General features: G+C 48.9%; 1 long non-coding RNA gene and 1 pseudogene across 1 annotated transcript; one reads left to right on the plus strand and one right to left on the minus strand.

Annotated features, from left to right (window-relative positions):
- The first annotated feature begins 6839 nt into the window (after window positions 1-6839).
- Window positions 6840-9233, plus strand: LOC138276087 (uncharacterized). Its single transcript, XR_011200575.1, has 3 exons — window positions 6840-6918; window positions 7358-7577; window positions 9064-9233. It is a non-coding gene; the product is annotated as an uncharacterized lncRNA (long non-coding RNA).
- Window positions 9234-27026: 17793 nt separating this feature from the next.
- On the minus strand, window positions 27027-29407 carry LOC138276118 (zinc finger protein 135-like; annotated as a pseudogene).
- Window positions 29408-72089: the final 42682 nt, after the last annotated feature.

Raw genomic sequence — 72089 nt, forward strand, 5'->3', positions numbered from 1 at the left:
GCTCCAGCAGTGCAGGTCCTCCCATCTTTTACGGCAGTGGGTGCTCTGTCTGTGGTGGACCAACATGGTCCGGACGTCCCTGGCAATGACACGCCAAATAACCTTCTTCTGGTGGGCGCTGACCTAGAGGAAAAGTACGGGGGAAATGAAATTCTTTACCCGTCCGGTGCGTCATACTCATTGGCCCCCGTTCCCACCCTTGCCCTGACGCACATACACTCACCGTCCTCACATCCAGGCCTCAGCACCCCCCCATGTATCTTCCATCCACACCACTCCAAACAGACATTGCCCATGCAGCATGCTCACAGTGTACTCACCTGTTTGTCTGGAGGACCGTACAGTTGTGTGTAATGGGGAGGACCCCATCCACTAGTTTCTCCAACTCCTCCGAAGTGAAGGCAGGGGCCTTTTCCCCAGACACATGAGCCATCGTCGCTTTCAGACACAGGTCACAGCAGCACTTACAGTGTAGGTCCTCTCCTGTTAAAGGTCAGGTATCAAGTGAGTGAACAGACAGAAAATGGCGGTCATGTCCGCGGCGGCGCGTACCATCACCGCCGGCGTACACCATCATTGGCTCCTCGGACCCATAGGGTCCAATGTTAACCAATGCAGAATTGCGCCACGGTCTTCGACCGCCCACCGCAACGGTGTACAACGCCAGCGCAGTTACCTCATATCCCCTTGTCCCACCTTACAGGTCAGGCAGCCGCCATTTCAGGGGGCCACATAGCATTAATAATAACTGCATCACACCAATGTAGGCCTTGAATACACACAGTTACAGGCACATTGCGGATTAATAACTGTGTGCAAATTACATTTTGTGATACCTCAGTGTTGGCTGACTCTGCTCGCTGTTCTCCTCCATAGGGCACGTCTTCTGGGGCAGGTGATGAGATGGCGGCATCCTCCGGTGTGCAGATCGCTGGTGGACCTGTCGACAATGGAAGAGAGACACATCATAGTCACCTACAGACTTGATCGTGCAACAATCCAGGAACTGTGTGCCCAGTTGGAGCCAGACCTGATGTCAGCTATCCGCCATCCCACAGGGATACCCCCTCTAGTGCATGTCCTGTCAGTACTCTATTTCCTGGCAAGTGGTTCCTTTCAAACAACAGTGGCCATTGCATCAGGGATATCCCAGCCAATGTTCTCTAACATGTTGTCCAGAGTGTTGTCTGCCCTGCTGAAACACATGCATAGCTACATCGTGTTCCCTCAGGTGGAGGATTTGCCCACAGTGAAAGGTGACTTCTATGCCCTGGGACATACCCCCAACATCATTGGTGCCATTGATGGGACACGTGTGTCATTGGTACCCCCACGCAGGAGTGAACAGGTGTACAGAAACCAGAAGAGCTACCATTCTATGAATGTGCAGATGGTGTGTTTGGCAGACCAGTACATCTCCCATGTGAATGCCAAGTTTCCTGTCTCAGTGCATGACGCTTACATTTTGAGGAATAGCAGCATCCCTTATGTGATGGGGCAACTCCAGAGGCACCGAGTGTGGCTAATAGGTGAGGACAAGGACCCTATACAGTGTGAATAGGTGTCTGGGTATGGGGTTGTCCCTAAGGGTTAGTGTGTGTCTAACAGTTGTCCCTCCATATTTGCAGGTGACTCTGGTTACCCCAACCTGTCATGGCTACTGACCCCAGTGAGTAATCCCAGGACAAGGGCAGAGGTACGTTACAATGAGGCACATGGGTGAACTAGGAGGGTGATTGAACGAACCTTCGGCCTCCTGAAGGCAGATTCCGGTGCCTCCATATGACAGGTGGTTCTCTCTACTACTCACCAAAGAAGGTGTGCCAGATCATCGTGGCCTGCTGTATGCTGCACAACCTGACTTTGTGACACCAGGTGCCTTTTCTGCAGGAGGATGTGCCAGATGGTGGTCTTGTGGCAGCTATGGAGCCTGTGGACAGTGAAGAAGAGGAGGCAGAAGAAGAGGAAATTGACAACAGAAACAACATTATCATGCAATACTTCCAGTGAGACACAGGTAAGAAGATGTCACTGCCTCCCGTATCTCATACTATTATTGGAGTTAGCATAAGTACATACTCAGTGTATGGACCCTGACTTGTCACTTTGCCTTTCCATTTCACAGATGTGGGTCCCACTTTGTGCCCTCTGCTATATTTCCTCCAGGCCTACAGCTGTGTTAAATCGGTATGTGCACAAGTAAATTGACATTGCTATATTCAATGGTTATTGCAATTACACGTTTGTGAAAGCACAGACTGACTCCAGATTGTTTTGTGATTGAAGTGTGTTTATTTCTGTGCAAATAAGTGGAGCGGGTTGTAAAATGGGCAAGGGGGATGGTGGAGGAATGTCCATGGCAGAATCCAGTCTATTTTTTTCACAGGTGCATTGTCCAAAGGGGCATAGGAAGTGGAGCAATGGCAGTTGAAGGATGGACAGGGTGACAAAGTTGGACAGAAGGGTCTCATTTCCTGGCGGTGGTCTTGGCATTGTTCTTTGTCTTGTTCCTGGATCTCAGGGACCGTTTGTGGGGTGCTTCTCCATCTGCAGGGGGTGGGGTGCTGGTGTCGTGTTCCTGTGGCGGTGCCTCCTGTCCACTAGCGCCGGCGGAGGTGGAGGGCTGTTCATCGTCCAGGCTAGTGTCAGGGGCCCCTTGTTGTGCCACAGTGTCCCTCTTGGTGTTGACAAGGTCTTGCAGCACCCCTGCAATGGTGACTAGGGTGTTGCTAATGGACTTCAGGTCCTCCCTGATCCCCAGATAGTGTTCCTCCTGCAGCCGCTGGGTCTCCTGAAACTTGGCCAGTACCGTTGCCATCGTCTCCTGGGAATGATGGTAAGCTCCCATGATGTTGGAGAGGGCCTCGTGTAGAGTGGGTTCCCTGGGCCTGTCCTCCCCCTGTCGCACAGCAGTCCTCCTAGCTTCCCTGTTTTTCTGAGCCTCTGTCCCCTGAGCTGTGTGCCCACTGCCACTAGGTCTCTGATTTTCTTGGGTTGGTGGGTTTGCCTGGGTTCCCTGTAGTGGTGGACCCACTGCTGATTGACGTATCCTGGCGACAGAGGGATGGGCCCGCTGGGTGGGTGCTGTTGGTGTTGTTTCCTGAGGGGAGAGGCTCTTTGGTGGCTTGTGCCAGTGTCAGGGGAACCGACTGTCCCTAGGACCCTAATGGGCCGGGCTGGTCATCTTGATCCAGTTGTGCAGAGCTGCTGTAATCACTGTGGGTCTCTTCTGTGGGGGGACTGGATATGTCTGGTACCTCCTGTCCGGTGATGTTGGGTAGGGGCCCTGCAGGGGTGTAAAGGCATGATTATTGCATCTGTGTGTGCCATTGTGTGCAATGGGTGAGTGACCCTGTACTCCAGTGCATGCATTTTTGGCTTGGTCCTTGTGTGATATTTGGTTTGGGGTCTGTGTGGGTATCTGTACTGGACATGCTTTGGTGATGGGTGTCCATGCTTTGGTGTTGCATGCAGGGCTTGGTATTGGGAGGGGTGGGTTGTGATAGTGGGGCATATGTGAGGTGTTGGAGTGATGGGGTGAGGGTGAGGGTGGGAGTATGTGATGGCATGCAGGTAGGGTGGGGGGGACAAGGTAGTAAAGAGTTGACTTACCAGAGTCCAGGCCTCCTGCTACTCCTGCAAGTCCCTCAGGATGCAGTATAGCCAAGACTTGCTCCTTCCATGTTGTTAGTTGTGGGGGAGGAGGTGGGGGTCCACCGCCAGTCCTCTGTACAGCAATCTGGTGTCTGGAGACCTCGGAACGCACCTTCCCCCGTAGGTCGTTCCACCTCTTTCTGATGTCATCCCTAGTTCTTGGATGCTGTCCCACTGCGTTGACCCTGTTGACAATTCTGCGCCATAGCTCCATCTTCCTTGCAATGGAGGTGTGCTGCACCTGTGATCAGAATAGCTGTGGCTCTGCCCGGACGATTTCCTCCACCATGATCCTGAGCTCCTCAGAGAACCTGGGGTGTTTTTGATGTGCCATGATATGGTGTGGGTGATGTGTAAGGTGGTGTGTGTTGTGATGTGTGAGGGGATGTGTTGTGTGTTGTTTGAGGTGCATGAATGTTGTGTAAGTGATGGTGTTGTGTGTCTGTGGATGCTGCTGTTGTTTATGGTGGTGTCTCTCTGGCGTGGTTTCAGAATTCTGGTAGTAAGGGTTTGTGGGTGATGTGGTTGTGTGCTCTATATTGGATTGGGTGTGGTGTGTGTATGTGTGTCAGGTGTGTGTATTTCGATTTGTCCAATGTGGTTGTGTTTTGTAAATGTGTGTGTATTTTGAGCACGGCGGTGTGAACTGCCAATGGAATACCGCGGTTGAAAGCGCGCCGCGTTGATTCGTGGGTCGTGATAGTGTGGGCGTATTCCTGTTGGCGTGACGGTGTGGGTTTTGTTATCACCAGTTTATCACTGACCTTTGGTGTGGCAGACTTGTGTGGGTGTCTGTATTATGGCGGATTCCGAGCTGTGGGTCGTAATAGCTGTAGCGGAATTCCACGGCCGCAGTGGTATGTTGGCGGTCTTCTGCACGGCGATAAGCGGCATTTACCGCCAGGGTTGTAATGAGGGCCATAGTCTCTGTAGGAAAGTACCATCTTGCCTGGCATGTTACCCCCATATTTCACTGTTATATGTTGTTTTAGTCTATGTGTCACTGGGACCCTGCCAGGCAGGGCCCCAGTGCTCATAAGTATGTGCCCTGTATGTGTTCCCTGTGTGATGCCTTACTGTCTCACAGAACCTCAGTGGTTATGCTCTCTCTGCTTTCCAAATTTGTCACTAACAGGCTAGTGACTAAATTAACCAATTCACATTGGTATACTGGTACACCCATATAATTCCCTAGTATATGGTACTGAGGTACCCAGGGTATTGGGGTTCCAGGAGATCTCTATGGGCTGCAGCATTTCTTTTGCCACCCATAGGGAGCTCTGACAATTCTTACACAGGCCTGCCAGTGCAGCCTGAGTGAAATAACGTCCACGTTATTTCACAGCCATTTACCACTGCACTTAAGTAACTTATAAGTCACCTATATGTCTAACCTTCACCTGGTGAAGGTTGGGTGCAAAGTTACTTAGTGTGTGGGCACCCTGGCAATAGCCAAGGTGCCCCCACATCGTTCAGGGCAAATTCTCCAGACTTTGTGAGTGTGGGGACACTATTACACGTGTGCACTGTACGTAGGTCCCTACCTATGTACAGCGTCACAATGGTAACTCCGAACATGGCCATGTAACATGTCTAAGATCACAGAATTGTCAACCCAATGCCATTCTGGCATTGGGGGGACATTTCCATGATCCCCTGGGTCTCTAGCACAGAACCCGGGTACTGCCAAACTGCCTTTCCGGGGTCTCCACTGCAGCTGCTGCTGCTGCCAACCCCTCAGACAGGTTTCTGCCCTCCTGGGGTCCAGGCACCCCATGCCCAGGAAGACAGAACAAAGGATTTTCTCTGAGAGAGGGTGTAACACCCTCTCCCTTTGGTAATAGGTGTGAAGGCTGGGGAGGAGTACCCTCCCTCAGCCTCTGGAAATGCTTTGATGGGCACAGATGGTGCCCATCTCTGCATAAGCCAGTCTACACCGGTTTAGGGATCCCCCAGCCCTGCTCTGGTGCGAAACTGAACAAAGGAAAGGGGAGTGACCACTCCCCTGACCTGCACCTCCCAGGGAAGGTGCCCAGAGCTCCTCCAGTGTGTCCCAGACCTCTGTCATCTTGGAAACAGAGGTGTTTGTGGCACACTGGACTGCTCTGAGTGGCCAGTGCCAGCAGGTGACGTCAGAGGCTCCTTCTGATAGGCTCTTACCTCTCTTGGTAGCCAATCCTCCTTCCTAGGTAGACTATTTTTATGTTATTATTATATAATGAGTATGATATGTATAAAAAACATACTAATAGATATCAACATATTTGAGAAACTTTTGGTATGTTTATGTTCACTCTGTATCAAGTTCTCTCACTGACAAATTGACTGCAGACGTATTTCTTTTAATGTTCTGCTGTATATAGTTTGTATTCCAAGTAGGTGACTCACAAGAAAGCAATACTAGACAAGATTCGACAATAATGTCAACAATGGATATTGAGATATCTCTAATTATTAACTATGCTAGATTGCTATGCCGTCCCATATGAAGGGTGATATCTTAGTACATTTTAAGATAGTATCTTGGGACTTCTATGTGTTAGAAATACATCGATGCTCTCTCCTAAACTATATGACTATATGGATATTATTCAAGGAACATGGGGCTAATGCTGGTCAATGGGGAACTCTCAGTGCATGCAGGGTTGATTCTTTGATTTGGAACGTTTTGGTACCCATAAAGTATAGATATGATCTTTCCAAGATGGCGCCTGTAATTGGTGTGCTATCTTGTGTGCAGACTATTTTCTTCCAAATGGCTTGATGATGTGGCTGTTTTCTGGTGTATATATCGTCGGGGTCTGGCGGGGGGACCTTGTGGCACGGGCAGGGGTATCTTTATTCATCTAGAACATCTTGGCATCTGCAAGTACATCGTGGGTCCTTACAAGATGGCGCCCGCAATTGCTATGACGAGCTGTGCGCGCGTTTTGTGGCACAATACATTGTACTGTTAGCACTCTAATACTCGGTCTGTCACAGTAAAATAGACATATCCAACCTAGCCCTCACGAGGGCTACGTGTTTCCTTTTCCATTTTTCTTTTTCCTTCTCTTCGGCACGTTTATCGGATGCCCATTTACAGTTCTAAGATGGCGGTCGCATTAGAAACGCCGCTATAGACCTCCATCTGACATGAAAATGATGTGTCCCTCCTTCATTTTTATTTCCCATAAAAGGATGAGCTTTGGGAACACTCAGTTATTTGATGCCGATACTGAAGGGTCAACTACTCGTTGGGACTATGTTGTACGAGATATGAAGGTAATTGAACAACTAGGGACATAGTGATATGGCATTCTTTTAGTTCTCTCTTTTTGACACTTAAAATAATATGGAGAGATTTTATTAGGCTCACCTTTTGACTTGGACTATATATTGATTTTTTCCCTTATTTGATTTGTTCGAGATACCTTATATTTTGGATATATGACCAATTTTTGGCATACATAGGTTACTCTGTGAATGTAAATGCCTATCCAAGATTTAATTATTCCATTGGAGATTAATAAGTACAGGTTGGTTGCACTTTCGGATTGATTAATACGTAGGAATTCGAATTTACTTATTGGATATGGGACACTTATGGTTCTTGTCTTACAGACTTGTCATGATCTCGAAAGGAATTGCGGACTTCTAGCTTGAATAGAATAGAATAAACATAAAAATAAAAGGTAGATATTTTAATATATTTATTTTTCAGTGTGCGAACTTGAGTTTTTGGATACACATCGGACCTGAGGAACTCCAGATCCGCATTATAGCACAGAAAATAAGGAACTGATGTCAGTGACAGTATTATGTGGACTTTCAACATCACATCCGATGGACGACAGAGTTGCACAATGCCCTCTGCCGATGCGCAAAGGTACTTCTGGAAAGGATTTCCAGATCCAGTCTGGCGCCTGGGGAAGAATTCTAAGGTAAGGAATCTACAGCTAGATGTCTCTATCAAACTCCATAATCAGTGCTATTATTGCAGCTGGAGGCTTTTCTTTTCCCCATACCTAGGGAGCGTAATGGGCTGGTCCTACTTCTAACTGCACAATTTCTAGGGTAAGAAGGAAATATAGCGGACCCAGCTTAGCCTTCTCCGGGCTCTGACAGGTGCAGAAGGTCCCATTTTTGGCCCGGGCATGCATCTGGCTGCCTCCCAAGCTATCTCTGCTGATTGTAAGCTCCTAGGTGGCAGTATGCTGGGTGGCCCCATTTCCTCTCAGCTGGCAGGAATTCTGGCCCTTGAAATATTTGAAATCCGCCCTCACCAAGGGCAAATGAGCAGCATCCTACGCTGTGGGCTATCTGTGCTCTTTAAGAGCCCACGTGATGGTGTGTTGGGTGGCCCCACCTCCTCTCAGCCACCAGGTGCTCTGGCCCTTAAAGTCTTTGGTAACTCCTTCACCAAGGGCAAACGAGTAACATCCCCATATTCTAGCAGATTAAACTGTGAGACGTCCCGGATCCCTGTACCAATCACCTATACCCAGTGACAACAAAGATTGTCAAACAAATTCAGTCACCTTTCACCACAGAAACTTACCACGGTCCTTCAGATAATAAAGACATACATCAGTACAGGTTACTTACTTTCCCATATCTTAGCCCAGTATAGGAGGGCTTTTAAGTATAATGTAGTTGCTTACAAATTTAAAGGTAAGCTACCATAGAGCTATGGAATTAGTAGCCACCAGAGGAAGCCACAGAATTCTCTTTTATTTGTTACATATGACAACAACTCAAGCAGGTTCACTTCATTATGCTAGTGGAGTGGCTCCATAGATTGCCTTGGATAGAATATTAGCCCTGTATGTTCTTATAGAGGGTTTGATGAACAACCTCCCATATGATGAAAAAACCTAAGATGCTCAGTTAGTTTGAGACCGAAACAGAGCCACATTTTGGATGTAATCTTTGCAAGACATTTAGACAAAAACCCAACCCTTAATAACCAAAGCTTCATCCTTCACCCACCCATTGTACTTGCAGCGTTATGAGTAACTCTTTGTACTGGGCTCCTCCAACCCACATCCATCTCAGGTACTGTTGTTATAGGTGTAACACACCCTAACACCCAGTAGACAAAGTAGCACTATATAAGAACCTTAAAAAACATAACATAACATTTGAAATTAAGCCTCTTGTAGCAGAATGATTTAAAGAACTCAACTATGTGTTAGTAGTAAAGAGTGGGATCGGCACTTGAATGTCGCCCTTGTTGGTACTTGTGACTCGCTCTCGGACAGTGCGCAGCAGGTGGTATTTGTAAGGATCATGAACAAGATGCATGTCAGGACAGAAATAGGCATTTCCAAGCTTTACAACATAAGTCAGGTATTGAGTGGCTAAAAATGAGTGAATGAACATCCCAAAACAAGAGTAACACCAAATACCAGCATTAGTTTTTTGCAGGTTCTAGGGGATGTGAACCAGGTCCGGAACGTTACCTGTCATTGAACTCCCGTCATAGTAACAATGTAGACTCTGGATCGTCAATACCTGGTAAATATTGTGCACAGCCTTGGGTTGAGCACAGGATGAAAATATCATACAAAGAAATGAATAACAGATTCTGCATGGAAGGACAACGGATATAAAGAATAAACACATTTCCACTAAAATGAAGCTTTGCTAAAATAATAAAAGGAATCAAATGTAAATAGGTGAAAGGGCACAGACCTTCAGCCCAGGGCTAAATACCCTGCCCGTGTAAATGTTAAAATAACTTCACAACAACCTACTCACAGGCGTTCAGACTCAAGTCACTGTGGTTTGGTAACTTTCACCAGTCCCTCTGGAACACCCATCTTTGATCTTCATACATTAAATAAAAGTGACTGTGCTGCTTCATAGCACTTCTCCCTCCATCATCCCAGAAGGAGAGTGAGTACCATCTCAAGCAAAGAACCTGTTGTAAATCCTAGAAACATCCAAAGAGGGGGTCCTTCTTTGAGCCTTCACGCTATTGAAAGTGGACCCCTCTAATGTAACCTATAACAGAATGCTTGCTGACAGAAGTCACGCTACTGAGACTCGACCCCTTCTTAATACCATCCGTGTCAGGCCCCAGCCCGATCAAAATACAGACTTCAGGCGTACAGAAACAAACATCCAGGGCACTTCTAAACTCGCCTGTTCCAGAGCAGTCATGCTATTGAGACTGGAATCCTTCTGACAGCACATATTATCTTGAAAGTTTAGGGGGGCAATCTCATTTACCATCTCTTTCTATGCAATCACCAGCCAAATACCATGAATTCAAATACATTATTTATTGCATTACAAATCAACATACATTTCTTATCAACATGTAAATTCTAATAATTATTTTGTACATTTTATAATATCATGATTGGTTCTAGCTATATCATATTATCAGTCTCCTTTTCCTCATTTCCTATGTTTAACAAACATTTCAAACTTGGACTTCATTAGCCATCTGCCCACTACAATACACCAATCTATACCCTGAAACATGTAAATGGATTTTGTTTGCTTTGACCAAGGCCTGGTTATCACACAGTGTGTGGGTCAGTGACTTCCATTAATGATCCCTCACTCTTCTGAAGAGAAGCCTTGTCTAGGCCTGGTTATCACACAGTGTGTGGGTCAGTGACTTCCACTAATGATCCATCGCTCTTCTGGAAAGAAGGCTTGTTCTAGGCCTGGTTATCACACAGTGGGGGTCATTATGGCCCCAGCGGTCGGCGGTATGGTGGTGGTATTACCGCCAACAGGCTGGCGGTAATCACTGCCACATTATGGTGGTCATTATGACCCTGGCGGTATTACTACCGCAGGGCCAAAACAACGGTAGCACCGCCAACAAGCTGGCAGTGCCTCCCGGCGTATTATGACCGCGGCGGTTGCGCCGCGGTCGAACCGCCGGGGCCGCCGGTTTACCGCCACAATGGCCCCGGCGGATGTAATCCGCCAGCAGCGCTGCACAGGGGATTACGACTCCCCGACCGCCAGCCTTTTTCTGGCGGTCTGAACCGCCAGGAAAAGGCTGGCGGTACGGGGAGTTGTGGGGCCCCTGTGGTCCCCTGCACTGCCCATGCCACTGGCATGGGCAGTGCAGGGGCCCCCTAACAGGGCCCCGGCCAGCTTTTCACTGTCTGCATAGCAGACAGTGAAAAGCGCGACGGGTGCAACTGCACACGTCGCACGGCCGCAACACCGCCGGCTCCATTAGGAGCCGGCTCCTATGTTGCAGCTGCATTCCCGCTGGGCCGGCGGGCGCAAACTTGGTTTGCGCCCACCGGCCCAGCGGGAATGTCTTAATGGGGGCCGCGGGAGTGCGGCTGCATTGGCAGCCGCACGGCGGTTACCGCTTGGCGGGCGGCAGTAGCCGCCCGCCAAAGTCGTAATGACCCCCTATGTCATTAGTGGATTGGCTTCAGCCAATCCGACAATGTGCCGCTCCGACCTTCATCTCCAGCCTGGCGGCTGTGACTGTACCGCCGGCGGTATCATGACCCAGCTTACCGCCATGGTTTTCGTGGTTTTTTTACGGCCACGAAAACCATGGCGGTAGGCACTAACAGTGACAGGGAAGGATAGGGGTCTCCCCCTCTCCCCCTACAGATGTCCTCCCCCCACCCAACCCTACCTCTCCTACGCCCCCCACCCTCCCTTCCATTCACGACCCCTTCACACACACACACACACACATGCATACACACATCCATCCACGCATGCATACATCCATTCACACACACATCCGCACACACTTACATAAATACATGCAGTCACGCATTCACATACCACTACAGACACACACTCACACCACCATACATGCACACATGCATTCAACACGTAACACACACCTGCATACATAAACATACACACCCCCCCACACACACACAACACCCCCCTCCCCTGTCAGAGAGCCCACTTACCTGCTTTCAGGGGGTCCTCTGGCAGGAGATGGGGCGCCCACCACCAGAACACCGCCAGGCCATATTAAATTCCATAATATGGCTGGCGATGCTTTTCTGGCGTGGCGGTGCTGCTAGCAGCAGCGCCACTTTACCGCCATCCGCCGCCATGGCCACAGCTGGATTTCCGCCATCCTATTGGTGGTAATCCGGCTATGGACATATTGCGGCGGACGGATGGTAGCTGCAGCAACGGTGTTTTGACAGCATTTTTTACTGCCATTGTCATAATGATGGCCAGTGTGTGGTTCAATGGCTCCCATTAATGACCCCTCGCTCTTCTGGAGAGAAGTCTTGTTTAAGATCTGGTTATCTCACAACTGCAGCTCTCTAACTTTCACTAATGATCCATCACTCACATTTGTTTCGCCACCAGTGGTCATACAAACCACATATACCTAAATATAAAAGGGGGTCATTACAACATTGGCGGTAAAAGGCGCTTACCGCCGCACCACACTCATCAACACATACACCACCCCACACATCACCTACACCACCCCATGTCACTCCAAAGACACCCCCGGTTTTCCGAGGAGGAGCTCAGGGTCATGGTGGGGATAATCCTACGGGTAGAGTCACAGCTATTTGGCTCACAGGTGCAGCACACATCCATAGCCAGGAAGATGGAGCTATGGCGCAGAATAGTCAACAGGGTCAACGCTGTGGGACAGCATCCAAGAAATCGGGAGGACATCAGGAAGAGGTGGAACGACCTACGGGGGAAGGTGCGTTCAGCAGTCTCCAGGCACAACATCGCGGTTCAGCGGACTGGCAGCGGACCCCCACCTCCTCCCCCACAACTAACAACATGGGAGGAGCAAGTCTTGACCATCATGCATCCAGAAGGCCTCGGAGGAGTCGGTGGAGGAATGGACACTGGTAAGTCAAATCTTAACTATCATATCCCCCACCCTACCTGCATGCTATCACACCCCCCCACCCTCACACCCTCCCCTATCACTCCAAATCCTCACTAATGTACTAATAACACAAACCACCCATCCCAACACCAAGCCCCGCATGCAAATACAAAGCATGGTCACCCCTCACCAAAGCATGCTCACTGCACATACCCAGAACACCCCGCCCAACCATCATCACACAAGCCCCCCCCACAGGAATGCTTGCACTGGTGTACACGGTGAGCCACCCATTGCACACCATGACACACACACATGCAATAATCATGCACTTATGCCCCTGCAGGATCACGAAGGACCGTCACCACACCGGAGGGTCCAGACAACTCCACTCCACTCACAGAAGATACCCACAGTGACGATAGCAGCTCTGCCCTACTGGATCCTAATGACCAGCCCGGACCATCGTGGGCCTCGGGACAGTCGGTTCCCCTTGCACAGGCACAGCCCAACACTGACCTTCCACCCTCTGGTAACACCAGCACAGCACCCACCCAGCGGGCCCATACCTCCCTACCCAAGACACGTCAATCAGCGGTGTGTCCACCACTACAGGGAACCCAGTATAACCCACCACCCCAACAACAACAGGGACCTGGGGCAGTGGTAGTGGGCACACGGTCCAGGGGACGGAGGCACAAGAACACAGGGGAACTGGGAGGGCTTCTGTGCGACAGGGGCGGACAGGCCAAGGGAACCCACTCTCCACGAGGCCCTATCCTCCATCATGGGAGCATACCACCACTCCCAGGAGACGATGGCGACGGTCCTGGCCAAGTTTCAGAACACCCAGCGCCTGCAGGAGGAACAGTATTTGGGGTTCAGGGTGGAGCTCAGGACCATCAGCTCCGCCCTGGGCACCATCGTAGGGGTGCTGAAGGGCATACAGCAGACCTTGAGGGACACCGTGGCACTCCAAGGGGCCCCTGACACTAGCCAGGATGATGAACTGCCCACCACCTCCGCCGGCGCTAGTGGACAGGATGCCCCGTCACAGGACCACCACACCAGCACCCCACCCCCTGCAGATGGACAACCACCACGAAAGCGGTCCCTGAGATCCAGGAACAGGACAGAGCAAGATGGCAAGACCCCCGCCAGGAAATGAGACCACCCTGATTGTCCTCCCACTGTCCCACTTTGTTACCCTGTCCATACTTTAACTGCCCCAGCTCCACTTCCTTTGCCTATATGGCCAGTGCACCTGTATGACCAATGGACTGGACTCTGCCGTGGACATTCCTCCAGCGTCCCCCATCACCATAGTACAACCCCGCTCCATTTTTGAGCACTTCAATAAACACCCTTGAAACACAAAAAAATCTGGAGTTAGTCTGTGATTTGGTAAAATGTATTATCAATGACAGTGTCAACATGCGTTTCTAGTTGTAAAGCCAACATACCTATGTCACACATCACAAGTCCTTGAAGGATGCAAGCAGATAACACACGTTGGTAACCACACCTGTGAAACCGTAATGGAAAGGTACAACTCAGTTACCAAATAATGCTATGAAATTACACACAGGATAGAGGAAGACGTGTGACAGTGAATGTAATGGTAAAAATGAAAATGTTCTCACCTGTGTGTCACTGGAAATATTGCTGTATGACAGAGTCCCTGTTGTCGTTGTCTTCTTCCTCAGCTTCCTCCTCATCACTGTCCACAGGCTCCACAGCTGCCACAACACCGTCATCTGGACCATCCTCCTGCAGAAAAGGCACCTGGCGTCGCAAAGCAAGATTGTGAAGCATCGAGCAGGCGATGATGATCTGGCACACCTTCTTCGGTGAGTAGAATAGGGAACCACCTGTCATATGGAGGCACCTGAACCTGGCCTTCAGGAGGCCGAAGGTGCGTTCGATCACCCTCCTAGTCCGCCCATGGGCCTCATTGTAGCGTTCCTGTGCCCTGGTCCGGGGATTCCTCACTGGGGTCAGTAGCCAGGACAGGTTGGGGTAACCAGAGTCCCCTAATAGCCACACACGGTGCCTCTGGAGTTGACCCATCATATAAGGGACGCTGCTATTCCGCAGGATGTAGGCGTCATGCACTGAGTCAGGGAACATAGCATTTACCTGGGAGATGTACTGGTCTGCCAAACGTACCATCCGTACATTCATTGAATGATAACTCTTCCGGTTCCTGTACACCTGTTCACTCCTGTGGGGGGGGACCAGAGCTACATGGGTCCCATCAATAGCACCTATGATGTTGGGGAAATGTCCAAGGGCATAGAAGTCACCTTTCACTGTAGCCAAATCCTCCACCTCAGGGAAAATGATGTATCTCCTTACGTGTTTCAGCAGGGCAGCCAACACTCTGGACAACACGTTGGAAAATATAGGCTGGGACATCCCTGATGCCATGGCCACTTTTGGATTCCAGTGGGATGGCGGATTGGTGACATCAGGTCTGGCTCCAACTGGGTACATAGTTCCTGGATTGTGGAATGGTCAAACCTGTAGGTGATGGTTAAATGTCTGTCCTCCATTGTCAACAGGTCCACTAGCGGTCGGTACACAGGAGGATTCCGCCATCTTCTCAATTGTCCCAGCTGACGGTGCCTAGGAAGGACAACAGTGACCACAGAGTAAAAAAATGTCCAGGTATGTACCCACAGATACACAGAACACGACACCAAACACAAAACCATTCCTTTATGTGTGTTGAGTGTAGGCCTAGCTATGTGTGACGCAGAAGTAAATGAAGCCATCTGGGCCCCTGAAATGGCGGCTGTCTGACCTCTAAACTGGGACAATGGTATTGTGAGGTAACTGCTCTGGCGTTGCACACCGTCGAGGTAGGCAGTGGTAGGCCGCGGATCAATTCTGCATTGGTTAACATTGGACCCTATGGGTCACAGGAGCCAATGAACAAGTGAGCCGGCGTTGACGATAGGCAATGCTGCGGATGTCACCGCCATTTTCTATCTATTCAATCACTCGATACCTGACCTTCGAAAGGAGAGGACCTACACTGCAAGTGATGCTGTGACCTCGGTCTGGAAGCGACGATGGCTGCTGCGTCTGGGGAAAGGGCCCCTGCCTTCACTGCTCAGGAGTCGGAGAAACTAGCAGACGGGGTCCTCCCCCAGTACATGCTACTCTACGGTCCTCCAGACCAACAGGTAAGTATACAGGGAGCACGTTGTATGGGCTAGGCCTGGGTGGAGAGGGCTGGTTGTAAGAGGGAAGGGGGCAGAGTTCAGGGAACATGAATGCATGTGAATGCATATGCCACATGGCAAGGGTAGGGAGGGGGACACTTACATCGACGGTGCAGTTGGTAATGACTTCTCTTCTTCCCTTGTGCATGTCATGTAGGTCAGCGCCCACCAGAAGAAGGACATTTGGCGTGCCATCACCAAGGAAGTCCGGACCCTGGGGGCCTACCAGAGACGGGGCACCCACTGCCGTAAAAGATGGGAGGACATTCGCCACTGCAGAATGAAGACGGCGGAGGCTCAGCTGGGGATGGCCTCCCAACGTGGGAGGGGTGCCCGTCACACCATGACCCCCCTGATGTTCCGGATCCTGGCCGTGGCCTACCCTGAGTTGGATGGGCGCTTGAGGGCATTACAGCAGACACAAGGGGGTGAGTATACTATCATTCTGGGGACTTTGCGTGCAGTTGAGGGGTCTAGGTGTGGGAGGAGGGCTGTGGGTTACCCTAGGCCATGGCGACTTCCATAGGCTAGGCCCCTCCGTAATGCAGGCCACCCCACCGCAGTAGAGTGCCAAGGACAGGTATACATGCCCCTGTGGCATCCATGTGTGCAGATATCCACCATAGCCATGTAGGCCAGATCCCAGGAATTGCATCTGTAGAGGCCAGGAGCACGGCGTAGTGCAGGGGGCAGCTGTTTCTGTATTGTCCGGTTGCGGTATGCCATGCACTCAACCTGTCTTTCTTCTGTCGTCGTCCCCCCTCTTTTGTGCTCTCCCTGTTCATTTGTGCATCAGCATCATCAGGCGGAGGTACAGTGGCACCGGAGCACGAGGGAGCTGCTTCCTACATGGCCATGGAGGGCCACACCACGGACTCAGAATGCACCAGTGGGACGGAGGGCGAGGGGAGCTTCACGTTGGCCACCGGATCACCAACCAGCGACACGGACCCTTGTGGTGGCGGCACCATCTGTGCCCCACACTTCTACAGGTACAGCTGCCACCTCTCCACCAGCACCGCCCTCCCAGCAGCCCCTCAGCGTTCACCCCGTGACCGCTCGCCCAGGAGGGTGGGCATCACCTTTGCCCCAGGCACCTCAGGCCCTGCCCCAGTCACCCCTGCTGCCCTCAGTGAGGAGGCCATTGACCTCCTCAAGTCACTCACTGTTGGGCAGTCTACCATTATGAATGCCATCCAGGGTGTGGAAAGGGAGTTGCAACACGGTAATGCATTCCTGGAGGGCATTCATTCTGGTCAGGCTGCCCTTCAGCGAGCCCTGCAATCTCTGGCCTCAGCACAGATGGCAGCCATTGTCCCTGTGACTAGCCTCCCCCCTCCAACTTCCTCCACCCAGACCCAATCCCCTGTACCCCAGCCCATCCCAAGCACACCATCAGACCAGCATGCACACACATCAACACCCAAAAGTAGCTCAGGCAAACATAGGCACCAAACATCCCACAGGCACTCACACAAGCATCAGACACATACAGACACAGCAACATCCACTGCCTCCACTGTGTCCCCCTCCTCATCGCCTCCCTCCTCCCTCCCAGTGTTGTCTACACTCTCACCTGCATGCACTACATCTACAGCCACTAGGACTCGCACCAGAACACCCAGCACCACACCCCGCTCACCTGCACTCACCACCCCCACGTCCCCTGTGTCCTCTCCCAGGGTGTCTGTGACGCCCCCTCCCAAAGTACACAAACGCGGGCACCCACACACCCAACGTCCATCCACCTCACGACAGCCTCCAGTACCTGCACCCAAAACAGCTAAAGTGACACCTCCTACAACCACCTCCTCTTCCTCCACTCCCAGACCCCCTCCAGTTACCCATCCCAGTGTTCGTCAGAAACTGTCCATCTGCAAAGTTGACCTTTTTGCCCCCACCCCCACCCCTCCAATTCATCAGTCCCGTCGTAGCGCCTCAGCCAAAAAGCCTCCAGTACCAGTGGTGCGTGTTCAAGGTGTGTGGAGTGCACTGGCCACCAGGGCAGGCAGTGTGACACGGAGCCAAGGCACTGCCAGTCCACCCCCTGTAAAGGCTCTGAAGTTGGAAAGTGGCCGACGGGACAGGCTGAAGACTCCTGGAGGCAAAACAACTCACAGGGGTCCCAGGGGGATTGCAGAGTCAGCTGTGACTCCTCCAAAGGTGGGGAAGGGCCAGAAGAAGTCTGCACAGCCTGGTGTGAGCATCACGGCGGAGAAGGGCAGCATCCTTCCCGGTGGCCGGGACGCCACCGCCAGCACCGTCGTCACTGGTCAGGAGACCACTGCCATAGGCATTGCCCAGGAGGGCCCAAGTATCGTATCTGGTCAGGAGACCATCGCCAGAGTCATTGCCCAGGAGGGCACAAGTATCGTCACTGCTCAGGAGACCACCGCCAGAGGCATTGCCCAGGAGGGCACAAGTATCGTCACTGCTCAGGAGACCACCGCCAGAGGCATTGCCCAGGAGGGCACAAGTATCGTCACTGCTCAGGAGACCACTGCAAGAGTCATTGCCCAGGAGGGCACAAGTATCGTCACTGGTCAGGAGACCACCGCCAGGTATCGTCACTGGTCAGGAGACCACCGCCAGAGTCATTGCCCAGAAGGGCACAAGTATTGTCACTGGTCAGGAGACCACCGCCATAGGCATTGCCCAGGAGGGCACAAGTATCGTCACTGGTCAGGAGACCACCGCCATAGGCATTGCCCAGGAGGGCACAAGTATCGTCACTGGTCAGGAGACCACCGCCAGAGTCATTGCCCAGGAGGGCAAAAGTATCGTCACTGGTCAGGAGACCACCGCCATAGGCATTGCCCAGGAGGGCACAAGTATCGTCACTGGTCAGGAGACCACCGCCAGAGTCATTGCCCAGGAGGGCACAAGTATCGTCACTGGTCAGGAGACCACCGCCATAGGCATTGCCCAGGAGGGCACAAGTATCGTCACTGGTCATGAGACCACCGCCAGAGTCATTGCCCAGGAGGGCACAAGTATCGTCACTGGTCAGGAGACCACCGCCAGAGTCATTGCCCAGGAGGGCACAAGTATCGTCACTGGTCAGGAGACCACCGCCATAGGCATTGCCCAGGAGGGCACAAGTATCTTCACTGGTCATGAGACCACCGCCAGAGTCATTGCTCAGGAGGGCCCAAGTATCGTCACTGGTCTGGAGACCACCGCCATAGGCATTGCTGGGCAATGAGGGAGCGTCATGCCACACACCAATGCCAAGTCTAGAGCCCGCCATGGCAAAGCACCGCTGAACAGTCCAGAGCCCGCCATTGCAAAGCACCGCTGAACAGTCCAGAGACCGCCATGGCAAAGCACCGCTGAACAGTCCAGAAGCCGCCATGGCAAAGCACCGCTGAACAGTCCAGAAGCCGCCATGGCAAAGCACTGCTGAACAGTCCAGAGACCGCCATGGCAAAGCACCGCTGAACAGTCCAGAGACCGCCATGGCAAAGCACCGCTGAACAGTCCAGAGACCGCCATGGTAAAGCACCGCTGAACAGTCCAGAGAACGCCATGGCAAAGCACAGCTGAACAGTCCAGAGACCGCCATGGCAAAGCACCGCTGAACAGTCCAGAGCTCGCCATGGCAAAGCACTGCTGAACAGTCCAGAGCCTGCCATGGCAAAGCACCGCTGAACACTCCAGAGTCCGCCATGGCAAAGCACCGCTGAACAGGGCATGCACCACTGAACAGGGCAAGCACCGCTGAACAGTCCAGAGACCGCCATGGCAAAGCACCGCTGAACACTCCAGAGACCGCCATGGCAAGGCACCGCTGAACAGGGCAAGCACCGCTGAACAGGGCATGCACTGCAGAAGAAGGAAAAGACCGCCGCATCAAGCATCGTTATCCCATGTGCAGCTGGGACTGTGACGAGACAGGAACTGTCACGGGGAGACTAATCCAGTCTGGGCACCAATCCCCCTCCAGAACCAGTGGAGAACAGCATCCACTACCTCAGTCCTTCACAGGATGAAGCACTCTGGGCACCAGTCCCCCTCCAGAACCAGTAGAGGCTGTTATGTTCTTGTGAGACTGCGGCTTTGCACTCCCCAGGATTGTTCAGTGGGCAACCCACCCACTGTAGAGACTTGTGAGACTGTGGCTTTGCACTCCCCAGGATGGAACAGTGGGCAAACCACCCACTGTAGAGACTTGTGAGACTGTGGCTTTGCACTCCCCAGGATACATCAATGGGCATGGAGCCCCGTCGTGGATGTGGCTTGGTGCTGTAATCCGGCTGAGGTGCCCACTTTCCCTTCCCCCTGAGGTGCCTGTTGTATTTCGATCTGATGCACCGGCAGTGTTCTCTCCGTTTGTGGACAGGTATCTTGTGTGGGCCTCGCCCATGCATTTTTGTCGTAGTGGTGCATGGACATTGAGATGTGCATATCTGCACTACTTCTCGTACTGTATATACCTTTGTATGAGTTTTTATATATCTGTATATAATTGACACATGTATATTGATACATTACAATGTTCGAACTGATTTCGTTTTGTCTTTGCATTCTTCCGGGGGGGTTGCGGGTTGTTACTGTGATGTTTGTAAATGCATTGGTGTGTGTGTTGTAATATGCGAGGGTGGGGGTGGGGGTGTTGCGTGTGTGTCCCCCAGACTTTTGCCTCCCCCCTCCCCTATGTCGTAGGTGCAGTACTCACCGTTGTCTTCGCCACCGCTGGTGTTCATAGATGAGTAGGAAGAGAAGGGCTGGTAGGATTTGTAATTCCAGCTCCATGGTGTCCTCCTTCCTCGTGGGATGTGTTAAGGTGAGCGTTTTCCCATTGCAGAAACTGTTTCCGCCGTGTTTTTATCCATGGTGAATCCGCCCCGGTAAAGGTTGCGGATTGGCGGGTTGTAATAGTGTGGGCGGTACATTGTCTTCCGCCTGTCTGTTGGCGGTGACCGCCGCACTGCTTGTCTGTACCGCCGTGGCGGGCAGAGTGTTAAAGTGGCTGTCTTTGTTGGCGGTTTCCGCCACGGTCATAATTCCCTTTTTTTGTCCGCCGGCCTGTTTGCGGTATTACCCCACCTTTAACACTGTCCGCCAGGGTTGTAATGACCCCCAAAGTGTCTAGTTTAGAACGGGTCTGTGTTTGTACAAAAGTAAAAGGAATTTAATCTTCCTAAAGTTTTGTGTTTTGTGTTGTGTATAATGATGTGTTTGTGGAAAAACAGTCTGTTTGCCGTTTCTCACTGACTGGGTGGTGGTGATGGCAGTTGATGGGAGGGAGAACTTGCAGAACTCGGTAAGTGGATAAAATTAACCCAGTGGAATGCACTGGTTGTTATTGCCTTTGTCTAATGAATATATTTCTGTTTTTTTATGTGTATATTTTATTGCTGAACGGCTTTATGTGTGATGCTGGCCTTTGACAATGCTTTGTGGTTCCCGCAACATACAAGTCATTTCCAGATGATTTAGAATACTGCTGTCAATCATAATTGTGGTTTGAAGAGGTCTCAACTGCATCTTAATTGTGAATTCTGTGCTCACGAGGCAGAGCATTCTTTTTATATCTATGCATTCACCTCCTGAAATAGGTTTTCCTTTTTTAGCATAGACAAGCCCCGGTATCAATTGTGCCCCTTTACCTCTGAATCCAGAATTGTTCTTGCAATGCTCAGGCTCCAGAAATATAAAACAGGTGGTCACCTTTCGAGTTTAGCTCCTAAGAACTGGAATTATTCGCTTCTCAACATTCAATCTTTACCTAATTCTCAAGCCTTTAGAAATCTATTAAAACCAAACTTTTCAATAGTTGTTTCTTCTATCAGTAATTTCTCCATCATGCACCAATTTAGACCTGGCACTATTAGGGATTTGGTTGAATGATGCTTTAATATAAAACATACAAAGATACATTTACATGACATTAACCTAGCTTGCAATCATTTACATAGGCAGTTGTGAGCCAGCAAATCTCCCAAGGACCCAACTCAATGTTAAGACACGTCTGGGGAAGTGCAACCATGATGGGTGCATGTGATGATCGAAAACAGCATCACTTCTCCTGCGTCAGGACTTGTGAGATAAATATAGTGCACTGCAAGCATTAACCCTGAGAGTCGCAGCTCACATTTTCCTACTTTCACTTCTTGTGCTTTTGGAAATGGTTCCTGGACTCTGGCACGGAGTAATATGAAATCATACCAAAATATGACCCAACACCATATTCAACTATGAAAAGTCTCCAGTGTGTGCTTGTTAATTTGGTTCTTCTTGCAGGGCTACTGTCTCAAAGTCGGATGTATTTTTGTGGACGACCATAACAGGTCTCCTGCTTCAGTCAGAGTGTGTTGAGTTTATGGGCTTTATCACTATCCCCAAAGTTAGCAGAAAATACCCTTACGCATCTTAGGATCTTCAATGATAATCATAAACACTCAAATAATTCCCTGCAGCGTGCCTGATTTCTGGAAATCCTTTTGATATGGTTATTTCATGGAACAAAAAAGCATCTGAAGAAAGTCTTTTGTCGTGGGATATAGGCTGTCAGAGGCTTCATTTGCTCTGACTGTTCAGATAAATCTTTTTAGTCCATATTCATCGAACCGCTTTGCAGCATACATGTGCAGAGGTAAAAAAGCCTGTTTTGGCTTACATTAACCACAGATAGCAAAGCTGGAAAACAAGCTTGCCCCTTTAAGAGTGTTGGATGCGCCCCTTCCACAACACACTGTACTGGCAGCTGCCTATCTGATCAAGTTTGTTTTTGCGGCTTGTGAGAGAAGGATTTCAGCACATCTCTGAGGCTATTTTGCCTTTCAAACCAGATATTTTCCTGTCAGGAATTCAATTTTCTAAGCTTTCATAAAGGCCTTATCCCCTACTGTTTAGTGAACTCATTTTTTTGTTTGAGATTCTGACTGGTGTTCCAACCATCATGACTTCTTTTTTCTCAAAGTGGATGGAATGTGGAAGGAAGAAGGCTGTAATTGATGCACTTAAAGCATGCGTAGTTTGCTTGCTTGCCTCTCATTCTCTCCAGGAATGTGATATCTGTAAAAATATGTCAAAGAGAACACTAAAGACAGAAAACACTGAGAGGCATATTACAAGATATGAGAGTTGAGGAAGAGAGAAAGAAAATAATAAACTAAACACATCAGGTTCACAATCTACATCACACTCTCTGTCAAAAGTCACAGAGGTCGGTCAAAAGAGAAAAGAAATAAAGGAAAACAACATCATCCTCAACGTCACCATAGACCAATGTCAAGATCATTGACAGTGACATGAAGCCCATCAGGGCCGACTTGTTCGCTGTCCAGACAGGGTCCACCTTGTTGACACTGATGGCATTCAACATCCAGACGACAACGCAGTACATCCCCGTTGATGTCAAGAGCACAAAGATCACCATAGGTTCTAAGTCACTGCCAACATCAGAGAGAATACTGTGAACATCGAAGTGTCATCACTCACCGTCGATGAGACCACTGTTAATGCTGAAAGACCACCACTCACTGTCTAGAATTGAAAATTGCCAACCTCTCGCTCTTAAGTCTAAGGTCTGGCCCATTTCACCCTCAATGGTACAATCCATATATTTTTCAGCTTCTCAAGTAATAAACTCTTAACCTGTAGGAGGTACTCCATGATATGAAAGAGATAAAGGAAAGAAACATCTGTCTGTCCTGGATGCAGACACACCGTCTCTTGACCCTGAACCCTTGCTGCACAGCTCAGTCACCCCAATAATACCATTTGAGGATCCAATACAATCTCGCCACAGACCTCTGGGCTTATCACCTCAAAGAAAGATGTCAAAGGCCACTTCAATGTCACTGATACACAAGTGGAAACCACCTTCTCCACAAACACCTAGAAGTACATCTCCAAGAGCCTCCCTTGAAGAAGTTCAGGATCTCACACTAGGTCCAGATCGCCATGCACATATCTGATCTATCTTCATACACTCCTACATCACCAGGACTATCGTCTTCAAGAGAGTCGCCAATAGATGACATTATTACCTTCCATGAGGTACTGGTAGAAGAGCAGCTAAGCTTAACATACGCTCCGAGACACCTCAGTCATCGGTATCTGTAATTCTGGAAACATTACAATCTAGAGCAGCACCCTCCCCTCTCTTACTATTAGTCCCAGGACTTTTAGAAATATAAGAGAACATGTTTCTCAATCAGCAACTCCACATCTACTGAAGAAATAGAAACCACCACAGAAAGAACCAGAATATCTCAAAATAGTCCTAAAGCCTGATTCAGTGATTGTCGCAGCTGTGAGACGAAAACATCCTTCAGATCCTGAATCAACTGCTGCTCCTTAGAGGGAAAGCAAGAGAATTGGTATCACTAGGAAAGAAATGTGAGGAACAGCATCAACACATTGGAAAAACGCAAGTGTCACAACACTTCTTGGGAAAAACCTTATAGAGATGATTAGGTGATTTGTAATTAGTGCTGCAACTTATAAGTATAGCCCTCTTTGGCCAACATATGGACCAAAAGATGCTTCTACGGAAGTGGAAACTCTGAAATCTGTTGGGATGAAAGAAACGTTCTGTAAACAGTACAGTCAAAAAGAACGTTGATTTTTCCAGTACAGTACAACATCAAAGACGGCCTTAGTAACAAAAGCACGGGCAGGAACAGCAATACAAATGTCGGTATCAAAATAAGAAACTGCCCCTTCCCAGAAACTCACACTCTAGAGGGAGAAACTCATCTGGCGATTGCCAAAGATCCTCTAACACCCCCTCTGATAGTTATCCACTCCTACGGGGGGTGCGCTCGCATATCACATGGAAGAGCGGAAAACAATAACAGACAAATGGGTACTGAACATTACAAAAAGGAGCTACTTCATCTGTCACAAAACCAACGCTTAATTTCTTACTCTTGCTGCTAGTGCAACAAACCCGTATCCTACGGACCAAATAAATCAGTCAAAATTGAATCTTTGCATCAAAGAAACAGAGGAGTTCACTTAAGATGTTTTCTAGTCCCCAAAAATGGCCAAACAACCCAACATCATCCAGTATTAGATCTGTGTTTTCTTAACAAATACATTCAAAAGGAAAACATTCAGAATGTTGGCACTTCACCAATTTTGTCCAAACCACAAAAGAAACCATTGTCTCTGCTCAATAGACCTTGAAGATGTGTATAGTCACATTCCCACAGCAAAGCACAACTGAAAATACCTGTTAATCAACTCAACAAATTTCATTTTTTAAACTTTTTGTAGAGGGGCTTAAAAAAGTTTTCCCTTCTATTAAAAATGCATCCCCAACTTGGGAGCTAAATCTGGTACTGTCAGAATGAATGGCTTCTACTTTTGAATAAATTCATAAAGCTACTTTGCGGCATCCTTCATGGAAAACTGCTTTCTTGAGTTAACTTCAAGAAAGCTTTAATTGTTTTTCATTTGAATAGGGTGGTTTGAAGAACACTCCCTTTATTCCTGACTAAAGTTGTCTCAGAATTTTACATCAATCAGATCATCATTCTACCAACTTTCTTTCCCAACCCTATTAAACCAGCAGAGAGGGCTCTTCATTAGTTAGATATCAGAAGGGATCTTGTTTTTTTTTTTTGTTAGATAAAACCAAGGATATCAAAAATACAAATTAATTATTTATAAACTATGGTCATATAAGACAAGAAGTGGCTACTTCTAAACAATCACTATCTAGTGGCATGCATGTAGTTATGTTACCATCACGGTTCCAACAAAAACCAACTATTGCCAGGCAAACCCAGAGCACATTATGGAAGAGAAAAAGCAGGTACTACTTCCCGAATAACGAATGGCTTCAATTGGACGTCTGCAGAGCTGCAGCATGGAAATCTATTGACACCTTCTGTAAACACTATTGATTACAATTTGATAATCAAGCAGAAGCTGGATTAGGTCAGGCAAGTCCTACAAACCTTATCAAATAAGGTTCTTTACTGTTTTTTCTGCTGGACTATAATTTACCAGCCACTTCGTCAATGAGTTAGCTTTCTATTCTATTCTAGTATTTATGACTGTTCTTCTTCGTAGGAATGTTCAATGAATCCATAACTGACCCGCCCTCCTACCCGACTGTTCTCTTAAAGGAAGGTTGTGGGTACGTCGCTATATACATATGTACTTAAGTATTTCTACTTTAAGTTTAGGCTTAAAAAGAACTAGGGTGCCTATTACGACCCTGGCAGTCTCCTGTCTGCCAAGATCGTGGTTGCACCGCCACCGAAGCGCTGTGATGCCACAGAACACCGCGGCGTCCCTTTTTCAGTCCACGGGCGGTTCAACGGTCCACATGCCAGGACGCAGGAACCGCCTCAGCCGGTTTTTCTGTGTTTCTTTTTCTGCGATGCGACCCAGAGTGCATATCTCACGCTCTGGGTCACACCGCAGCCCCTGACTGCCTCCTGCTTTTCTGTCACTTACCTATTTTGTTCTTTTTCCTTTCTTCTGTCTTTGTTTCTTCTTTCTTCTTGACCTTCCATATTGTCTTCTTCCTTGATGTTCTTTCTCCCAGCAGGCCTTTGCCTTCTTCCTTTTCCTTTTCTACTAGGTCTTTTTTCCTGTTTCATGCTATATAAGCTCTGCAGTTCCTTCCCTCCTTGCGTTGCAAACATTTCCGTTTGGTGGTGCTCCTCGCTCCTGTTCCAGCTCCATTCATGTTCCTTCTTTTTTCCTGCTGAAAGCCTTATATTTATTCCCTTTTTCATTGTTTTTTTCCTCTTTTTCAGGAGTTTCTGTGCTAGAGTTTTTTTTCCCATTTTGGGGTTTTTCTTCTGAGACTCCTTCTGGAGGGTACGATCTGCCTTGGCGTTTATTCCTGTCAGCAGCACCGTGGCTACTAGAAGGGGTCGCCCCTATCTTGGCCAGTCCAGAACCAGTAAGCAACCGGGTGTTCCTCCAAGTTCCTCAGCCTACGGTGGTAAGAGACGTGCAGATCGTGAGAAGCGCGGTCCGGCCACAACATTATGACCATGGTGAAAGCGCCACAGTCGGACCTCAGGCACTTCTGCTTTTAGGCCATCCGACGGCCTGGTGGTGCTGGCGGTCCCAATCAGCCAGGGCAGTGCTGCAAGCAGTGCTGCCCTGGGGATTACGAGTCCCATCTCCGCCAGCTGGCAGAGACAGGGTGCCGGGCCCCTGCACTGCCCATGCACTTGGCATGGGCAGTGCAGGGGCCCCCATGGCCAGCCCCATCTCGCTTTTCACTGTCTGCATTGCTGGTGCACCCAAAGCACTGCAACATTGCCGCCGGCTCAATTACAAGCCGGCATCAATGTTGTGTCCTGTTTCCTGCTGGGCCAGTGGGTGGAAACTCTGTTTCCGCCTGCTGGCCCAGTGGGAAACTCTTAATAGGGCCAGCAGGAGGGAGACCGCACTGGCAGTCTTCCGAAAACTGGAGTTTAGAGGGTGGCTTTCACTGCCTGCCAAACCTTTAATGAGGCCCTGAGCCTTGAAGGTAACTCCAAGTACTGTGTATAAACAGCTGTTCTGGGACTCTACAGGGAAGTATTCCAGTGGTTAGGAGTATCAATGAAGATCCTATAAAGCAGAACCAGAACTGCAGGTAGGTGACCCTTTCTTCATTGCACTATTGTTCTTAGAGTCAATTTTACAGTTAGCGTGATCAAGTGTGCTTGGATGTTTTTCTTTCTACATCTATTTCACAGAAGCTTTAATTGATTTTATTCTACATTGTGCTAAACACATACTGTCTTTCCTGTTTTTCATTGTTTCTTCCTGCCACGTGTAGAGAAATTACCAAATTGCTGGGAAAAGATACTGTTGGAAATTACCATCTTTTGCAAAACATCCCCCAGATTCTTCCTGAACCCGTTTTGTGGCTTTACGACTCTGTGCACTTTACTCCTGCTAACCAGTGATGAAGTGCTTGCCCTCTCCCTTCTCAACATGGTAAAACTGGTATACACCTAATTTGCACATTTAACCGGTTCAATGTAAATTCTTGCCATATTTTCTGCATTTCCTATAAATAATTTCTGTTTATTCAGTGATGGTGTGTGTTCGCTCAGGTAATAGGCTTGATAATCGACTAAAGCTCTTCACACATTCAGTGCAATGGTCTGGTTTTTCCCCTGTGTGCACTCGCTGATGTTGTTTTAGGCTTGGTAAAGAACTAAACCTCTTCTCACATTCACTGCACTTGAATGCTTTTACCTTTGTGTGTGTTTGCTGATGGAGTTTTAGCTGTGTTGACTGACTAAAGCTGCTTCCACATTCACTGCAATTGAATGGCTTTTCCCCTGTGTGTGTCCGCTGATGTATTTTTAGGTTTGATAACCGTACAAAGCTCTGCGCACATTCACTACACCTGTATGGTTTTTCCCCTGTATGTGTGCACTGATGTCTTTTTAAGGATGATAAAAGCCCAAAGCTCTTCAGACATTCACTGCATCTGAATGTTTTTTCCCCTGTGTGTGTTGTTTGAGGCTCTTTTAGGCGTGCTGAGTCGCTAAAGCTCTTCACACATTCACTGCAATGATACGGTTTTTCCCTTGTGTGTGTTCGCTGATGTTGTTTTAGGCCTGATAACTGACCAAAGGTCTTCACACATTCACTGCAACTGAAAGGTTTTTACCCTGTGTGGGTTCGCTGATGTCTTTGTAGGTGTGATAACTGCCTAAAGCTGTTCACACATTCACTGCACCCGAATGGCTTTTCCCCTGTGTGTGTCCGCTGATGTCTTTTTAAGGTTGATAACCGTCCATAGCTCTTCACACATTCACTACACCTGTATGGCTTTTCCCCTGTATGTGTGCACTTATGTGTTTTTAAGGATGATAACAGCCCAAAGCTCTTCAGACATTCACTGCATCTGAATGGGTTTTCCCCTGTGTGTGTTGTTTGATGCTTTTTTAGGTATGCTGAATGGCTAAAGCTCTTCACACATTCACTGCAATTATATGGTTTTTCCCGTGTGTGTTCGCTGATGTTGTTTTAGGGCTGCTAACTGACCAAAGCTCTTCACACATTCACTGCACCTGAATGGTTTTTCCCCGGTGTGTGTTCGCTGATGAGTATATAGGTTTGATAACTGACGAAAGCTCTTCACACATTCACTGCACTTAAATGTTTTTTTCCCTGTGTGTGTTTGCTGATGTCTTTGTAGTGTTGATAAGTTAATGAAACTCTTCATACATTCACTGCATTTGATTTTTTTTTCTCCTGTGTGCGTTTGCTGAGAGTGCTTTAGTTCGGATGACAAACTAAAGCGCTCACTGCATGTGTATGCTTTTTTCTTTCTTAGTTGTTGTTTTTGTGTCAGGTATATATTTTTCTACATCCCGTGGCTGTGTTTCCTGAAGGGCCAACATGGCCGATAAAGCACTTGTGTTCTTCCCACACTCCCTGTACGTGTGTGGTATTTTGCATGTTAGATTTCTGATTTAACAATACAGAGCAATGGTCACTAAATACTTATCATGTGCATTATATGTGGAAAGCTTCTTTTTTGGGTGACTGTGTCTTTAAATAGGACAATGGTTTCGCATACTTGCGGGTAAAGATCCTTTCTTCTCCTGGTTGATGGAAACGGGGGCAGTGCTCTGTTTTATTTAGCAGAAGCCTCCTTCCTTTACCCTTCAGTTGTCTGGCTCCACTCTCTTGTGCTTTTCCCTGGTTGCTGTAGTTTGGCCAGAAAGGGTTTACGATACATCTAGAGCATTGAATGGTGGTCTTTTATCATTCTAGTAAGCAGAGCACTGCTGTAGTCAAATCATACCGATCCTACGATCAAAGCTGGTGGTTGACGCCGGTTTGTACAGGAGGTGGTTTGTCAGTGTTGTTGCCTTAATTTTGTAGAGGTCACTTCTTATAGCCACTGAATTGGCCTTGACTCCTTCTTCCAGGATCTGTCAGTTTATGTTCCGGTTCCTCTGTCGCTGACTGCACTGATATTGTCCCGAATACTGGAGCTCATTATTTCTGACAGCTTTTACAGATTTACAATATTATCTTCATTATATAAAATCGTTTTCTGCATTCAAAACTTGTTTCCTGTTGGATGTAAAGAAAATGAAAACTGCTAAATGGAATCGTAATGGAATATGAATACAAAATATTTATGTGTTGTAAAAGTCATCTCTTCTTTACCACTGTTGAAACGTACACCATACAAACATATTTAAATAAAAGTTCTGTTGAGCACATCACATCTTCCTTAGTGGACATTTACCAGCGTTCACAGAGTAACTTAGTAAAGAACGGGCGCTCACGGAGCACCACGTGCTACAGGTACAGCTTTAGGAAGATGCACGTGGACAAGGAGGTGATTTACCAGCGTTCACAGAGTAACGTAGTAAAGAAAGGGTGGTCACACAGCCCCACTTGCTACAGGTACAGCTTTAGGAAGATGCACATGGACAAGATTTCATTTAAACAAGAACAGATTGTGGAAACAGAGAGGGTTCAGGACATGATGCTGTCACTTAAGTTTGAGGAAGTGTAGAAGGAAGGTAACTCTTCAGGAAGTATAGTTCAAAGGTAACTCCATTCACACTCCTCTTCACAATCCTTTCCTGTTCACACTGGACCTCTTGAAGTGCCAACACCTTACTGTACCTTGCACATACACACACAAACACACACACACACACACACACACACACCATTGCACACACACACATACACACCCCTGCACACACACACACACATGCACACACACACACACACACACGCGCTCACACCCATAGCTGCATACTCACTCTGAGAGGTCACTGTTAGCCAAAGCATGGGGGGGCGACTCGTTGCCTGCACAGAGCAGAAATCAGATAACGGCCTGACAGTCAAATAGCCATGGTTGGCAATACAGGAATCACAAGCTTCATTTTTAGAAGTTCACCTGGGAGATACAAACAGGGGAGGTGCACATGTAGGTGCGTATGAGGTACAAACAGAAGAAGTGCACAGGCAGGTGCTTATGAGGTACAAACAGAGGAGGTGCACAGGTAGGTACTTTTGAGGTACAAACAGAAGAAGTGCACAGGCAGGTGCTTATGAGGTACAAAGGAAGTGCACAGGTAGGTACTTTTGAGGTACAAACAGAAGAAGTGCACAGGTAGGTGCTTATGAGGTACAAACAGAAGAAGTGCACAGGTTGGCGCTTATGAGGTACAAACAGAAGAAGTGCACAGGTAGGTGCTGATGAGGTGGGAACAGAGGAGGTGCACAGGTAGTGTGCCATGACAGAGCACCTGGTTTAGTCTTCTGTAGTGATGAATTCAATGGGTTCTGGGAACTGCAGTCTTTTGTTACTACATTTAATTTGGCTGCTGTACAGACAAACCAACAAAAGGAATACAGAATACTCACCACACATGAGAAAATCTACATTTTGAGCATTCATGCAATGTGTGTCAATGGAAGAGCGTCCTGGGACGAGAACAAAATCAGACTGCAAAAAAGAAAGTGAGAAGAGAAAAAGTCGGATGGGATTGAAAGAGGAAAAGAAACCCAGGATCTCACAGGGTTTGGATTTAAACAAAAGTTCAAATATAGAATTCAGTCAGGAAGCACTTTTTGAGCTCTGGTTTGAACACTTCCAGGAAAAATTGGGTCAGATATGAACCGTTAGTGGGTCCCAAATCATGTGGGTATTGCCAGCGAAGGATCTTTCGAGGATACATGTCTGTCAAATGAGAGAACTTGAGATAGAGACTCACTTCCCGGTGGTCTAATCTTGTGAGATAGGTCAAGCCTTCATGAAGAGATGGCAGTGAGTTTATTTAGAGAGCCATTGGGGGAGACAATGCGCTGATCGCCCACAATGACCAAGACATTCATGGCCTGGGAGAGGATCGTGGTTAAAGAAGTTTACCTGTGAGATTCCAAGTAACAAACCCATAGAGAGCAGACAAATGCCAAACATTCAAACCCATGAAGCATTTTCACGAGGCGGGGCACAGGAGTGGGTATGTTTACATTCGGCTCCATGCTTTCCCCAACTGATTCCAGGATACTGCATTTCCCATACATCTATTTGTGCAGCTGTAGGAGGCTGGCCTGGTTTGTAGTGGGTACCTATGGTACATACACCTTATACCAGGTCCAGTTATCCATTATTAGTGAAATGTGTCTAGAAGCCAGGCTCTCTAGAGGTAGCTGTGGATGAGAGAGCAGCCAAGGCTTATCTAGGAGACATGCAAAGCTCATGCAATACAACTGTAGTCACACAGTACTGACACACATGAAAGAAAACACTCAGGGGGTCATTCAGACCTTGGCGGACGGCGGAGGCCGTCCGCCAAGGTCCTGCCGACAAATGACCGCACCGTGGTCAAAAGACCGCGGCGGCCATTCATACATTTCCGCTGGGCCGGCGGGCGCTCTCCAAAAGAGCGCCCGCCGGCCCAGCGGAAATGCCCCTGCAACGAGGATGCCGGCTCCGAATGGAGCCGGCGGAGTTGCAGGGGTGCGACGGGTGCAGTTGCACCCGTCGCGTATTTCAGTGTCTGCTTTGCAGACACTGAAATACTTTGTGGGGCCCTCTTACGGGGGCCCCTGCAGTGCCCATGCCATTGGCATGGGCACTGCAGGGGCCCCCAGGGGCCCCCGCGGCACCCCCTACCGCCATCCTGTTCCTGGCGGGAGACCCGCCAGGAACAGGATGGCGGTAGGGGGTGTCAGAATCCCCATGGCGGCGGAGCGCGCTCCGCCGCCATGGAGGATTCTCCCGAGCAGTGGAAAGTCGGCGGGAGACCGCCGACTTTCCGTTTCTGACCGCGGCGGAACCGCCGCGGTCAGAATGCTCGAGGGAGCACCGCCAGCCTGTTGGCGGTGCTCCCGTGGTCGGTGACCGCCAGGGTCAGAATGACCCCCTCAGTGTTACCAAAATAAAGGTACTTTATTTTGGTGACACAAATGCCAAAACCACCATAAAGACTATACTCCCTTAGGAGGTAAGTAATACACAAATTATATACACTAGCATGCAGAAATAGCTGTAAAAACAGTTAGAAAATAGTGCAAATAGTGAAAATCACAGTAGTTAGAAATGACCAAAAGTCGGTCCCCCACCTAGGCAAGTGTAGTGTGTAGAAGGGAGCTGGGAGTACTAGCAAACCCTAAAGGTAAGTGCTAGAATCCACCCCAGTGCCCAGGAAAGTAGGAGTAAAACATAGTAACCTTCCCAGAACACACACAGAAAAAAGAAGAGGAGTTCTAGCTACCAAAAACTACAGCAACATCAAAAGAGCACACATGAAAAGAGCAGGAACAACAGACTGTAAGAAACAACGCAGACTGGATGTTACAAATGTTGTGCAGCATTTGCAACTGTTCGCATCTTACTTTCCTATCTTTCCTCGTTCTCCGAGAGTTTGCCATGACTATACCATCCCACGGCACATCTAAGTCAAAACCTAGATCTAAAGCAGAAAAAGAGCTGAAGAAGTTACAGGTTGAATCCCAACATGTTTATAATTAAGTTGATAAACAGGGATGGGAATTCTACAAAACCATCAATTTCAAACGTGGTAGAAAAAGTGGAGCAATTCAATCCAACCAGGTCAGAACAAAGCAAAACTTACACCATCAGAACCCTGCACCAATCAGACAAGGCAGCTCAGAAAGAGGGATTTGAGATTCTTTTAAGATCTATACCACAAGGCTGAGTTTGAGGCCATGGAGGGAGAAAGGGCGGCAGAGCTTCCGATAATCCAGTTTCCAGACAGAAAGATCAGCTCAGAAACAGAGACATGAGATCCTCTTAAGATCCACATCAGGAGAACTCTGAGGCAGAAGAAGGACAAACAACAGCAAAGCTTCAGACAAGATAGTCTCCAGACTGAGCCAACATTGTCCTAGAAGAAAGATTTATTCCTCCTAACAGGATACACGATTCAAGTTCTAGCCCTTTAGCTCAAATACGCTTTCATATATAAAAATAACAAACCCACAGAAATACACAATTACATAATAAAATATAAACCTCCAAACAATGGCCAACAATTCTAAAGAAATTCGAAATATCCTCACTTTATATCATAAGCCGCAAGAGCACATGTCCTCTGGCCCTCCAAGCGGTTTCCTGTGGGTCATCAAAGAGTCATCTTAGTGTGAGGACATACTCCGGATGCATTTCAGAGTACAACTAATTATGCTACCACATGCAGGTATTTAGCTGTTTGCGCTACCCTGTGTGAGAACATGGACACCACAGTTAGTACAATCATGTTTGAAGACGTTGTGCACATTATTCAAGCGCCCATGGATCTAATCTTAGCTGTAGAATAAGATTTAAGTCTTTGTTGACCCGAATAAGGGGCAAAAATATGCTACATATTTTTTTCCTCCCAACAGAATGGCCATTCATATTTGGTATTATTTTAATACCTCCATTTATAAACCAATGCTGCCAGTGTCATTGTTCCTAACCTGGTCTCATGCGGTCGAAATACACTTCTCTTTCTTTGTGTGTTTGACTTCTAGGTACAGATTCAATCATTTACAATCACATCCTTCCCCTCTTCCACCTGTTTTCAATCAGAGCCCAGGAGCTTTGCTTCATCCCCCTCCTTAGCTCCAGGTAAAATAGCTCTGGACTTTTCTTAACAATACAAGATCTTTTTAAACGTTGGACACCTGAGAGTCTGTTAGAAATGGGGTCTTTGGTTGGCAGTCAGGTTACACCCTGTCCAAGCAAGGACCCTCACTCTAGTCAGGGTAAGTCACACACAATCCAAATTATCCTGTGCCACCCTCAGGTAGCTTGGCACTGAGCAGTCAGGTTTAACTTAGAAGGCAATGTGTAAAGTATTTGTGCAATAAATCATACAATAACACAATATAGCACCACAAAAATACACCACACAGTGTTTGCAAAAATATAGAATCTTTATCAAATTAAATGCAGGTCAAAACAGTTAAAATGTAATTAGAATACGTTTAAATATTACTGTAGAAGTAATATGAAAGTCTTTAGAATTTTAGTATCACTGTAAAGCAATAAAAAAGTGTCTTAAGTTCTCTTAGAAACAACAAGTATCTCTTGCAGGGCAAGGTACGTGGTTTGCGTTGAAAAATCCTCCCAAGGGACCGCAGAGGAGGAGATGCGTGGAAAACAGGTAGGTGTGCGTCGGTTTCGCCCCTTCGCACATGGACTTGTGTCGATATTTTCCCCGCGTGGACTTGGATCCTCTTCGGGATGCGGGGTTATCGGACACCCCGTAAACAATGCGTGGAAAATCCTGAACTTGCATCGAAGTCACAAGCGCTGCATCGATTCCGGTGGGCGATGTGTGGAAATTTCTTCTGCACGGCAGGCGCTGCGTCGATTCCTCTCAGGAAGTCGGGCTGCATCGTTCCAGGTCGGCTTGTGTCAATCCAGTAGGGCCGTGCGTTGAAGTTCCAGTCGCGCCGCTGGCGCTGCGTCAATCTTCCGTCGCAAAGTCGGGCTGCATCGTTCCGGTCTCGGTGTGCAGTGAAAATGTCGCCGCGAGCAGGCTGTGCGTCGTTCTTGGCAGGTGGTGCGTCAAATGTTTGCCGCACGGGGATTCCAGCTGCAGGAGAGAAGTCTTTTTGGTCCTGAGACTTCAGGGAACAGGAGGCAAGCTCTATCCAAGCCCTTGGAGAGCACTCCTTCAGCACAGCGAGAGAGCAGCAAGGTAGCAGAGCAACAGCAAGCAGCATTCCTTCAGAGAAAGCAGTCAGGGGAGTCCTTTGGGTAGCCAGGCAGTTCTTCTTGGCAGGTTGCAGGTTCTGGTCCAGAGTTTCCTTCCCAGGTAGTGTCTGTGCTGGTAGGGCAGAGGCCCTCTTTTTATACCCAAATGCGCCTTTAAAGTGGGGGAGACTTCAAAGAATGGCATAGAAGTGCACAAGGTCCCCTTTCAGTTCAATCCTGTCTGCCAGGGTCCCAGTAGGGGGTGTGGCAGTCCTTTGTGTGAGGGCAGGCTTCTGTCCTTTGACATGTAAGTGTCAGGCCCTCCACCCTCCCAGCCCAGAAAGACCCATTCAAAATGCAGATGTGTGCAAGTGTGACTGAGCATCCTGTGTTTGGGGTTTGTCTGAGTGAATGCACAAGGCAGCTGTCAACTAAACCTAGCCAGACGTGGATTGTAAGGCACAGAAGGATTTAAGTGCAGAGAAACGCCCACTTTCTAAAAGTGGCATTTCTAAAATAGTAATATTAAATCCAACTTCACCAGTCAGCAGGACTTTCTATCACCATTCTGGTCATACTAAATATGACCTTCCTACCCCCTTCAGATCAGCAGCTACCACTCAAACACTGTATGAGGGCAGCCCCAATGTTAGCCTATGAAGGGAGCAGGTCTCACAGCAGTGTAAAAACGAATTTGGGAATCTGCATGAGCCATCTGAGGGGCCTGTGGTCTGTCTGAACCGGAAGTGAGTCCCAAACAGGTATGGTCTCAGCTTCTTCAATGCCCAGACCACAGCAAATGCTTCTCTTTCAATAGCACTCCACCTCTGTTCCTGTGGTAATAGTCTTCTGCTAATAAAGACTACTGGTTGGTCTAGGCCCTCCTTAGTTAGCTGTGCTAAGACCGCCCCTATGCCATGCTCTGAAGTGTCTGTCTGCACGATAAATTCCTTGGAGTGGTCAGGGGCCTTGAGCACAGGGGCCATGCACATGGCTTCCTTCAGGGAGTCAAAGGCTTTCTGACAAGCCTCTGTCCAATTCACCAACCTAGGTTGCTTTTTGGATGTGAGTTCTGTCAAGGGTGTCCCCATGGTTCCATAGCCCTTGACAAATCTGCGGTAATACTCAGTGAGGCCTAAGAAGGCTCTCACCTCTGTTTGGGTTCTAGGTGGTTGCCAGGCCTTGATAGTTTCAATCTTGGCCTGGAGGGGCTGCACCTTGCCACCACCTACTAGGTGTCCTAAGTACACCACGGAACCCTGCCCAATCTGGAACTTATTGGCCTTGATGGTCAGGCCTGCCTGTTGCAGAGCCTGAAGCACCTCCTTGAGGTGGAGCAGGTGTTTCTCCCAGCTTTGACTGTGGACGGCAATGTCATCCAGGTAGGCTGCGCAGAAGGCATCCTTGCCAGCTAGGACCCCGTTAACCAACCGTTGGAAGGTAGCGGGGGCATTTTTCAACCCAAAGGGCATCACCCGGAATTGGTAATGGCCCTCAGGCGTGGAAAATGCCGATCTCTCTTTAGCCCCCTCAGTTAAGGCAATCTGCCAGTACCCTGATGTGAGATCAAAAGTACTGAGGAATTTGGCAGCACCTAGTCTGTCTACGAGCTCATCAGCTCGGGGGATGGGGTGAGCGTCAGTCCGTGTGACTGAATTAAGACCCCGGTAGTCCACGCAGAACCAGAGTTCTGGCTTGGCACCGGGTGCAGCAGCCTTGGGTACCAGCACCACAGGGCTGGCCCAGGGACTACTAGACTTCTCAATAACCCATAGAGCCAACATCTTGAAGACTTCCTCCTTGATGCTGGCCTTCACCTTGTCTGACAACCTGTACATTTTGTTCTTTACAGGGGGACTGTCTCCCGTGTCAATATCATGGATACACAAGTGTGTGAGTCCAGGGATGAGAGAAATCAGGGAGGAGTACTGTTCCAGTAACTGGTAGCAGCCCCCACTCTGCTCTAGGGTCAGGGAGTCAGAGAGAATGACACCCTCCACTGACCCATCACCTTCCTTAGCAGCAAAGAGGTCGGGGAGAGGTTCACTCTCCTCTTCCATACCCTCATCGGTCACCAGAAGCATGTTGACTTCCGTCCTCTCAAAGTGAGGCTTCAGTCGGTTGCCATGGAGCACCCTTAGAGGGTTCCTAGGGGATTGGAGGTCCACTAGGTAAGCGGCCTCCCCTTTCCGCTCCTTCACTTCAAATGGGCCAGACCAGCGGTCCTGGAGAGCTCTAGGCTCTACTAGCTCCATTACCCACACTTTGTCTCCAGGTTGAAACTCTACCAGGGTGGCCTTCTGGTCATACCAGCGTTTCATTACCTCTTGACTGGCCTCAAGGTTACTCTTGGGCGTTTTCCAGAAGTGGTGCATCTGGTTGCGGAGGGCCAGCATGTAGCTGACCACATCCTGAAGGGGTGCCTTTGGAGCTTTCTCCAACCCCTCTTTGACAAAGGGTCCCCTGACAGGGTACCCATAGAGAAGCTCAAAGGGAATGAACCCCACTCCCTTCTGGGGTACCTCTCTGTCAGCAAAGAGAAGGCATGGTAAGAGGAAGTCCCACTTACGCCTCAGGGAGGCCTGCAATCATGCCTATCAAGGTCTTGTTGAATCTCTCCACCATTAGATTGGGGGTGATAGGGTGTGGTGAACTTTTAGGTTACACCACACGCATCCCACATGGACTTCATGTGTGCAGACATGAAGTTTGTGCCTCTGTCAGACACAATCTCCTTTGGGAATCCCACACGGGTTAATATTCCCATTAAAGTTCTGGTCACCACCGGTGCAATTACGGTCCTCAGAGGGATTGTCTCTGGGTAATAGGTGGCATGGTCCACCAAAACCAGGATGAACCTGTTGCCTATGCCAGTTTTGGGGTCTAAGGGGCCAACAATGTCGATGCCCACCCTTTCAAAGGGGGTGCCAACGATAGGGAGTGGGATAAGAGGAGCTTTTAGCTTTTTTTCTGTTTTCCCACTGGCCTGGCAGGTAGGGCAGGACCTACAGAACGCACCTGAGTTAGTCCTCATCTGGGGCCAATAAAAGTAGGTGACAAGCCTGGCAAAGGTCTTGTCTTGCCCCAGATGTCCTGCCAGGGGAATGTCGTGAGCCAAACCCAGTAGGAAGGCCCGGTAACACTGGGGGACCACCAGCGCACGTGCTGCCCCAATGGCCGGAACCTTAGGCTCACTGTAAAGGAGATCATTCTCCCAACACCCTCTAACACCCCGCACAGCGACAAGGCCAGCTGGTTCACCCCTGATCTTCAGAACTCCAAAAGAGAAAAGATCTGGCGTACAGATACCACCAAACCCAACCACATCGCACTCAAGGAATCCATCTGCAAGCATAACCAACTGATCCGCACCACCAAAAGAACCCACTTCAAGAACCGGACAGATAACAACGCCCACAACAGTAAAGAACTCTTCTGCATCGTCAGAGATCTCTCAAACCCCAAGTCCTGCTCCAACGAACCCCCTCCGTTGCAAGATCTCTGCAACTCCCTCGCCACCCACTTCCGCCGCAAGACAGAAGAAACCCACAACAGCTTCAACCCCATACAGACCGCAAATATCCACAAACTCGACGCCCCGAGTAACACCAACCTCCTCCACAATTGGACGCCCGTCAACACAGAAATCGTCACTCACACCATGGTTTCCATCCACTCTGGATCCCCATCAGACCCCTGCCCTCACCACATCTTCAACAAAGCTAGCAACATCATCGCCCCCACCTCTGTAACACCATCAACAACTCCTTTGACTCAGCCACCTTCCCGGAAATCTGGAAACACGCAGAAGTCAACGCACTACTGAAGAAACCCAAGGCGGACCCAGATGACCCGAACAACTACCGGCCGATCTCCCTCCTCCCCTTCCCGGCCAAGGTCATCGAAAAAGTCGTCAACACCCAGCTCTCCCGTTTCCTAGAAGACAGTAAGGCGCTCAACACCTCCCAATCCGGTTTCCGTAAAAACCACAGCACCGAGACCGCACTCATCGCTGCCTCAGACGACATAAGAACCATGCTCGACAAAGGAGAAACCGCAGCACTCATCTTGCTAGACCTCTCTGCCGCTTTTGACACGGTATGTCATGACACCCTCCGCAAACGACTCCACAACGGCGGAATCCGCGACAAGGCTCTCAACTGGATCTCATCATATCTCGCCGACAGAACTCAGAGAGTCCGCCTTCCGCCATTCCTGTCAGAAGCCTCCAAGATCATCTGTGGTGTCCGTCAGGGATCCTCCCTCAGCCCAATGCTCTTCAATGTCTACATGGCCCCACTCGCCAACATCGCACGCCACATCAACATAGTATCATACGCGGACGACACCCAGCTGATCCTCTCCCTCACAAAAGACCCCAGTTGGCTTAGAAGTGCACAAGGTCTCCTTTCAGTTCAATCCTGTCTGCCAGGGTCCCAGTAGGGGGTGTGGCAGTCCTTTGTGTGAGGGCAGGCTTCTGTCCTTTGACATGTAAGTATCAGGCCCTCCACCCTCCCAGCCCAGGAAGACCCATTCAAAATGCAGATGTGTGCCTGAGCATCCTGTGTTTGGGGTTTGTCTGAGTGAATATACAAGGGGGCTGTCAACTAAACATAGCCCGACGTGGATTGTAAGGCACAGAAGGATTTAAGTGCAGAGAAATGCCAACTTTCTAAAAGTGGCATTTCTAAAATAGTAATATTAAATCCAACTTCACCAGTCAGCAGGATTTTCAATCACCGTTCTGGCCATACTAAATATGTCCTTCCTACCCCCTTCAGATCAGCAGCTACCACTCAAACACTGTATGAGGGCAGCCCCAATGTTAGCCTATGAAGGGAGCAGGTCTCACAGCAGTGTAAAAACGAATTTGGGAGTATTACACTACCAGTACATGTAAACTACACAGGTACATGTCCTGCCTTTCTTAACTCTTATGGCTACCCTGCACTTACAATGTCTAAGGTTTTGCTTAGACACTGTAGGGGCACAGTGCTCATGCATGTATGCCCTCACCTATGGTATAGTGCACCCTGCCTTGGGGCTGTAAGGCCTGCTAGAGGCGTGACTTATCTGTGCCATGGGCATTGTGAGGTTGGCATGGCACCCTGAGGGGAGTGCCATGTCGACTTAGTCGTTTTCTCCCCACCAGCACACAGAAGCTGGCAAGCAGTGTGTCTGTGCTGAGTGAGGGGTCTCCAGGGTGGCATAAGACATGCTGCAGCCCTTAGAGACCTTCCCTGGCATCAGGGCCCTTGGTACCAGGGGTACCAGTTACAAGGGACTTACCTGGATGCCAGGGTGTGCCAATTGTGGAAACAAAGGTACAGGTTAGGGAAAGAACAATGGTGCTGGGGCCTGATTAGCAGGCCTCAGCACACTTTCAAATCATAACTTGGCATCAGCAAAGGCAAAAAGTCAGGGGGTAACCATGCCAAGGACGCATTTCCTTACACCCCCCCCCCCCAAACGAAAGAGGATGAGACTAACCTTTCCCAAGAGAGTCTTCATTTTCTAAGTGCAAGAACCTGGAAAGGGCATCTGCATTGGCCTGGGCATTGCCAGGTCTGTGTTCCACTATAAAGTCCATTCCCTGTAGGGAGATGGACCACCTCAACAGTTTGGGATTTTCATCTTTCATTTGCATTAGCCATCTGTGAGATCTGTGGTCAGTCTGAACTACAAAGTAAGTACCAAAGAGGTATGGTCTCAGCTTCTTCAGGGACCAAACCACAGCAAGGGCCTCCCTCTCAATGGCACTCCAATGCTGCTCCCTGGGGAGTAACCTCCTGCTAATGAAAGCAACAGGCTGGTCAAGGCCATCATCATTTGTTTGGGACAAAACTGCCCCTATCCCATGTTCAGAGGCATCAGTCTGCACAATGAACTGCTTGGAGTAATCTGGAGCTTTGAGAACTGGTGCTGTGCACATAGCTTGTTTCAGGGTGTCAAAGGCCTGTTGGCATTCTACAGTCCAGTTTACCTTCTTGGGCATTTTCTTGGAGGTAAGTTCTGTGAGGGGTGTCACTATGGATCCATATCCCTTCACAAACCTCCTGTAGTACCCAGTCAAGCCAAGGAATGCCCTGACTTGAGTCTGGGTTTTTGGAGCTGCCCAGTCCAGAATAGTCTGGATCTTGGGCTGGAGTGGCTGAACTTGGCCTCCACCTACAAGGTGTCCCAAGTAAACCACGGTTCCCTGCCCTATCTGGCATTTGGATGCCTTGATAGAGAGGCCTGCTGCTTGCAGGGCCTTCAAAACCTTCTTCAGGTGGACCAGGTGATCCTGCCAGCTGGAGCTAAAGACAGCAATATCGTTGAGATAAGCTGCACTAAAGGACTCCAAGCCAGCAAGGACTTGATTCACCAACCTTTGGAAGGTGGCAGGGGAATTCTTTAAACCAAAGGGCATAACAGTAAACTGATAATGCCCATCAGGTGTGGAGAATGCTGTCTTTTCTTTTGCTCCTGGTGCCGTTTTGATTTGCCAGTACCCTGCTGTCAAGTCAAAGGTACTTAAGTATCTGGCAGCACCTAGTTTGTCTATCAATTCATATGCCCTCGGAATGGGATGGGCATCTGTCTTGGTGACAGAATTAAGTCCTCTGTAGTCCACACAGAACCTCATCTCTCTCTTTCCATCTTTGGTGTGAGGTTTGGGGACTAAGACCACTGGGCTAGCCCAGGGGCTGTCAAAGTGCTCAATGACTCCCAATTCCAGCATCTTGTGGACTTCCACCTTGATGCTTTCCTTAACTTAGTCAGACTGTCTGAAAAAATTGTTTTTTGACAGGCATGCTGTCTCCTGTGTCCACATCATGGGTACACAGGTGTGTCTGACCAGGGGTTAGGGAAAAGAGCTCAGCAAACTGTTGCAGGACCTTCCTACAGTCAGATTGCTGTTGGCCAGAGAGGGTGTCTGAATAGATCACTCCATCTACTGAACCATCTTTAGGGTCTGTGGAGAGGAGGTCAGGGAGAGGTTCAGTCTCAGCTTCCTGGTCCTCATCTGTTACCATCAACAGATTCACATCTGCCCTATCATGGAAGAGTTTGAGGCGGTTCACATGGATCACCCTCTTGGGGGTCCTGCTAGTGGCTAGGTCTACCAGGTAGGTGACCTGACTCTTCCTCTCTAGCACTGGGTAAGGGCCACTCCATCTGTCCTGAAGTGCCCTGGGAGCCACAGGCTCCAGAACCCAGACTTTCTGCCCTGGCTGAAACTCAACCATAGCAGCCTTTTGGTCATACCACATTGTCTGGAGTTGTTGGCTGGCCTCAAGGTGTTTGCTTGCCTTTTCCATATACTCTGCCATCCTTGAACGTAGGCCTAGTACATAGTCCACTATATCTTGTTTAGGCTCATGAAGAGGTCTCTCCCAGCCTTTTTTTACAAGAGCTAGTGGTTCCCTTACAGGGTGGCCAAACAGAAGTTCAAAGGGGGAAAACCCTACTCCCTTCTGAGGCACCTCTCTGTAGGCGAAAAGCAGACATGGCAAGAGGACATCCCATCTCCTTTTGAGTTTTTCAGTGAGCCCCATGATCATGCCTTTCAATGTCTTGTTAAATCTTTCTACAAGACCATTGGTTTGTGGATGGTATGGTGTGGTGAATTTGTAAGTCACCCCACACTCATTCCACATATGCTTCAGGTATGCTGACATGAAGTTGGTACCTCTGTCAGACATCACCTCCTTAGGAAATTCCACTCTGGTAAAAATACCAATGAGTGCTTTGGCTACTGCAGGGGCAGTAGTCGACCTAAGGGGAATTGCTTCAGGGTATCTAGTAGCATGATCCCCTCCTGAAGTCCTCCCACTCTCCAAGGTCCTACTTATTTTTAACACAAACTTTATTGCCTTGTATAAATTCACTATATATTCATCACACTGTCTGTACATTCGAACACTCCATGATATAATAGTAAGTTTATCTTGTGAGACACTGTATAAGGACAAAAACGGGTCCCAGTATAGAAGAACAATTACTCAATGTAGGAGGCTGGACTGGCTTGTAGTGAGTACCAAGGGGTACTTGCACCTTGCACCAGGCCCAGTTATCCCTTATTAGTGTATAGGGTGTCTAGCAGCTTAGGCTGATAGATAATGGTAGCATAGCAGAGCAGCTTAGGCTGAACTAGGAGACGTGTGAAGCTACTACAGTACCACAAGTGTCACTTGCACAATATCATAAGAAAACACAATACACAGTTATACTAAAAATAAAGGTACTTTATTTTTATGACAATATGCCAAAGTATCTTAGAGTGTACCCTCAGTGAGAGGATAGGAAATATACACAAGTTATATGTACACAATACCAAAAATATGCAGTATAGTCTTAGAAAACAGTGCAAACAATGTATAGTTACAATAGGATGCAATGGGGACACATAGGGATAGGGGCAACACAAACCATATACTCCAAAAGTGGAATGCGAACCACGAATGGACCCCAAACCTATGTGACCTTGTAGAGGGTCGCTGGGACTATTAGAAAATAGTGAGAGTTAGAAAATTAGCCCTCCCCAAGACCCTGAAAAGTGAGTGCAAAGTGCACTGAAGTTCCCCAAAAGACAAAGAAGTCGTGATAGAGGAATAATGCAGGAAAGACACAAACCAACAATGCAACAACTGTGGATTTCCAATCTAGGGTACCTGTGGAACAAGGGGACCAAGTCCAAAAGTCACAAGCAAGTCTGAGATGGGCATATGCCCAGGAAATGCCAGCTGTAGGTGCAAAGAAGCTTCCACTGGACAGAAGAAGCTGCGGTTTCTACAGGAACGAAAAGGGCTAGAGACTTCCCCTTTGGTGGACAGATCCCTCACGCCGTGGAGAGTCGTGCAGAAGTGTTTTCCCACCGAAAGAACGCCAACAAGCCTTGCTAGCTGCAAATCGTGCGGTTAGCGTTTTTGGAAGCTGCTGCGGCCCAGGAGGGACCAGGAGGTCGCAAATTGGACCAGGAGAGAGAGGGTACGTCGAGCAAGACAAGGAGCCCTCTCAGCAGCAGGTAGCACCCGGAGAAGTGCCAGAAACAGGCACTACGAGGATGCGTGAAACGGTGCTCGCCGAAGTTGCACAAGGGAGTCCCACGTCGCCGGAGACCAACTTAGAAAGTCGTGCAATGCAGGTTAGAGTGCCGTGGACCCAGGCTTGGCTGTGCACAAAGGATTTCCACCGGAAGTGCACAGGGGCCGGAGTAGCTGCAGAAGTCGCGGTTCCCAGCAATGCAGTCTAGCGAGGTGAGGCAAGGACTTACCTCCACCAAACTTGGACTGGAGAGTCACTGGACTGTGGGAGTCACTTGGACAGAGTTGCTGGATTTGAGGGACCTCGCTCCTCGTGCTGAGAGGAGACCCAAGGGACCGGTAATGCAGCTTTTTGGTGCCTGCGGTTGCAGGGGGAAGATTCCGTCGACCCACGGGAGATTTCTTCGGAGCTTCTGGTGCAGAGAGGAGGCAGACTACCCCCACAGCATGCACAAGCAGGAAAACAGTTGAGAAGGCGGCAGGATCAGTGTTACAGAGTTGCAGTAGTCATCTTTGCTACTATGTTGCAGTTTTGCAGGCTTCCAGCGCGGTCAGCAGTCGATTCCTTGGCAGAAGGTGAAGAGAGAGATGCAGAGGAACTCTGATGAGCTCTTGCATTCGTTATCTAAAGTTTCCCCAGAGACAGAGACCCTAAATAGCCAGAAAAGAGGGTTTGGCTACTTAGGAGAGAGGATAGGCTACTAACACCTGAAGGAGCCTATCAGAAGGAGTCTCTGACGTCACCTGGTGGCACTGGCCACTCAGAGCAGTCCAGTGTGCTGGCAGCACCTCTGTTTCCAAGATGGCAGAGGTCTGGAGCACACTGGAGGAGCTCTGGACACCTCCCAGGGGAGGTGCAGGTCAGGGGAGTGGTCACTCCCCTTTCCTTTGTCCAGTTTCGCGCCAGAGCAGGGGCTAAGGGGTCCCTGAACCGGTGTAGACTGGCTTATGCAGAATTGGGCACATCTGTGCCCAAGAAAGCATTTCCAGAGGCTGGGGGAGGCTACTCCTCCCCTGCCTTCACACCATTTTCCAAAGGGAGGGGGTGTAACACCCTCTCTCAGAGGAAGTCCTTTGTTCTGCCATCCTGGGACAAGCCTGGCTTGACCCCAGGGGGGCAGAAACCTGTCTGAGGGGTTGGCAGCAGCAGCAGCTGCAGTGAAACCCCAGGAAAGGCAGTTTGGCAGTACCAGGGTCTGTGCTACAGACCACTGGGATCATGGAATTGTTCCAATAATGCCAGGATGGCATAGAGGGGGTAATTCCATGATCTTAGACATGTTACATGGCCATATTCGGAGTTACCATTGTGAAGCTACATATAGGTAGTGACCTATATGTAGTGCACGCGTGTAATGGTGTCCCCGCACTCACAAAGTTCAGGGAATTGGCCCTGAACAATGTGGGGGCACCTTGGCTAGTGCCAGGGTGCCCTCACACTAAGTAACTTTGCACCTAACCTTTACCAGGTAAAGTTTAGACATATAGGTGACTTATAAGTTACTTAAGTGCAGTGTAAAATGGCTGTGAAATAACGTGGACGTTATTTCACTCAGGCTGCAGTGGCAGGCCTGTGTAAGAATTGTCAGAGCTCCCTATGGGTGGCAAAAGAAATGCTGCAGCCCATAGGGATCTCCTGGAACCCCAATACCCTGGGTACATCAGTACCATATACTAGGGAATTATAAGGGTGTTCCAGTAAGCCAATATAAATTGGTAAATTGGTCACTAGCCTGTTAGTGACAATTTGGAAAGAAATGAGAGAGCATAACCACTGAGGTTCTGATTAGCAGAGCCTCAGTGAGACAGTTAGTCACTACACAGGTAACACATTCAGGCACACTTATGAGCACTGGGGCCCTGGAGAACAGGGTCCCAGTGACACATACAACTAAAACAACATATATACAGTGAAAAATGGGGGTAACATGCCAGGCAAGATGGTACTTTCCTACACTCAGCATATTGCAACTTTTTTCCCTCCCCTCTCCCACCTGCTAACAACATTGTGTCACCTCTCTGTAAGCGTGTGAAGGGTCGCGTGTGGGAGTGTGTGTGAATTCCTGTGAGTACCTGCATAGTAGTAGGAAATTATAAAGGGAGGGGAGTGGTTCCAGTATCATACAGAGCTAAGTAAAAGGGGGTAGTGTGCATACCTTTGCCTACAATGATAGAGGGAAGGAGGCAGGGCCTGTAGTATGGCTACCCTCAGTGGGTATAGAGAGGACATCCATGTTTATCACTCTTCTTCCGGTACTTCATCCTGCCCCTTTAAACCTTCTATAAGGGCATCCCATTCCAGCAAGATGGGCTTCCTTCATAGACCTCCATACTCCTGCCTCAATGCTCTGCTTTCCGCTAGTCTCCACTGTGCAACTTCCTCCCATCACTGAGCCACCAGTGGAGTCCTCAGAGATTTCCAGCTTCTAGTTATCAGTCGTTTCGCCAGTAATAAGGCCAACTCAATGAAGCGTAGGGCCACTTTTGAGTTCTTCAGCCTCAGGTGCAAACCTAAGGGACAGTGGACTGGTGTATCCCACCAGTCCATGCTGGTTAATTCCATCAAGGCTGTTGATATCTCCACCCAATAGGCTGACAATGATGGGCATGCCCATAACACATGCATGAGGTCAATGTCTTTTGCATGGCAAGGAGGGCATGCCGAAGAGGCCATCGGAAACATGGCGTCAAGCCTGTGCAGAGTTAGATATGCTCTTTGTAATACAGAGAATTGGATGAATTTAAAACTCGAGTTACGTAAAACTTTTTGGGGATAGTGCGGCATATACACCCATTCTTTGTCCGATAACTCAGCCTTCCAGTTTTTAAGGAAACCAGAGGTATCATGAGGTAGGCCCAGAGTCCATGATAGAGTCAGCGTATTAGGTGTCTACCATGTCCTGTGGTATGCAACGCCTGAAGCAGTTCATGCGTCACGGGTTCCCTCCCATCTGGTGCCCAGTACTGCTGGACATAACGGAGAATGCTGGTGTGCATTAGAAGAGGGTTTAAGGTAACCCATGTGCGTGTGCAAAATCAGTGTGAGACAACAACACTCCATCCTGAACCAAGGAACCGACCATCAGTACCCCCTCATGCTCCCAAGGGCCTAGTCTATGCACAGACAGTGTGCCTGAAGACATGTGGAGACCACACAGCGGTACAGTTGTTGATATATGCTGTTATGGAACCAGTGCATCTCATTGCTATCCTCCAATAGGTCAGGGCTATGCTCAGTAAAAGGGAGCTTGTTGGGGCATGGATACACCCAGGCACACCAAATGAAGGAGGTGACCACTGTTGGGTCGTTCCACTGTGTACTCTATTTCTTCTAGATTACATCTGGTCAACCAATAGGAGTACAACTGTAGCTGCCCAGCTAAACAATATGCTTTAAAATCTGGGGCTGCCATGCCCCCGCCCTGTCTGTCGGTCACTGCAGCTTAACAGGACTTACTCTATGACGTCCCCCTCCCCAGGCAAGCTCCACTAGTATGGTGTTCAACAATCTAAGCACTATGATGGGCAAGTTCTCATCGTGGTACGGCAGGTGCAGCAACGTGACCATCTGTGTCTGTGACAAGCGCCCCGCCACTGACAGGGGCAATGTGATCCATAATCTGATCTTATTCATGCGGATAAGGTTACCTTTCACGAGGTTCTGTGTTTCGTGACAGAACTGAATGCCTAGGATTCGGAATGTGTGTGGTGCTATCTGAAAAGGTGTTGTCCCAAGTGGCATTGTGGGTTCCCTATATGTGGCAGCAAAGGAGAGCGCACATGATTTATCTGCGTTTACATGGAGCCCCGTTAGCTCCCCAAATATGGTCAGCAATTGGGCAACTCTATTGAGTCCCTCATGGAGGTTTTCAAAATACAGGATCATGTTGTTGGCATAGAAGGGCACGTAATGTATTGTGTGGCCTATGGAGTCCTCCTTCAGTGGCCAGTACAAAGAGGAGCGGCGTAAGGGGACAGAGCTGCCGAGTCCCACATGATATCTGTTAAGAGTCAGAGATATAAGGCCCTGGACTTGGGTGCTGTGTATAGCTGTTGCACTCAGTGCATGTAGGTTGGGGGTATTACGTATCTGGCCAGCGCAGCTATCATGAAGTCCCATCCCAGGGTGTCAAGGGCCTGACAGATATCCAGGGTCAGCCAGCCAGCAAATAGGTACTGCTCTCGAGCAACATCCATTATGTGAAATAAGTGACGCATATTTAGGGAGGTGCTACGTCAGGGGACAAAGCCACAGTGATTGGTTTGCAATAACCTTGGGAGCAATGGGAGCAGCCTACTCACAAGGATTTTTACTTAGGATTTTATATTTTGTGTTTAGCAATGACAATGGTCTATACAACGGTCTATATGAGGTAAACTTCTTAGGTGGCTTGCCAGGTTTCAGCAACAAAGTCACTAATGTCTCCCTAGCAGAGGGAGGGAGGGAGCAGTTCTTAAGGGAGGAAGTGTATAATTTTAATTTATAAAATCATAAAATTTCACAATATTTCATCAAAACACTCTTTTCCCCTCATATGCATTTTTTTGTAAACATTTAGGCCCTCATTATGACATTGGCGGTCTTTTTCCAAGACCGCCAATGCCGTGGGTGCTGGAAGACTGCCGCCATATTGTGGGAACTGCTGGATTTCTGCCACAATCAGGGCGGAAATCGGCGGTGGTACCCTATCGTTGCTACCACCTGCACCGCCCGCCAGTAGGACACCGCACGCCATATTATGGCCCTTAATATGGCCTGGCGGTATCCTCTTGGCGGGGCGCTGCTGGCGGTGGCAGCACCCCTTCTTGTTCCCTGCCGCACGACCTCCCCGGAGCAGATAAGGTGATTGTTTGACAGGGGAGGTGGGTGGGAGGTTGGGGGTTGTTGTGCGTGAGTGTGTGGTGTCTGCATGTGTGTATGAATGTGTGTGTGCGTGTATAAATGCGTCTGTGAGTGTTGTGGTGCATGCGTGGTTCTATGCTTGTGAGTGAATGCGTGTATGAATGTTAAACTGAGTGCGTGTTTGGATGTCTGTATGAATGCGTGTGAGTATGTCAGTGTGTATGCCTGCCTGGATGCATGTGAGTATGTGTGAGTGAATGCATGTATGGCAGTGTTAGTGAATGGGTGTATGCGTGGTGCATGTGGGTGTCTATGTGTGTGTATGCAGGGAGGGGTTGTGGGGTGAGGGGCGCTGTGAGTGTAGTGGGGAGAGGTGGGGTGATGTGTGCGTGTGTGGCTGTGGGGGGTGGGGTCAGTTATGTAGTGTGTGTGTGTCTGCGGGTGTGTGCGTGTCTGCGGGTGTGTGCGCGTATGGGGTGGGGGTGTTAGTTTGTGTATTGGGGTGGGGGTTAGTGAGTGGATCGGAGGGGGGCAGGTGTTAATTTATGCAGCGGGGTGGGGGAGGTGTGTTTCGATCGGGGGTGAGCGGTGGTGTTAGTTTGGATGGAGGGGGTGTCAGGTGATTGTTGGAGGGGGTGGGGGAGACGCCTACCGGTGACAGGGAAGGAATTCCCTGTCACCGGTAGGGCCTTACACCATGGTTTTCTTGGCATTAGCAATGCCACGAAAACCATGGCGGTAGGCCGTCTCATAATGCCAGGGGTGGTACTCTGTCGGCTGCCGGGTTGGAGATGGACATCTCTGGCCCAACGGCTCATACCGCCATGGCAGTATGAGTGAAGAAGTGGCGGGATGGCTGCAGCCAACCCGCCATTCTCATAATATAGCGGTCTTCACTGCCAGCCTGACGGCGGTATTACCGCCGTCGCCAGCTTGGCGGTCAGGAGACCGCCAATGTCATAATGAGGGACTTAATGTTGAAAGAAAAGGATCAATCTTTCTTTCAAGCTCCTGCAGATATTTGCATCTAATCTGAGAGCAATCCTGGGAGCATTATAAGTAGGCTCATATTGTTTAACCTTGCAAACGTGTGTACGTATTTTTACACTGGAACCACTGTCAGTAGTGCAGTCTGAGCTTACAACATTTCCTTAGAGCGCTCACCCTAATAAGAAAAACTTTGCATTACTGAACCATAAATACAAGTTCAGCATTAACATATGGACACAAATATTACCTGAACTGCAGATGATGCCCTTCCCTGATCCTTAATGTAGTACTGTAAAATGGCAGCCAAAGAGTTTGTGCTGCAGGGAGTTAGTCCTACTTGTCCTAAGGACAAAATAAACATGAAAACGTGTTGTCCTTGACCCCAAACAATATGTCCTGGGAGTCGGGCTATATGAATTCCACACCCCTGGGTGTGGGGTCTGGCCGTATCAGATGAGCCAAAAGTGCACCTGATTTCTTGGCATCTGTATGTATTCTCTGATTGTATACCCTGTAATCTATAACACAGAGTATTTCAAGGAGGTCTGTATAGGTAATCCTGGTCTCCTGCAGCCTCATTGTTCTCAATCGCAGCCTGTTCCAAAGGCCCCAACTTGCGTTCCAGGAGTGTGAGCTCATGCAAGACCTCTCTTCTAGCCCCCACTACAGCCCCAATGGATGTGCCTCTGGCCACCACCTTGAAGGCCCCCCAATCCACTAAAGCAGAGGTCATACCAGAATTTTTGGAAAAATATGTATCAATGCAGGAGGCCAGTATTTCCCTAAACACTGCATCTTCAAGCAATGCTGGCTGCAGATGCCAGGTTGGGGTCGGCAAGAATGTGGCCACATGACAGCATTGCCTCTAGGGGATTGTGGTTTTGATATTGTCTTTCCTAAAGAAGTGGTGTGTGTAATGCTAGCTAGGAGATGTGTAGAGCAGAGAAACCTGTCAAGGCAGGAATGTAGTGTGTGGGGGTGAGAGTAAAACGAGTATTCCCTCATTCCTGAACTGCGGATGTGCCATATATCTGAGAGATTCCAACCCTCTAGCCACTGTCGCACGGAGCAGTGCCGGGTAAAGGGGGATGTGAGCAGTTGAGTGCTGTATCCAGGACTGCTTTACAATCCCCACCCAATACCCACAAGTATAATGCCCAATCCGCCAACACTGCCGACAGAACATATCCTATTCCGTGTTGCATGCGTGTATGCATCCAAGTGCAATTGGAGTGTCGCAGTAAGCCTCAGCAAGGCCTGCTAGTGCAAGGGGTTTGCACTTTTCTGCACAAAGTCATCAGACCATGTAGGAAGAAGTTGGCACAGAAACTGAAATAAAAGCCAAAGTTTATTAAACCTCATGAGGTGGTACTACAGTTCAAACAGCACCCTTCAGTAATGTTTGAAGTAGCACACTAAACTAAGAGAGCATGGTCCTTTTATACCCACGCAGGGGCTAAAAAAAGGTGGTACAGTTATAGAAGCAAGACTTATATGCATATAAGGTCATATGGAAATGCACAGTCGACAGGTAGGAGGGGCTAACAGTTTTCAAGGACTAGTAGACACATTACTGTTGGTTACTAATTACTAACAGCTGCAGACCTTACTGGGCATGTGCAAAGTGGGAGATGCTAATATAACTTGTCACTAGACAGATTTTCAAGAGTAGTTCACAGGAAGGTAGGACAGAGCACATGGCGAGCACATGGCAGCATGTGGCAGAGATAATGGCTGCCATGAATACAAAATGGATTCCGCGAAATGTTCACAATAGTTGCTAAATACAAGATGTCTTCTGCTAATGCTTAATCTAATCGCTACTAAATTACAACAGGAGCCCCATCCAGTGTGCCCCTCAGCAGCACATAACATCCTTGTGTATCAATTCTAGTGTCTAAAACCGGAAATGGGACCCCGGCAGGGAGCCATATTGCAGAGCCCCTCGCATACTCAAAGTAGGATGTGTGAAATAGTTGCCCTCTCCACTTTTTGTACATAGCTTTTGGGCCTCAGGGGCAGTCAGATGGGTTTCCTGCAAGAATGTAATATGCACATGTCCCATATGCAATTAGGTCAGCACCCTATGCCTTTTGTACACAGAGGCCATACCCCGCACATTCCATGTACTGATGTTATAAGCATTTAAGTCTGTAGGCAGCGCATCAATTGGGACAAATCCCCCCAGGCAGATATAACAGTTCTCACTATACTCTCCAAAGCACTTCTATCAGATACAGTAGGTGACTGAGTCCAACATTTAAGTTCATTCCCCCAATACTTGGTCCAGCGATATGATGTAGTTCGACCAGAAAATATAACAAACAGTAACATATCAACCATGGGAAACTGTGTGCCTTCGCCTAAAGGGGCATGCAAAACCTAACCCAAAGTGTGTTTTGTGGGTACATGATGAAATTATGTCAAACATTGTGGCCCTTGTGCCAGGGGTCTTAATAGTACCAATGTCATAGTTGGACTCTTGCTCTAGGCAAGACTGCTGGTTTAGGGATGACAGCACTTTTGTTTATGGGCGACTAGGCCAACACTACAAGTCAAAGGTGTCGGCCCAACCCTCCCGGCTCACAAGCAGTACCTCACCAAAACACATCCCAGTAAAAGGTGATTTGTGGCAGCCTTTACGCATGAACTCAGGACAGCGACATCTCAGGGGACTCGTGGTTAAATGGAGATTACACTTTTCTCACATGAGCAATAAGTCTTGTTCACACACAGGCAATGAAGGAGATGCAGTAAAGTTTTCAATAGGTTTTATTAACAAGACTGCAATCTACTGTTAAATGCATGGGCTGCAATGATCAGGATAATGAACAATGCAGGAAACAGAATTGTAAAAACTAGAGTCATGAATATAAAGACCTAATCTGCCAGTAACATGTCCATGAGAAGCGCCACCCAACCCTCATTACGTTGGAATGAGGTCTCTAGATAAGACTCCGTGGGGACACGAAGGCTGGGTCTGCATCAAGGTGACGTGTAGCGTTGATGGCATATGGTAGGAATCCCTCTGATAACCCTGTCTGTGTGACATGTATTTATACAGATCTTGTTGGACCCCTGACTCAGGTATGTTCCTAAACAATAGATAAGAAGACATGCTTGGGGTGGCTATTAGATAAACAATTCCCTCCAAAAGTACATTATGTTCATATCACACATAAGGGACATGATGATGTGAGTACCTACGTATATCACTTGTATTTTATTTTTTTGTAAACACATTTTATTGATTTAACAACTTCGTAACGGTTCCCCAACTGAAGTACACAAAATATTATTATTGCAGTATTGCTAAGATAGTCTCTGCATGTCCGCTAGTCTTTGTCCACTTGGCGCGAGAGTCCTGACCAAGGGGGAGACGCTCTGCATCTTCTCAGCTTTCTGCATACATCAAGATCGTATCGTAGACATGCAATTTATATACATTAGCGCACATGTTACTCTGTTTAGCAGTCTAGAGTCATAGCCTATCATGGCAGTGTGACCTCTTCCCTCCCCCCTTACTCGCTCTCCCCCACTGTGCCTGCCTGCTCCTTGCCCCACGCTGGTGTGTCTGGTTGCGCCCGTGTCTAATCAGCATCTGTGCGCATTCCTTGGTCTATCTGCTCGTGGGGTAGGCATTTGTTCAGGTCTCATCTCCTTCAATGGCTCACTGCAATGGAGGTGTCGCTACCCACCGAAGCTGACATTAGGTGATTAGTTTAGTCCGACAGGGGGTGCTCTAACTCCTCCTGGAACGCTACTACTATCTGTTCCCAGGCTGACGTTAGATCCCGGGAGCCTGACCCCCAGGCCAGCTCTCGTTTCATGACCAGCCCTTCAAGCTCTGCCCATCTCCTGAGCTCCCTTTTCCATCTGTGGACACTGGGAGCCATAGTCTTCCTAATCCCCATGGAAGCAGCGATACATCGGCCCCTGATTACTACCTTAAATACTTCCCACAATGTCTGAGGGGAAGGAGCCAGCGCCTCATTGTCATCGAAATAGTGCGTAATATGTTCTCGTATTTGGGCCCGGAACGCCGGGTCCTCCAGAGAGCCCACTTTTAGGCGCCATGTAGGAATGCTCGCGGACACCCTTTCCCATGCTAGCGTTAGTAATATAGGGTTGTGGTCCAATATTGTGCGTCCCAGATATTCCGCCCCACCAATCTGAGCCTGTATATCAGGTGTACATAGAAAGGTGTCAGCCAGACGTGCAAGTCATGTACAGCGGAATAGAAAGAGTATTCTCTAGCGTTTGGATTAAGGTACTGTGAGAAAGTAGCCTCTTTCTAGCCTTGTTATCCCCACTTTTGGCCTGTTTGTGAGTGTATGTCAGGGTGTTTTCACTGTCTCACTGGGATCCTGCTAGCCAGGGCCCAGTGCTCATAGTGAAAACCCTATGTTTTCAGTATGTTTGTTATGTGTCACTGGGACCCTGCTAGTCAGGACCCCAGTGCTCATAAGTTTGTGGCCTATATGTATGTGTTCCCTGTGTGGTGCCTAACTGTCTCACTGAGGCTCTGCTAACCAGAACCTCAGTGGTTATGCTCTCTCACTTCTCTCAAATTGTCACTAACAGGCTAGTGACCAATTTTAACAATTTACATTGGCTTACTGGAACACCCTTATAATTCCCTAGTATATGGTACTGAGGTACCCAGGGTATTGGGGTTCCAGGAGATCCCTATGGGCTGCAGCATTTCTTTTGCCACCCATAGGGAGCTCTGACAATTCTTACACAGGCCTGCCACTGCAGCCTGAGTGAAATAACGTCCACGTTATTTCACAGCCATTTTACACTGCACTTAAGTAACTTATAAGACACCTATATGTCTATCCTTTACCTGGTAAAGGTTAGGTGCAAAGTTACTTAGTGTGAGGGCACCCTGGCACTAGCCAAGGTGCCCCCACATTGTTCAGGGCCAATTCCCCGGACTTTGTGAGTGCGGGGACACCATTACACGCGTGCACTACATATAGGTCACTACCTATATGTAGCTTCACAATGGTAACTCCGAATATGGCCATGTAACATGTCTATGATCATGGAATTGCCCCCTCTATGCCATCCTGGCATAGTTGGCACAATCCCATAATCCCAGTGGTCTGTAGCACAGACCCTGGTACTGCCAAACTGCCTTTCCTGGGGTTTCACTGCAGCTGCTGCTGCTGCCATCCCCTCAGACAGGTTTCTGCCCCCCTGGGGTCAAGCCAGGCTTGTCCCAGGATGGCAGAACAAAGGACTTCCTCTGAGAGAGGGTGTTTGTAGGAAAGTACCATCTTGCCTGGCATGTTACCCCCATTTTTCACTGTATATATGTTGTTTTAGTTGTATGTGTCACTGGGACCCTGGTAACCCAGGGCCCCAGTGCTCATAAGTGTGCCTGAATGTGTTACCTGTGTAGTGACTAACTGTCTCACTGAGGCTCTGCTAATCAGAACCTCAGTGGTTATGCTCTCTCATTTCTTTCCAAATTGTCACTAACAGGCTAGTGACCATTTTTACCAATTTACATTGGCTTACTGGAACACCCTTATAATTCCCTAGTATATGGTACTGAGGTACCCAGGGTATTGGGGTTCCAGGAGATCCCTATGGGCTGCAGCATTCCTTTTGCCACCCATAGGGAGCTCTGACAATTCTTACACAGGCCTGCCACTGCAGCCTGAGTGAAATAACGTCCACGTTATTTCACAGCCATTTTACACTGCACTTAAGTAACTTATAAGTCACCTATATGTCTATCCTTTACCTGGTAAAGGTTAGGTGCAAAGTTACTTAGTGTGAGGGCACCCTGGCACTAGCCAAGGTGCCCCCACATTGTTCAGGGCCAATTCCCCGGACTTTGTGAGTGCGGGGACACCATTACACGCGTGCACTACATATAGGTCACTACCTATATGTAGCTTCACAATGGTAACTCCGAATATGGCCATGTAACATGTCTATGATCATGGAATTGCCCCCTCTATGCCATCCTGGCATAGTTGGCACAATCCCATAATCCCAGTGGTCTGTAGCACAGACCCTGGTACTGCCAAACTGCCTTTCCTGGGGTTTCACTGCAGCTGCTGCTGCTGCCATCCCCTCAGACAGGTTTCTGCCCCCCTGGGGTCAAGCCAGGCTTGTCCCAGGATGGCAGAACAAAGGACTTCCTCTGAGAGAGGGTGTTTGTAGGAAAGTACCATCTTGCCTGGCATGTTACCCCCATTTTTCACTGTATATATGTTGTTTTAGTTGTATGTGTCACTGGGACCCTGGTAACCCAGGGCCCCAGTGCTCATAAGTGTGCCTGAATGTGTTACCTGTGTAGTGACTAACTGTCTCACTGAGGCTCTGCTAATCAGAACCTCAGTGGTTATGCTCTCTCATTTCTTTCCAAATTGTCACTAACAGGCTAGTGACCATTTTTACCAATTTACATTGGCTTACTGGAACACCCTTATAATTCCCTAGTATATGGTACTGAGGTACCCAGGGTATTGGGGTTCCAGGAGATCCCTATGGGCTGCAGCATTCCTTTTGCCACCCATAGGGAGCTCTGACAATTCTTACACAGGCCTGCCACTGCAGCCTGAGTGAAATAACGTCCACGTTATTTCACAGCCATTTTACACTGCACTTAAGTAACTTATAAGTCACCTATATGTCTAACCTTTACCTGGTAAAGGTTAGGTGCAAAGTTACTTAGTGTGAGGGCACCCTGGCACTAGCCAAGGTGCCCCCACATTGTTCAGAGCCAATTCCCTGAACTTTGTGAGTGCGGGGACACCATTACACGCGTGCACTACATATAGGTCACTACCTATATGTAGCTTCACAATGGTAACTCCGAATATGGCCATGTAACATGTCTATGATCATGGAATTGCCCCCTCTATGCCATCCTGGCATAGTTGGCACAATCCCATGATCCCAGTGGTCTGTAGCACAGACCCTGGTACTGCCAAACTGCCCTTCCTGGGGTTTCACTGCAGCTGCTGCTGCTGCCAACCCCTCAGACAGGCATCTGCCCTCCTGGGGTCCAGCCAGGCCTGGCCCAGGATGGCAGAACAAAGAACTTCCTCTGAGAGAGGGTGTGACACCCTCTCCCTTTGGAAAATGGTGTGAAGGCAGGGGAGGAGTAGCCTCCCCCAGCCTCTGGAAATGCTTTCTTGGGCACAGATGTGCCCAATTCTGCATAAGCCAGTCTACACCGGTTCAGGGACCCCTTAGCCCCTGCTCTGGCGCGAAACTGGACAAAGGAAAGGGGAGTGACCACTCCCCTGACCTGCACCTCCCCTGGGAGGTGTCCAGAGCTCCTCCAGTGTGCTCCAGACCTCTGCCATCTTGGAAACAGAGGTGCTGCTGGCACACTGGACTGCTCTGAGTGGCCAGTGCCACCAGGTGACGTCAGAGACTCCTTGTGATAGGCTCCTTCAGGTGTTGCTAGCCTATCCTCTCTCCTAGGTAGCCAAACCCTCTTTTCTGGCTATTTAGGGTCTCTGCCTCTGGGGAAACTGTAGATAACGAATGCAAGAGCTCATCCGAGTTCCTCTGCATCTCTCTCTTCACCTTCTGATAAGGAATCGACTGCTGACCGCGCTGGAAGCCTGCAAACCTGCAACATAGTAGCAAAGACGACTACTGCAACTCTGTAACGCTGATCCTGCCGCCTTCTCGACTGTTTTCCTGCTTGTGCATGCTGTGGGGGTAGTCTGCCTCCTCTCTGCACCAGAAGCTCCGAAGAAATCTCCCGTGGGTCGACGGAATCTTCCCCCTGCAACCGCAGGCACCAAAAAGCTGCATTACCAGTCCCTTGGGTCTCCTTCAGCACGACGAGCGAGGTCCCTCGAATCCAGCGACTCTGTCCAAGTGACCCCCACAGTCCAGTGACTCTTCAGCCCAAGTTTGGTGGAGGTAAGTCCTTGCCTCACCTCGCTGGGCTGCATTGCTGGGAACCGCGACTTTGCAGCTACTCCGGCCCCTGTGCACTTCCGGCGGAAATCCTTTGTGCACAGCCAAGCCTGGGTCCACGGCACTCTAACCTGCATTGCACGACTTTCTAAGTTGGTCTCCGGCGACGTGGGACTCCTTTGTGCAACTTCGGCGAGCACCGTTTCACGCATCCTCGTAGTGCCTGTTTCTGGCACTTCTCCGGGTGCTACCGGCTTCAGAGAGGGCTCCTTGTCTTGCTCGACGTCCCCTCTCTCTGCTGGTCCAATTTGCGACCTCCTGGTCCCTCCTGGGCCCCAGCAGCGTCCAAAAACGCCAAACGCACGATTTGCGACTAGCAAGGCTTGTTGGCGTCCTTCCTGCGGGAAAACACTTCTGCACGACTCTCCAAGGCGAGAGGGATCCGTCCACCAAAGGGGAAGTCTCTAGCCCTTTTCGTTCCTGCAGAAACCTCAGCTTCTTCTGTCCAGTAGAAGCTTCTTTGCACCCGCAGCTGGCATTTCCTGGGCATCTGCCCATCTCCGACTTGCTTGTGACTTTTGGACTTGGTCCCCTTGTTCCACAGGTACCCTAGATTGGAAATCCACAGTTGTTGCATTGCTGGTTTGTGTCTTACCTGCATTATTCCTCTAACACGACTACTTTGTCCTTAGGGGAACTTTAGTGCACTTTGCACTCACTTTTCAGGGTCTTGGGGAGGGTTATTTTTCTAACTCTCACTATTTTCTAATAGTCCCAGCGACCCTCTACAAGGTCACATAGGTTTGGGGTCCATTCGTGGTTCGCATTCCACTTTTGGAGTATATGGTTTGTGTTGCCCCTATCCCTATGTTTCCCCATTGCATCCTATTGTAACTACAGGGAGTGCAGAATTATTAGGCAAGTTGTATTTTTGAGGATTAATTTTATTATTGAACAACAACCATGTTCTCAATGAACCCAAAAAACTCATTAATATCAAAGCTGAATATTTTTGGAAGTAGTTTTTAGTTTGTTTTTAGTTTTAGCTATGTTAGGGGGATATCTGTGTGTGCAGGTGACTATTACTGTGCATAATTATTAGGCAACTTAACAAAAAATATATATATACCCATTTCAATTATTTATTATTACCAGTGAAACCAATATAACATCTCAACATTCACAAATATACATTTCTGACATTCAAAAACAAAACAAAAACAAATCAGTGACCAATATAGCCACCTTTCTTTGCAAGGACACTCAAAAGCCTGCCGTCCATGGATTCTGTCAGTGTTTTGATCTGTTCACCATCAACATTGCGTGCAGCAGCAACCACAGCCTCCCAGACACTGTTCAGAGAGGTGTACTGTTTTCCCTCCTTGTAAATCTCACATTTGATGATGGACCACAGGTTCTCAATGGGGTTCAGATCAGGTGAACAAGGAGGCCATGTCATTAGATTTCCTTCTTTTATACCCTTTCTTGCCAGCCACGCTGTGGAGTACTTGGACGCGTGTGATGGAGCATTGTCCTGCATGAAAATCATATTTTTCTTGAAGGATGCAGACTTCTTCCTGTACCACTGCTTGAAGAAGGTGTCTTCCAGGAACTGGCAGTAGGACTGGGAGTTGAGCTTGACTCCATCCTCAACCCGAAAAGGCCCCACAAGCTCATCTTTGATGATACCAGCCCAAACCAGTACTCCACCTCCACCTTGCTGGCGTCTGAGTCGGACTGGAGCTCTCTGCCCTTTACCAATCCAGCCACGGGCCCATCCATCTGGCCCATCAAGACTCACTCTCATTTCATCAGTCCATAAAACCTTAGAAAAATCAGTCTTGAGATATTTATTGGCCCAGTCTTGACGTTTCAGCTTGTGTGTCTTGTTCAGTGGTGGTCGTCTTTCAGCCTTTCTTACCTTGGCCATGTCTCTGAGTATTGCACACCTTGTGCTTTTGGGCACTCCAGTGATGTTGCAGCTCTGAAATATGGCCAAACTGGTGGCAAGTGGCATCGTGGCAGCTGCACGCTTGACTTTTCTCAGTTCATGGGCAGTTATTTTGCGCCTTGGTTTTTCCACACGCTTCTTGCGACCCTGTTGACTATTTTGAATGAAACGCTTGATTGTTCGATGATCACGCTTCAGAAGCTTTGCAATTTTAAGAGTGCTGCATCCCTCTGCAAGATATCTCACTATTTTTGACTTTTCGGCACCTGTCAAGTCCTTCTTTTGACCCATTTTGCCAAAGGAAAGGAAGTTGCCTAATAATTATGCACACCTGATATAGGGTGTTGATGTCATTAGACCACACCCCTTCTCATTACAGAGATGCACATCACCTAATATGCTTAATTGGTAGTAGGCTTTCGAGCCTATACAGCTTGGAGTAAGACAACATGCATAGAGAGGATGATGTGGTCAAAATACTCATTTGCCTAATAATTCTGCACTCCCTGTATACATTGTTTGCACTGTTTTCTAAGACTATACTGCATATTTTTGCTATTGTGTATATATATCTTGTGTATATTTCCTATCCTCTCACTGAGGGTACACTCTAAGATACTTTGGCATATTGTCATAAAAATAAAGTACCTTTATTTTTAGCATACCTGTGTATTGTGTTTTCTTGTGATATTGTGCATATGACACTAAGTGGTACTGTAGTAGCTTCACACGTCTCCTAGTTCAGCCTAAGCTGCTCTGCTAAGCTACCATTATCTATCAGCCTAAGCTGCTAGACACCCTATACACTAATAAGGGATAACTGGGCCTGGTGCAAGGTGCAAGTACCCCCTTGGTACTCACTACAAGCCAGTCCAGCCTCCTACAGTGTTACACCCTCTCCCTTTGGAAAAATGGTGTGAAGGCAGGGGAGGAGTAGCCTCCCCCAGCCTCTCGAAATGCTTTCATGGGCACATTTGGTGCCCATTTCTGCATAAGCCAGTCTTCACCGGTTCAGGGACCCCTTAGCCCTGCTCTGGCGCGAAACTGGACAAAGGAAAGGGGAGTGACCACTCCCCTGACCTGCACCTCCCCTGGGAGGTGTCCAGAGCTCCTCCAGTGTGCTCCAGACCTCTGCCATCTTGGAAACAGAGGTGCTGCTGGCACACTGGACTGCTCTGAGTGGCCAGTGCCACCAGGTGACGTCAGAGACTCCTTCTGATAGGCTCCTTCAGGTGTTGCTAGCCTATCCTCTCTCCTAGGTAGCCAAACCCTCTTTTCTGGCTATTTAGGGTCTCTGTCTCTGGGGAAACTTTAGATAACGAATGCAAGAGCTCATCAGAGTTCCTCTGCATCTCTCTCTTCACCTTCTGCCAAGGAATCGACTGCTGACCGCGCTGGAAGCCTGCAAAACTGCAACAAAGTAGCTAAGATGACTACTGCAACTCTGTAACGCTGATCCTGCCGCCTTCTCGACTGTTTTCCTGGTGGTGCATGCTGTGGGGGTAGTCTGCCTCCTCTCTGCACTAGAAGCTCCGAAGAAATCTCCCGTGGGTCGACGGAATCTTCCCCCTGCAACCGCAGGCACCAAAAAGCTGCATTACCGGTCCCTTGGGTCTCCTCTCAGCACGATGAGCGAAGTCCCTCGAATCCAGCAACTCTGTCCAAGTGACTCCCACAGTCCAGCGACTCTTCAGTCCAAGTTTGGTGGAGGTAAGTCCTTGCCTCCCCACGCCAGACTGCATTGCTGGGAACCGCGACTTTTGCAGCTACTCCGGCCCCTGTGCACTTCCGGCGGAAATCCTTTGTGCACAGCCAAGCCTGGGTCCACGGCACTCTAACCTGTATTGCACGACTTTCTAAGTTGGTCTCCGGCGACGTGGGACTCCTTTGTGTAACTTCGGGTGAGCACCGTTTCACGCATCCTCGTAGTGCCTGTTTCTGGCACTTCTCCGGGTGCTACCTGCTGCTGAGAGGGCTCCTTGTCTTGTTCGACGTCCCCTCTCTCTCCTGGTCCAATTTGCGACCTCCTAGTCCCTCCTGGGCCACAGCAGCGTCCAAAAACGCTAACCGCACGATTTGCAGCTAGCAAGGCTTGTTGGCGTTCTTTCGGCGGGAAAACACTTCTGCACGACTCTCCACATCGAGAGAGATCCGTCCACCAAAGGGGAAGTCTCTAGCCCTTTTCGTTCCTGCAGAAACCTCAGCTTCTTCTGTCCAGTAGAAGCTTCTTTGCATCCACAGCTGGCATTTCCTGGGCATATGCCCATCTCCGACTTGCTTGTGACTTTTGGACTTGGTCCCCTTGTTCCACAGGTACCCTAGATTGGAAATCCACCGTTGTTGCATTGTTGGTTTGTGTCTTTCCTGCATTATTCCTCTATCACGACTTCTTTGTCTTTTGGGGAACTTCAGTGCACTTTGCACTCACTTTTCAGGGTCTTGGGGAGGGCTATTTTTCTAACTCTCACTATTTTCTAATAGTCCCAGCGACCCTCTACAAGGTCACATAGGTTTGGGGTCCATTCGTGGTTCGCATTCCACTTTTGGAGTATATGGTTTGTGTTGCCCCTATCCCTATGTGTCCCCATTGCATCCTATTGTAACTATACATTGTTTGGACTGTTTTCTAAGACTATACTGCATATTTTTGGTATTGTGTACATATATCTTGTTATATTTCCTATCCTCTCACTGAGGGTACACTCTAAGATACTTTGGCATATTGTCATAAAAATAAAGTACCTTTATTTTTAGTATAACTGTGTATTGTGTTTTCTTATGGTATTGTGCAAGTGACACTTGTGGTACTGTAGTAGCTTCACACATCTCCTAGTTCAGCCTAAGCTGCTCTGCTAAGCTACCATTATCTATCAGCCTATGCTGCTAGACACCCTATACACTAATAAGGGATAACTGGGCCTGGTGCAAGGTGCAAGTACCCCTTGGTACTCACTACAAGCCAGTCCAGCCTCCTACATTGGTTGTGCAGCGGTGGGATAAGTGCTTTGAGACTACTTACCACTCTTGTCATTGTACTTTTCATAAGAGAAAAATATACAAAACAAGTTCAGTGTGTGTACACATAACTAAAAAGTTTTGCATTTCCTCTTTTCACTCTTTTCTAAAGTGCTGAAAAGTACTTCTAAACTTTCAAAAAGTTCTTAAAAGTTTTTAAAAAAAAATTCTGTCTTTCTAAAAAGTTCTGAAAACATTTTTCTCTTTTTCTATCACTTTAACTCTCTCTAAAAATGTCTGGCACAGGCCAAAATGTTGACCTGTCTAAGATTGCATATGATCACCTTAGCTGGAAAGGAGCAAGGAGTCTCTGCATAGAGAGAGGTTTGAGTGTAGGGAAGAATCCTTCCTTGGAATTGTTACTTAACATGCTTAGAGAACAAGATAAGGCTAAAAGTGCCCCATCTGTTGAAAAAGTAGCTAATGGTTCCCAATCTGATCCAGGGACTCCCCCAGGAAAAGGTTCAGGAAAGAAACTTCTTAGCCTGCCCATTACAAGACAGTCTAGCATAGTTGTTACTGAGGTGGAGTCACATCATACAGATGATGTGCTCTCACATTACACTGTCAGCCAAGCTGTTAGGGTGCCCTCTGTAAGGGACAGGTCTCCTTCTGTTCATTCCCATCATACCTGTGTGTCTAGAAATGTCCCTCCCACCAACCCTGATGACAGATTGTTAGAAAGGGAACTCAATAAGTTGAGGGTGGAACAAACCAGACTGAAGCTTAAAAAGCAACAGCTGGATTTGGATAGACAGTCTTTAGAATTAGAGAAGGAAAGACAGAAGTTGGGTTTTGAAACCCATGGTGGCAGCAGCAGTATTCCCCATAGTCATCCTGCAAAAGAGCATGATTCCAGGAATCTGCATAAGATAGTTCCCCCTTATAAGGAGGGGCATGACATTAACAAGTGGTTTGCTGCACTTGAGAGGGCCTGTGTTGTACAGGATGTCCCTCAAAGGCAGTGGGCTGCCATCCTATGGCTATCATTTAGTGGAAAAGGTAGGGATAGGCTCCTTACTGTGAAAGAAAGTGATGCCAATAATTTTACAGTACTTAAGAATGCACTCCTGGATGGTTATGGCTTAACCACTGAACAATACAGGATAAAGTTCAGAGAAACCAAAAAGGAGTCTTCACAAGACTGGGTTGATTTCATTGACCATTCAGTGAAGGCCTTGGAGGGGTGGTTAAATGGAAGTAAAGTTACTGATTTTGAAAGCCTGTATAACTTGATCCTGAGAGAGCATATTCTTAATAATTGTGTGTCTGATTTGTTGCACCAGTACTTGGTGGACTCTGATCTGACCTCTCCCCAAGAATTGGGAAAGAAGGCAGACAAATGGGTCAGAACAAGGGTGAACAGAAAAGTTCATACAGGGGGTGACAAAGAGAACACTAAGAAGAAAGATGGTGAAAAATCTCAAGATAAGCATGGGGACAAGGGTAAAACCAAAGATCCCACTTCAAATCTTAAACACTCTTCAGGGGGTGGGGATAAAACAAATTCTTCCTCTTCTTCTCAACCTACACAATTTAAAAAGCCTTGGTGCTTTGTGTGTAAAAATAAAGGCCATAGGCCAGGGGATAAGTCCTGTCCAGGTAAACCCCCTGAGCCTACCACCACTAATACATCAAGCTCTAGTGCCCCTAGCAGTACTGGTACTAGTGGTGGGACTGCTGGCAACAGTCAAGTTAAGGGTGTAGTTGAGTTCACTTATGGGTCCATAGTAGAACCTGGGGTAGTCAGTCCCAAGACAGTTTCTGTCACACCTAGTGGCATTGGCCTTGCCACACTGGCTGCTTGTCCCCTGACAATGGATAAGTACAGGCAGACAGTTTCAATAAATGGTGTTGAGGCCTTGGCCTACAGGGACACAGGTGCCAGTATCACTTTGGTGACTGAAAACCTAGTGCATCCTGATCAACACATCATTGGACAACAGTATAAGATTATTGATGTCCATAACTCCACTAAGTTTCTTCCCTTAGCTATAATTCAGTTTAGTTGGGGTGGAGTTACTGGCCCTAAGCAAGTGGTGGTATCACCTAGCTTACCTGTAGACTGTCTCTTAGGTAATGACCTAGAGGCCTCAGGTTGGGCTGATGTAGAGTTTTATGCCCATGCAGCCATGCTGGGAATCCCTGAGGAATTGTTCCCTCTCATTTCTACTGAAATGAAAAAGCAAAGGAGAGAAGGCCTGAAAACTCAGGATCCCTCTCCATCAACAGGTAAAAAGGGTATCACAGTATCCCCTAACCACCCTACCATTCAAGATACCATTCCTGTGGTGGGAGAAACCTCTCCTGGGGTGGCACCTGTTCCAAGGGAATCATCAGTTGGCAAAACTGTACTCCCTGAGGTGGAAGTACCTCTCTGTGGGATAACTAACATTGGTGAGAAAAAGAGCACCATTTTAGTTAACATGGAGCATCCCTCCAACCCTCCCAGAGAAACTTTAGTGCAGAAACCCTGCACTGCCTCACAACACTTAGGACAGCATCCCTGCCCTAGTGTGGAGCTCATAGGACAGCATCCCTGCCCTGCTCCAACTCAAGAGAAACAGCATCCCTGTTCTCTCTTCCAGCCATATGGACAAAGCTTTTGCCCAGCTATGGCTTTTCTGAGACAGCATCCCTGTCTGGCATTTCCATCACTACAAATAGGTTCAGTGGACAATTCCCACTGCTCTAAACTAAAACTTACTAATAGAAACTCTGAAAATACACCTTCGCATTGTTGCTTAGCTAAAAAACTTCAAACAGGGTGGTTTACATCCCCACAAGGAAGTAACCATATAGTGGATGATAAAGGGAGTAACCAGTCTATTGCAGAGCTACTCTCTACTTATCACCACTTAGACAATAAAGTCTCAACTGGCCAAGGTTAGCCTTATTGTCCTTCGTTTGGGGGGGGGTTGTGTGAGAAAGTAGCCTCTTTCTAGCCTTGTTACCCCCACTTTTGGCCTGTTTGTGAGTGTATGTCGGGGTGTTTTCACTGTCTCACTGGGATCCTGCTAGCCAGGGCCCAGTGCTCATAGTGAAAACCCTATGTTTTCAGTATGTTTGTTATGTGTCACTGGGACCCTGCTAGTCAGGACCACAGTGCTCATAAGTTTGTGGCCTATATGTATGTGTTCCCTGTGTGGTGCCTAACTGTCTCACTGAGGCTCTGCTAACCAGAACCTCAGTGGTTATGCTCTCTCACTTCTCTCAAATTGTCACTAACAGGCTAGTGACCACTTTTAACAATTTACATTGGCTTACTGGAACACCCTTATAATTCCCTAGTATATGGTACTGAGGTACCCAGGGTATTGGGGTTCCAGGAGATCCCTATGGGCTGCAGCATTTCTTTTGCCACCCATAGGGAGCTCTGACAATTCTTACACAGGCCTGCCACTGCAGCCTGAGTGAAATAACGTCCACGTTATTTCACAGCCATTTTACACTGCACTTAAGTAACTTATAAGACACCTATATGTCTATCCTTTACCTGGTAAAGGTTAGGTGCAAAGTTACTTAGTGTGAGGGCACCCTGGCACTAGCCAAGGTGCCCCCACATTGTTCAGGGCCAATTCCCCGGACTTTGTGAGTGCGGGACACCATTACACGCGTGCACTACATATAGGTCACTACCTATATGTAGCTTCACAATGGTAACTCCGAATATGGCCATGTAACATGTCTATGATCATGGAATTGCCCCCTCTATGCCATCCTGGCATAGATGGCACAATCCCATAATCCCAGTGGTCTGTAGCACAGACCCTGGTACTGCCAAACTGCCTTTCCTGGGGTTTCACTGCAGCTGCTGCCATCCCCTCAGACAGGTTTCTGCCCCCCTGGGGTCAAGCCAGGCTTGTCCCAGGATGGCAGAACAAAGGACTTCCTCTGAGAGAGAGTGTTACACCCTCTCCCTTTGGAAAATGGTGTGAAGGCAGGGGAGGAGTAGCCTCCCCCAGCCTCTGGAAATGCTTTCATGGGCACATTTGGTGCCCATTTCTGCATAAGCCAGTCTACACCGGTTCAGGGAACCCTTAGCCCTGCTCTGGCGCGAAACTGGACAAAGGAAAGGGGAGTGACCACTCCCCTGACCTGCACCTCCCCTGGGAGGTGTCCAGAGCTCCTCCAGTGTGCTCCAGACCTCTGCCATCTTGGAAACAGAGGTGCTGCTGGCACACTGGACTGCTCTGAGTGGCCAGTGCCACCAGGTGACGTCAGAGACTCCTTCTGATAGGCTCCTTCAGGTGTTGCTAGCCTATCCTCTCTCCTAGGTAGCCAAACCCTCTTTTCTGGCTATTTAGGGTCTCTGTCTCTTGGGATTCCTTAGATAACGAATGCAAGAGCTCATCAGAGTTCCTCTGCATCTCTCTCTTCACCTTCTGCCAAGGAATCGACTGCTGACCGCGCTGGAAGCCTGCAAAACTGCAACAAAGTAGCTAAGACGACTACTGCAACTCTGTAACGCTGATCCTGCCGCCTTCTCGACTGTTTTCCTGGTGGTGCATGCTGTGGGGGTAGTCTGCCTCCTCTCTGCACTAGAAGCTCAGAAGAAATCTCCCGTGGGTCGACGGAATCTTCCCCCTGCAACCGCAGGCACCAAAAAGCTGCATTACCGGTCCCTTGGGTCTCCTCTCAGCACGACGAGCGAAGTCCCTCGAATCCAGCAACTCTGTCCAAGTGACTCCCACAGTCCAGTGACTCTTCAGTCCAAGTTTGGTGGAGGTAAGTCCTTGCCTCCCCACGCCAGACTGCATTGCTGGGAACCGCGACCTTTGCAGCTACTCCGGCCCCTGTGCACTTCCGGCGGAAATCCTTTGTGCACAGCCAAGCCTGGGTCCACGGCACTCTAACCTGTATTGCACGACTTTCTAAGTTGGTCTCCGGCGACGTGGGACTCCTTTGTGTAACTTCGGGTGAGCACCGTTTCACGCATCCTCGTACTGCCTGTTTCTGGCACTTCTCCGGGTGCTACCTGCTGCTGAGAGGGCTCGTTGTCTTGCTCGACGTCCCCTCTCTCTCCTGGTCCAATTTGCGACCTCCTAGTCCCTCCTGGGCCACAGCAGCGTCCAAAAACGATAACCGCACGATTTGCAGCTAGCAAGGCTTGTTTGCGTTCTTTCGGCGGGAAAACACTTCTGCACGACTCTCCACGGCGAGAGGGATCCGTCCACCAAAGGGGAAGTCTCTAGCCCTTTTCGTTCCTGCAGAAACCTCAGCTTCTTCTGTCCAGTAGAAGCTTCTTTGCATCCACAGCTGGCATTTCCTGGGCATATGCCCATCTCCGACTTGCTTGTGACTTTTGGACTTGGTCCCCTTGTTCCACAGGTACCCTAGATTGGAAATCCACCGTTGTTGCATTGTTGGTTTGTGTCTTTCCTGCATTATTCCTCTATCACGACTTCTTTGTCTTTTGGGGAACTTCAGTGCACTTTGCACTCACTTTTCAGGGTCTTGGGGAGGGCTATTTTTCTAACTCTCACTATTTTCTAATAGTCCCAGCGACCCTCTACAAGGTCACATAGGTTTGGGGTCCATTCGTGGTTCGCATTCCACTTTTGGAGTATATGGTTTGTGTTGCCCCTATCCTTATGTGTCCCCGTTGCATCCTATTGTAACTATACATTGTTTGCACTGTTTTCTAAGACTATACTGCATATTTTTGGTATTGTGTACATATATCTTGTGTATATTTCCTATCCTCTCACTGAGGGTACACTCTAAGATACTTTGGCATATTGTCATAAAAATAAAGTACCTTTATTTTTAGTATAACTGTGTATTGTGTTTTCATATGGTATTGTGCAAGTGACACTTGTGGTACTGTAGTAGCTTCACACGTTTCCTAGTTCAGCCTAAGCTGCTCTGCTAAGCTACCATTATCTATCAGCCTATGCTGCTAGACACCCTATACACTAATAAGGGATAACTGGGCCTGGTGCAAGGTGCAAGTACCCCTTGGTACTCACTACAAGCCAGTCCAGCCTCCTACAGGTACCTCCATGAGTCTAGAAGGTGCCATTCTGTCTGCCAGCTCTGAAACCTCTTGGCTAGCGCTTGGGCCGACGAGCCCTGCAACGGCGGGTGGGTTCTGTCTAATTCAGGGCTTGCTACGCAATTAAAATCCCCCCTATCAGCTTTCTCTGTAGAAGGTGGGGGGCCAGCGTAGGTCTAGGAATGTGCTTTGATCCACGTTTGGCGCATAGATATTTATGATTGCTATGTCTCGTCCCACTAAGAGCCAGTAACCACCACAAATCGCCCCTCAGGGTCTACCACTGTGTTCATCGCTTGGAACGGTACTCGCCTTCGTATCCAAATTAGGGTACCTCACACATAAATATGTATGTTGTGTAGTATGCCTGTCCCCTCCAGCATCTCTGCAGTGCCCCCCTCTGTCGCTGTCAAGTGCGTCACTTGTAGCATTGCTATGTGTGCTCCTCTCCTTTGTAAGTATGAGTGGACTATAACTCTTTGCCATGTTGTGCATTCCCCTTATGTTCCAGGAGAGCACCTTGTAGGTCCTCCTGTCAGCCATATCCAAGCAGATATGCTAGTCGCTCTGTGCATACGCGCATCGTCTGGTATTAGCGCACCTTAATGTCTGTAAATTCTAGAGCTGGTAAACGGGCTTGGCAGCGGGCGAGCAGTCTAATAACTATAAATTGAAACTTCCCCAACTCCCCCTCCCCAGGACAGGTGTCAGAACAGTCCCCCATCCAAACTTTACCAACTGGTACCAATACTTAAAGGATGGGGTGAGAGTACTTCTCCAGCCGCGTGGAGCTCACTGCCCATCAGCTCCTCCGCCATTGCTGCAGGAAGGCAGCAAAGCCTCTGCCAGGGGAGTCTCGGCCGATGTTCAGCAGCAGGGCCCCAGTCCAGATTCATCGGCCTTGCCTGTGTGATCAAATTATTTCATCCGACGTCCCAGGTGTCACAACCGGCAGTTCTATGTTGAGCGTCGTCGAGCTTGCGGATCCACCATCGGAATCTGACCTCTGTTCATCTCTTGGCTCGTCCCGGGCACGCGGGTGGAGGTCTCCCCCGCTCAGTGATGCCACTGCGGCGGCGGCGCGCTGCCTCTCCTCCCTGGCCTCCACCGCAGTGGGTACCCCTCCTCCGCGTCACAGTTCTCTGTGTAGTTGCTGTCTGTTCCTGGATCTGGGTCCGTGGGGCACATCCAGGCCCGCTGAGGCGTCTCTCCCATCTATCCACTCCTTCGCATCCTGTGGCGTGCGGAAGAACTTCGCCTCTCGACCCTCTGCCACTCTCAGCTTATAGGGGAAAAGCATGGCATATGGAATGTTGAGGGAGTGCAGTCTCCTCTTGATGTCCATAAAGGTTGCTCTCTGTTTTTGTACTTCCCGTGAAAAGTCAGGAACAATACATACAATAGTGTTCTCCACTTTCAGCTCGCCTCTCTTTCGGGCCTGAAACAAGATGTGGTTGCGATCCTTGTAATATAGAAGTCGGGCTATCGCCGGTCTCGGCACCGCCCCAAGGGGGGAGGGGCGTGCCAGCACCCTATGCGCCCTTTCGAAGGCAAAGAACCGCGATAGGCCCTCTGGTGCTACGTCGTCATGTATCCATGACTCAAGGAAGCTTGCAAGATCTGTTTTCCACATCCTCAGCGTGGGCGTTCAATGTCTATACGTGCTTCTCAAGGACAGTCACTCGGTCCTCCACCCCAGCCACCACCGGGGCAAGCTTCTCCACTCTTCGTTCTGCTGTCGCTACTCTCTCCGCTAGGCGTCTTTGATCTTCTCTCAGGAGGCTCAGATCAGTAGAGATTGCGTTGATTTTAGATTCTAGTATTTCTCTGGTGGACGTGACGGCTTGCAGTATGTCTCCCAATGAAGGCCCCTGGCACTGCGCATCCGGGGAAGGTCCTCGCTCAGCGCCCGTTGCAGTGGGGTAGTGTCATCTTGTTGGGAGTCGGAGGCCCCTGTCGCGTCTTTTTTCTTATAAGGTTTCCCCATTGCATAAGAGGGAGTTAGGGTGCCAGTCTAGTTTGAGCCTCGCTCGGGGTGAGGCCCAATGAGCGAGATATGCGCTCCCACACCCAATCGCCTCCTCACTGCTTTTGTCGTTCAAGGGGGGACGCTATCCAGTCCTCAGCCACCCGGTGCCCACGTCTCTGTCAGTCACCAGGACCTGGGGGGCGAGTGAGGAGGGGGAATAGGCGGCACTCAGTTTCCCTGGTGGGCAATCTCTGTTAATCGGGGTCCATCCCCAAAGTTCTCCCGGTTCTTATTCGCCCCCGGTCTCTGCTGCTCCAAGTGCCACTCGTTCAGCATGGACTTTCAAGCCCCGTCTGTGCAGGGCAGTGCCTACCGCAGGCACCACGCCAGACTGGCTTCTCTTTCTTTCCCCAAAGGTCGCCCGTGGCTGCAGCCACGTTCTATGCCCAAGGGGAGCTCACCCGCGAGGGCAGCTAGCCCAGGGCCCATGGGAGGTCGCACTTCACGTGTTTGCGGCCGGGGCCATCCCGGCCGCCCTCTTGAAGTCAGGCAAGTAGTCAGGCCCCCACGGTTCTTCTTAGCGCCGGGGCCCGTCTCTGCCTTTTTTTGCCCCAAGACACGCAGCCTCTGCTCCCCCTCTAGGTCTTAGGGGGCGAGAGGGCGCCTTATTGGAGGCTCTGCCGTGTCAGGATGTCGGTCGGCGGAGGGCTTCAGTCCGGAGCTCCTACCACCAGCTGCTCACTCCATGAGCACCAGGCCACACCCCCATCCGTATATCACTTGTCTTTGACACTGATAGTGACGCCTTCACAGAATGGCACTGATAATGTGAAATCAAAACATCTTCTTAACTATAAACATAGCAGTCATCTTGGAATAAATAACTAAATAAATAGGCTAAGACAGAGCAATCTAAGTAGGTTAAAAGTCACTAGGTGATGAGGCACAGGCCTGAAAGCCAGAAGGCTAAGCTAAACTCTTGATTTCCCAATAAAACTAAATAGGATCCACTACACCAAGCAAAAATATCCATCAATCAGTGCAGCCCACGAGGTGACGGGGCCATCCCATAGATTGGAACAGCAGGCAGCAA

This window comes from Pleurodeles waltl, unplaced genomic scaffold, assembly GCF_031143425.1.
Source record: "Pleurodeles waltl isolate 20211129_DDA unplaced genomic scaffold, aPleWal1.hap1.20221129 scaffold_37, whole genome shotgun sequence".
Lineage (NCBI taxonomy): Eukaryota > Metazoa > Chordata > Amphibia > Caudata > Salamandridae > Pleurodeles > Pleurodeles waltl.